Raw genomic sequence first — 72,089 nt, forward strand, 5'->3', positions numbered from 1 at the left:
AGGCTCGACCCGAAACCCATGAAACCTGAACCCAACCCAGGCTATTTTCGGGTCGGGTCGGGTAAAACCCGGCTCGAGTTGCAGCCCTAGATATGAGACCTGTGTGACTCATCAGGTAACATTACATGATCTTGAATTTACACATGAATTCATACCTACATGCAGGGGCGGAGCCAGGAATTTTCGCCAAGGGGGCAAAAAATAGTTGTTATAAATAATCAAAAAATTAATATACAGTAAAAAATTAAATTGACACAAATTTCAATTCAAATTACTTTCAATGTAAAAAAAACAGTTATATTTTTTTGCCTACAGAAAATTTGCTCAATTTTATTTGGCCATTTTTCATGTTTTGATGTATTATAGCTGTGAAGATCAGATTTGCGAATTATTAGGTGAGATGAATGCTCTAGAACATATTTATGAAGTTGTTTGAAGGGTATTAAGAAAAGGCCAGTGATAAATTCACCCCCTGCTAGGATGAATTCACCCTGTATTTTTCAAAATGGACTATACAACCAACACCAAAGGATGATCCAAACCGCCCATTTGATGGGCCACAACATAAATAAGTTGTGCCCCAAAAATCATTTCCATAGGATGATTCTAACCCTCCAGTCTAAAGAGGGACTCACATTATGGAAACTTATATAGATCAGACGGTTGGGATCATCCTATGGAAATGATTTTTGGGGCACAACCTATTTACGTTGTGGCCCGTCAAATGAACGGTTTGGATCATCCTTTGGTGTGGGGCTGTGGGCTGTACAGTCCATTTTGAAAAATACGGGGTAAATTCATCCTAGAATATATGGGGTGAATTTATCACCGCCCTTAAGTAAATTGCACGTATTTCTCTATTTAACATGGATATCTATTCTTAGTACAATGTACTAATTTTTCTTAATAAATTGTAACTAAATAGTGGGCCCCACTACATACATGGGTTTGGGTGGAGATGGTGGGCCTGGGCCACAGGCCCACACACGATGAAAACATGGTATGAAATGATGGGCCCATCCAAGCTATACATAAGGTGGAAAAATATTCTACAATAGGAAAAATTCCAAACCTAAGGCCAAAAATCAGTTTTAGACTCGAATCAAATTTCGAAATTTGTTGGGTATCCATTTAGGATGGTACCAAGACCATGTGGGCCACCGGATGATGTTTTTACAAGATCAATGGTCTTGATTTCATGTACATATCTATCTCTCTTTAAAACCCTTCTTTTTTCTACTGTTGATTATAATAAGGGAAATGTTATTAGCACTACTGTATTTTGATGATCGCACAATTTTATAGTTACTGTTGCAAAATAATGGCAATGGCCTTCTCTTATCTTATGCGCCTAACTTTTCGTCCCACAAAACCTTCCTACAATTACATGTAGCTCCGACCCTGCTCCTCCGATCTATAGAGGTTTCTATAACGTGCAGTCCCTGAGGGTTAGGGTCATCCTATGGAGATGATATACGGGGTATAACCTCTTTATGTTGTGGACCAACAAATGAACGGTTTGGATCATCCTATGAAGTGTGGTATGATGTCTTGTTTGATTGTGAGTCCCCCTACCTTATGTTCTTTCTCATCATTTGTTCATTTGAATTACCTTTTATTAATCAAATCTTTTATTATAATGGCCGTAAAAATCAAAGCAAGTAGTGATTTATTTTAAAAATGACAATGAATTTCTTGTCTAGTGGGCCTAGTTATGTGACAATCAGACCAATCAAACAATCCAAACCATTCAATCAATGGACTTCTTGGCTTGGAATGCGAAAGATTAGACACAAGTTATGGACTTCTGGATTGATAAGGCTTTATATAATCACGTGTGGGACCAAGGCCATGTGAACCGTGTCATCATGGCCACTAGATGAACGGTCACTATCACACGCATGTGCCAAATGGGACTCACGGTCGATCATTAGGATAATATGATGGAACCCATAGCATTTCAGACCAAGACCATGTGAACCGATCATTAGAATAATAGGGTCGAATCCATAGCATTTCAGGACAAGACCATATGAACCGTCTCGTAATGGACTACAAGATCAACGGTCACAAACTCACAATCACAGACAGACGTACCATAAGGGACCTACGGTTGATCATTACTATCGAATCGTTAATATGAGCCATGTGGGAACCCCGAAGAATTATTGATTTTGGTAAAGTGATGATATATTTGCCCCTTTTTCTTCTTCCGGCCACCTCCTTCTAGTGCATTTATGGGCAAGGATTTCGGCCAAGACTGAAACCGAAACCGAAATGTGCCCAATTTTGGCGGTGGAAATTTCATTAAAATATTATTTTTTATTATTTTACCAAATTTTGGTTGAAATTACCGAAATTTCGGCTGAATTTTTTTTCTGGACCGGACTTCGTATCTTTTTACTGGACGGATTTGGGTCGAAATTTTGGTTTCGGCCGGGGCCGAAATTTGTACCGAAACCGAAATTTAAAACCATGTTTATGACTACTTTTTTTACACTGCAGGGGGCGGCCCACGAATAAATGTGGCGAATATGTCATTTCACTTTATTTCCCTTTATGCTTGAAAAGAAGAAAGAGAGCTGTTAGGAAGACACACACCTGTCACGGAGCTTTCTAAAAGCCCTTCCTATTATGCCTTTAACACCACAATACATAAATGACATTTTTTATGGACAAAAAAAATCCCTATCTGATCAACAATGACAAAATGAAGCTTTGTCAGGTACACGTGGCAATATTCGGTTGGCTGTTTGGGAACCTTTCACACGTGTGTCTTCAAATCGGTTCCCAAAAAAAGAAAGAGAAAACATAGAGAAAACATTAGCAAGCAGCTTTCATGCTTTTGTACTTTACTTTATTATAGGTGTTGAAAAAAAGGGCTCCAAAGATTCCAGATTTCCAACCATCAAAACTATGGATGGAAGAATGTTTTCAAACTTTGAAATTTATAATTTCAATTTAATATAGTGTATTGGGCAAATGATTAGAAAAATGCAAAGTTTATGCTAAATTGTGAATAAAGGGTAGTGATTTGAAATTTATAAAAAAGGTGTTGTCAAGTGAGAGAAGAAGGCTTTTAGGACAAATATACCCCTCCTACCTCTTTTTTCTCTCCACCTTTTTGCACTTATCCCTATGCACTTATTACCTTCTCACCTACCACCTTCTTCTTCCTCAAGACTTTTCTAACGTAGAAAACTTCATGGAAGAGTTTTGAAGGTTGTCATTTACAACAGGGTTTGGTAATCATGAGGGTTTATTCATGATAAACTTATCGAAGGAGTGTTACAAAATGCAAAGAAAATGAATTTTGAGCTTAAAACTGAATTTTGTTGTTTTCCCCATTTTCAAGATAAATCCATTTTCTTTGCATTTTTTAATTCTAAAACTTCAAAATCAAGTTTCAATTTGTGGTTGCCTGCATGACACTATGTTCACAATGTATCCCTATTATCCTTCGATTTTTTACTCAATTTGAATATAAAAATATTTGGAATTATCCCTATTCTACTGGCTTCTGTCAGAAGTCCGAACAAAACTTTGGACTTCCGAATGGAAGCCAGTATACATAACCAAAATATTGGTTCCATTCGGAAGTCCGAAGGTTTGTTCGGACTTCCGAATAAACGTTCGGACTTCCGACGGAAAACAGTCAAACTTTGTAGTTCGGTAGTTGTCATATGTTAGTGCATCCTTTTGTTATTTTTTTCGTAATTTTAATACTTTGCTTCCATTTTTTCGTAATTTTTCATTTAAAACTAAGCACTTCAGCCACAAATCCGTAATGATTACTATTTTTTGCAAGTAATGATTACTATTTTTTGCAATTATGCTTTTGCTAGCCACCTTTGCACCTATATTACTTCTGCCAATCTTTGCATCAAAGGATGGGCCACAAGCCGAGAAGTTGCCTCCGCAAAGGTGGCTAGCAAATTCCCATACAAAAAAGGGAAATGTTATGCACACTACTGTATTTTGATGAGAGTACTCCTCATTTAATTAAAAGTACGGCATGGCCCCCCAAAGGATGATCCAAAGCGTCAATTAGATGGGCCACAGCCTAAATTGGTTATGTCCCAAAAATCATTTCCATAGGTTGATCCTAACCTTCCGATCTATAGAGGGTTAGGACCAACCCTCTAACATTCTAATAAGAGGGTTAGGATAAAACTACGGAAATGCTTTTTGGGGCACAACCTATTTAGGCTGTGGCCCATCTAATTTACGGTTTGGATCATCCTATGGTACGGGCCATACCGTACTTTCAATAAAGTGAGGAGTGTCCTCATCAAAATACAGCAGTGCGGATAACATTTCCTAAAAACATCTTAAAAAATACGGCAAAAATCCGGGTGACACGCGGGTCGACCCGGTCCGTACGGGCCCGGCGTGAAAACCACATTTTTTACCCCGGAACCACTAGGAACCAAATTTTATACATCGGAACCACTAGGGAACCACATTTTATACCTCAGAACCACTAGGGAACCACATTTTATACCCCGGAACCACTAGAGAACCACATTTTATACGTCGGAACGACTAGGGAACCACATTTTATACCTCGGAACCACTACGAAACCACATTTTATACCCCAAAACCATTACGGAACCACATTTTATACCTCGAAACCACTATGAAACCACATTTTATACCTCGGAACCACTAGGGAACCACATTTTATACCCTCGAACCACTACCGAACCACATTTTATGCCTTGGAACCACTAGGGAACCACATTTTCTACCCCGGAACCACTAGGGAAACATATTTTATACCCCGGAACCACTAAGGAACCACATTTTCTACTCCGGAACCACTAGGGAACCACATTTTCTACTACGGAACCACTAGGGAACCACATTTTCTACTCCAGGACCACTAGGGAACCACATTTTCTACCCCGGAACCACATTTTCTACTCCAGGACCACTAGGGAACCACATTTTCTACCCTGGAACCACTAAGGAACCACATTTTATACCCCGGAACCGCTAGGGAACCACATTTTATACCTCGGAACTACTACGAAATCACATTCTATACTCCGGAATCACTACGGAACCACATTTTATACCCCGGAACCACTACGGAACCACATTTTATACCCCGGAACTACTAGGGAACCATATTTTATACCCCGGAATCATTACGGAACCACATTTTATACGCCGGAAACACTAGGGAACCACATTTTCTACCCCAGAACCACTACGGAACCACATTTTATACATCGGAACCACATTTTATACCTCAGAATCACTAGGGAACCACATTTTATACCCTAAAACACTAGGGAAACACATTTTCTACTCTGAAACCACTAGGGAACCACATTTTATACCCCGGAACCACTAAGGAACCACATTTTATACCCCGGAACCACTAGGGAACCACATTTTCTACCCCGGAACCACTAGGGAACCACATTTTATACCCCGCAACCACTATGGAACCACATTTTATACCTCGTAACCACTAGGGAACCACATTTTATACCCCGGAACCACTAGGAAACCACATTTTCTACCCCCGAACCACTAGGGAACCACATTTTATACCCCACAACCACTATGGAACCACATTGTATACCTCGTAACCACTATGGAACCACATTTTATACCCTGAAACCACTAGGGAACCACATTTTCAACCCCGGAACCACTTGGGAACCACATTTTATACGCCGGAACCACTAGGGAACCACATTTCATACCTCAAAACCACTAGGGAACCACATTTTATACCCTTCAACCTAGTACGGAACCAAATTTTATTCCTCAGAACCACTGGGGAACCACATTTTATACGCTGGAACCAGTACGGAGTGACATTTTCTACCCCGGAACCAGTACGAACCAAATTGGGTAGAAACAAGTAATGACTTTTTTCCAACAGAGAAAATGGTGGTTCTAACTCTCTTTTAAAACCTAAGAAAACAATGAAAACAATTATACAACCTAGAACAACTTGGGTAATTTCTCTGTTTTTTTCAACACAAAACAATGAAAACCTTGATAAAATGTTAAAACCCAACAAAACTGAAAAGCTTCATAAAATGTTTAAACCCAACAAAATATGAAAACCTTCATAAACTGTTAAACCCTATTCAAGTAGAGGAGCATAGACCTACTTGGAGCTATTTTTATCACCGAAGTTCAAATTTCTCACAAGTAATGCTGTTTTTTTTTTAACAAAATACAATGGGATTGGAGCTTCCAAACGATACCAATGGCTGCACTGGGTGTTTTTCACGTTGGATGGGTGAGGAAGAAGAAAGAAAAACGTGAACATAGGGAATAGAGAATAAAAAATGGTGGGAAAATGAAAGTGGGGGTATATTTGTCCTAAAACTCATTCTCTCTCACCTGACAGCCCTTATTTTACAAAATTAAAATATCTACCTTTTATTCACAATTTAGCATAAACTTTGCATTTTCTTAATCATTTGCCCTATAGTATTTAGTACTATTGAATTTTAAAATTATATTTATTTATGCTTTGGATTTTAGTTATATAATGTATAGCAGGCCTAGGGCTGCAACTTGGGTCCACATCGACCCGCCCGATCCGAAAATAACATGGGTCGGGTTTCAAAATCATGGGTCTTGGGTAGGGTCGGGTTTTAAATTGGAAAACTAGACTCAATCTTGAGCAGGGACGGATTTAAAGGAAAAAATCCCGAAACCCGACCTAATTCATATGGTTGTACTGTTACTTTCTTAAATATCTCTTGAATAACATAGCAAATTATTTTCCGATATATCGATACAATTGTTTTCATTGATGTGATCATGTCTGTTATGTGAAAATATAGTGTCCTTAAATTTAGAGAAGTGATATTTACGCACCTTTTGATTACCAGGGACACCCAACTATCAATGACAAACGGGGGGCTAATGTACTTGACGTAAGAAACATCTAATGTTCTTGATGCTAGAAAAATCCATTGGGTTTGATTGTCACGTACATTGGCGCTGGGTGTCCCTAGTAATCAAACTGGGCGTAAATATCAATTCCCTAAATTTATACACTTGATGAGATAAATTTAGAGATTTTTTGTGTGAAGATTTGTTTTTTCCTACAATCTTTAAGATTAGTCACTATCCGACACTAAAAAATGAAATCCCGACCTGACCCAACCCAAGAAACTATGTTGCGTAGGGTTTACGAATCTCGGGTATTACTGTAAAAAATTAGACCTTCTTGGGTAGGTTAGGGGTTTCGGAAAACCTGACCTGCCCGACCCAAGTTGCACCCCTACTAGAAGCCATTCCATAATTATATCGAAGAAAATTGATCCCGACACCCATAAATTTAGAATTTTTTCACTATGGTACATTGTTGCTTTGGCTTATTTGATTTAATTTGCTGACAAATCTGCAAAATCGTGGTGCTGAATTTTAAGGGTGCGTATACCATCCCCGGGTATATATAGAGAAGCATTAGCAGCACTTGTTTTCTATAATGGCACTCTTCACTTGGTTAAGTATCTTTCTATTTTGTTGTTAGTAGTCTTTTCCTTTTCACAGGTAATTAGAGTAGTGTAATACAAAGCAAGGATGGTTTCAATGATAGTACTCTACTTTTTATAGGTTTTTTTTGTTGTTGGTAGTCTTTTCCTTTTCACAGGTAATTAGAGTAGTGCTATACAAAGCAAGGAGTGCCATTATTAGAATGAGGCTCTGCAAATTATCATTTTCATATATTACATATGATGAGGGTGAAATCTTATCTGCACCATACATCTATAAAAATAAACAAAGGATTTCACTACATGGTTCAATGATAGTACTCTACATTTTAAAATTTTAAGTTAGTTGTCTGTGGTTGTTACTTTATCTATCAATAGCTAATATATTAAAAGGGCTGACCGGGAGTGAAAGAAACAAATCCCTACACGCCACATGACATCCCTCTCCCATTATAAGATTTCTAAAACTTGGAAACATGGGACAATCTCCTGCTCTCTTGCTATCGGAAAGAAGGGCGAGAAAACAGAAAACGACGGCTGGTGTCATTCTTCTCTGGGCTCCCATCTACAATTTTGAGGAAATCTAAGATTCTAAAATCCGCGTATCCAAACAGAAAACAACGGCTGGTGTCATTCTTCTCTCCTCTGTTTGGTTGCTTGTAGATGGCTGGGAGAATAGGAGAAAAGTAAGTCAAAGAGAATTAAACAAGAATGGAAGAGAATGGAAGATGAGGAGAATATTAGGAGGGAGTTTTGCGAGTAGTGTTTGGTTGCGCGAGGAAATTAGCGGAAGATGTAGGGTGTCATTATCAAAATATAGGTGGAACGGAGAGAAAAGTAAGAGAGAGAAAGAGAGTAAAAGAATAAGACAAGAATTTCTCCTAATTTCCCCAACAAAATTTTCCATTTTGGTGAAAAAGGAGAGAAGATTATGGGGGGAACAACTCCGCCTCGTAGGCGCCACCTAGGATAAAAACCAATAATGATGTCTAGAAGTTGTCTAAGTGGGCAAAGGTGTAAATAACAACCAAACATGCTTTGGGGAGATCTCATGCATTTGAAACTCCTACAATCCTCCAAAACAAGCAACCAAACAGTAAATGATTTTGTTTTTCACCTGATGGGTGTGGGGATTTGCGTCATCTATCACTCTTGCTCTATTCTGCCATAGGAGTTGGGTTTCTTTTCGCCCTCACCGTGATGCTCATGTAGGATGTAATCATTAAATCACTCTAATTCACTGAAATAAGAGCACTGTTACAACCAATTCACCTTAATTAGATTATTTTCCTTATAAATTCGTTTCTATATTGCAATAGGTTTCCATCTTTATATTTCCTATTCTGCCGATTTCTTTTCCTATATAGCTCTTCTCCATTTCTATATAGTGTACCGTATGGCTATCGAAAGGAAGGACACGATCACATACAGTGTTATCAGCACATTGGAAGCCTGAGTTCCAATTAACTCATTGAATTCTCAATTCTCCTTTCTCTTTCATCTTTTTCTTTATTTTCTGTTATGATAGAACTATGTTTTATCAGGCACAAAGTACGATTTCTCTAAATTTGACCAGAGTCGCCACTAAGGGCCCAATCTTTGCTTTCTTGAAGGGAAGTGATATATATTTGCCCCCTTTTCTTCCGCGGACCACCCCATCAAGTGTAATTATGACTACCTTTTACACTTTAAGTGGATAGCCCAAGTAAGAAAATGGGGCGAATATATCATGTCCCTTCTTTAATTTCTTAAAGATTAGGATGGTATCACTATCATAGAATTTGCTTTCTGTTCAACAAAGTGGAGTGGGCACACCCTATAATCATGAACATGCATATCCATTTTTTTAAAGAAAGATCGGCAAGTTTTCTTAGTGAAAGAGACAACACTTGAACATCATCATTTCATTTTCACTTGCTAACCCCCCCTCTCCACCTCTCCCCGTGTATGTGTGTGTATTCTATTGAGAGTCCCTACGATGTACTGTACAACAATCATAGAACTTACATATACAACCAATTGTGTGAATACGTTCTTCATATCAAGCTTCTTGATATGCCGTAACCCAAGTAAATCTTCCTGAATGACTTAATATTGGCAAGAACACCATTTCTTGTATAAAATTGCTTCTTGATCTTGCCTACTTAGAACATGTACATAGAGTAACCAAAGAAACTTGATATAATCAACAGAATAATATGGTATTTGCTAGGGACTTCACAGAAAGGCATTTCGTGGCTCGCTGTTGTTGGTACACATTGTTCAAAGATCTAAACCATTCAGATGTTGGGCCCACCAAGGTTTATCTTGAGAGAGAGAAAGAGAGTTAGAGAGATCCTTTATATTAGTTTTTAGACAATTTTTTTGGGGGAGTGATAAATCGACTCCCAAATATCTTAAATAGACTCCCCATGTGTCTATCTCACTGCCTTTTTTTGAGGCACGGGATCTTCTATTGTGACACATGCCAAAGATGGCCAAGTGTTTTCCTTTTTGTAATTGCCATTTTTACTGGGTTTTTTCCTTGGCATATCTCTTCTATTAATATATAGATATACTATTGGATTTTTAATATTGCACGGGTGGGCGACACTCTTAAATGAAAACAAAATTACATTGCAATCAATTACATTCATATGCAGGGCAATCTAAGAAGAAATCTTGGGGATTTGTTACAGAAAAGAAATCAATAAAATCAAAATCAGGAATCTTTGGGAGTGTTTGGGTGCGCAGCCACCGTTTGAAACGCAGTTTGAAACACCGTTTTGAACCCTCAAAATGACGTTTTGCAAACCGAGTGGGGAGGTCCGTTTGCAAAACGCCGTTTTGAACGGAGTTTTTGGGCTGTAGGTTTTTACATGTTTGCCCTCGCCAAAACCCATTTTTACGTATATGCGTGCGATTTTATGCGTTACGTCAAATACCAAAAAAGTTGGAGTGTTAATATCATTCTTGAGGACACAAATTTGTTAAATTGTTAATATTTAATTCAAAACAAGGGGCTGCTGATATCATTATATGATCTCTTAATTTTGATTTTTTTTAAAGACAAAAGGATTAAAAGAAACCCTAGTTTCGTACTTTCTTCATCTACTTTGCAAAGTTGCAAACCCTCTCACGCCTCACTTCCTCAGCGCCTCTACTCGTCCGTCAAATCTGGCAAATCTGGCCGTTGAGAAGAACCCCAAAGGTATCGCCTTTTTTTATTTGGCAATGATATTTAATTTTAATAGTGTTTGAATGAGATCCTAATGACCTTTTAATATTGGGCCTAATGAGAGAGTAATTGAGTTACATTGAGGCCAACCAAACAATGCCCTTTCTGGTCATTTTACAACTAAAACTCCGTTTTGAGGCATTTACAACCAAACACACAATACCTCTGTTTGCCGTTTAAAACGCCGTTTTGATCTGGCCAACCAAACATGAAAACGCCGTTTTGCAAAACGATGTTTTAAATGCTTATTTCAAACGGTACGCCAAACACACCCTTAGTTAGGGCCACAGAACACGTTTTAGATTATTTTAAAGAGTTTCTATAATTGAAATACCACTCTTACAAACAAACGTGGGACTACTTTGTTTCCTAGTGAGAGAGAGAGACCCACTCCTAGTTCTCGCCACAAAACACTTTTCAGATTATTTTAAAGAGTTTCTATAATTGAACTACCCTCTTAAAAACAAACTATTAGCATTCATGGCTCACGTTATGCATGGGCGTAAAATAATTGGGCACAGCCAATCAAAACATGAGATCAAAATGGTAGTACCCACGCCATGCATGGCTTTGGTAGCGATTGTGGGCCACCCATCAAAACATGAGATTAAAATGAGTACTCACCCCATGCATGGCTCGGTAGCTATTGTGGGACCCACGCCATCAAATCATGAGGTAAACTGGTGGGCCCCACCTGATGCTTGGGTTTGGGTGGTGTTGATGGGATCCACCCTACCAAAACATGATGTAGAATGGTGGGCCCACCCGTGCTGTGCATGTGTATGTAATAAAAAATAGAGGCACAATCTTAAAAATATAGGACTTCATTATTTTTGCATTCAATCATTTCCAGAGTTCTCATCAGACAGCTCAAATTCTCAATTTACTGATGCTAGTTCTGACTTAAGCATTGGAGAGTCTTCTCCGGAGTCTAAACTCTAGGTGATTTTCTAAACATTTACTTGTGAGCACAACTTACCTCCTTAGGCGTGCTTCCAACCAGATGCATTCAACCTTAGGTCAAATTTTAGCATCAATACAATCAATTTCATTCCTCATATTAATCTAAGAAGAAATCGTCGAGATTTGTTATAGAAAATAAATCAATAAAATCAGGAATCGGCCCCGGAATTTCAAAATCCGAAATTGACAAAGGAGAAGAAGAAACAATCCTCCGCTTTGTTGTTCGTCTACTCCTCTTCTTTTTAGGAATTTCACATTGCATGAACTTCAAATCATCTCTTAAAGGAGAATAAGAAGAAGCAATCCTTGGCTTTGTTCTTCTACTCCTTTTCTTTTTAGGAAATTTATATTGCATGAACTTCAAATTGCCTCTTTCTACTCTCTTTGTTTTAGCTGATCCCATTCTATTGATATCTTTATAAACACCACGTTTGCTATTGCAGCCATTGTCTTCATCTTTGCTCAAAGACTCTATAGCATATGGGTCTAATCTTCTATCTGCAGCTTTAAGTCCAAGCTCTCTATTTTTGGGTGGTTTTTCATGAAGTATTCTCATTGAGGCAAAAAGTTGGTGCAAGAAACCAAAAAGAGAACTCAAGTAGGAAAGCATTAATAGAAAATAGTTAGACTAAAACCTTATTTATGTGCTTAGGTGGAGTGGACGAATTTGACTATAAGTGGGTTTCCTATTCACGTGTACTAATTGGAATAGGATAGAGAGGAAGTAGGAGAGTCTTTTTAATTGGACTAGACGAGTTTGACTATAACTCGTTTTTATATCAACAAAACTGAGTTGACTCAGTTGACTAGAAGTGGGTTTCCAAAAAAAATACTGTATTGCTCACACCATAAGACGATCCAAACTGTCCGTTTGATGGGCCAGAATGTAAATAAGTTGTGCCCCAAAAATCAATTTCTTAGAATAATCTCAACCCTCCGATCTATAGAGGTTTCTATAATATAATGTGCATTTCCTCTATAGATTGAAGGGCTAGGATCATCCTATAAAAATGATTTTTTGGGTACAACTTATTTACGTTGTGGCTCATCAAATGCGCGGTTTGGATCATCTTATGGTGTGGGCCGAACTATACTTCTTCAAAAATGCTGCACTACATGGGCTTACAGTTACAGCATATAAAAACTCGAGTTATGTTCTCATGAGGACATCTCTATGGTTGTGATTTTATTGGCTATGTAAGTGAAGTCCAGTATTTTTTTCAGATGTACAGTGGGGCCCACTTTTGAGAACCGATTGTGAGTTGAGTGTGGACTCACAATCGCTTCTCAAAATCCAAAACAAGCAGGGCCTAATTTTTTGTCCAAAAATTAGTTTTGGACTCAAATATTGATTCTCGAAATCCAAAATGAAGATGGTCTTAGCTATATATATATATATATATATATATATATATATATATAGAGAGAGAGAGAGAGAGAGAGAGAGAGAGAGAGAGAAAACGGTTCCTACACGTGTAGATAAGTTATCTACACACTAGCTTAAAATACAGTGGGGGCCACATTATATGAGTGATCCAAACCATTCATTTTTAAGGCCCTCACATAGATAGGGTGTCCACAAAAAATCAGATCCATAGGATCATCCTAACCATTTGAACTATGGAGGCAAAAAATGGACTAATTTGTGAAGGTTTAAAGACATCCATTTTACCTCCACAAATCGTAGGGTTGGGATGATCCTATGGATCTGATTTTTTGTAGATACCCTATCTATATGAGGGCCTTTAAAATGGATGGCTTGGATCACCCAAACAATGTGGGCCCCAACTGTATTTTAAGCTAGTGTGTAGAGAACTCTCTACACATATGTGTAGGAACCGTTTTCTCATATATATATATATATAAAGAGATTTCTTTTTGTATGAATTCATAATTTCAAATTGAGTAATGCTATGGAAACCGAGAGTAGAACCTAAAAGAGGATGGGACTAATAATTTCACGCCACAACATCACAAGTGATGTAAGCCAGCCCTTAAATTTAAGGAAATCATCAAGAAGTAAAAAAAATTGAATTGAAATGGTAAGTAACCACAGCTATATATAGCCGATTTGCAAGGGTCCAAAAAATTGGATGACCTTAGAACCTTGATCAAATAGGCTATCTTTTGGATCCTGCCAAAAGGGAGTTAGGCTGCGTTCTTTAACCCTTCACCACCAGCCCAAGGATGATCAGTGTCCATTTGGGTTGTTAACTCATAAATTTAGGGCTTCTTTGGATGCGACCAAAATACCGCTTATTTGAAAATGAGATTAATTTAAGTTAATATTATGGGGAGTGATAAATCGACCCCATATATCGTAAATCGACCCCCTATATCTATCTCTCTCTCTCTCTCTCTAACCCAGAGGAGAGAGAAAGAGACATAGGGGGTCGAATTATCACTGCCCTAATATCATTTGCAATTATTTGAATATATAATTATATGCAAATAATTTTGACTATTTTCACCTCATAAGAACTTAGTCACAAAATCACAATTTTCTTGCGTCTTTAAAATGATTTGAAAAGAATTGAAACTAAATTGGTAATGCTAAGAGAATTCATACGGCGACATAAAATTTCGTCACAAAACTACAAAAATGCGGTCGTATATATAGTTGTCGCTAAAATGCCGTTACATCAAACAGAACCCAACAAGGAAAGATGATTAGGTCTTGTTTTATTTTGATTTGTCTCAATAATTCTCACTTGGCTGGATCGACGATCTGGATCGTCGGATTGTTGATCAAAGGGTCCTGGACAGCCCGATTGAGGATCTGACACTATTGGCCGTTGATTTGTGCGATCTGGAGGGATCGATGCACCTGCATCAGTAGGCAGTGAGCTGGTGTCTGAAGAGGAAGTAGCAGAGCAAGTTCGACGCAAAATTTCGAGCAACCGGAAAAGAAGGGCGCCCGATACAGCTCCGATGGTGGGGGCCAGAAGATACACCCATATGTCATCGAATTTCCAAGAGATAATTGCGGGCCCCAATGATCTAGCAGGATTCAACGATCCACCTGACACGGGCCTACCATGGAAACCAACACATTATTAGACTCCCGGTCTGTGGCATGGGAAATAAGTTCTAAACTACATGCTTAGGCCCGGTTTGTTTTGGATTTTAAGAACCGATTGTGAGTCTAGGACTGATTATTGGACTGAAATTTATGTTTAGGACTGTTCGTTTTGGATTTTGAAGATCGAGATCAAAACTTATTATTGGACTCAATTTGTTTTGGGCTCAAAAAAGATTCTTAAAATCCAAAAAGAAAAGGGCCTAAACATAAATTTGAGTCCAATAATCAGTTTTGGACTCACAATTGCTTCTCAAAATCTAAAACAAATAGGGCCTTAGTGAACATTTGAATCCAAAGCAGTACCTACCCTGTAATCAAGACTCCGAGTGCAATTGCTGCTCCAACTGCAAAACAAGAGGATGGCCCAACCTGCAAACATAGCAAAATTACACTATAGATGGTGATCCACGCAAGCACGCTATTGGGTGTCGAGTGTGAGTCCCACTCAATTGACACACATTTGATCATATGATCATATCACCAAATGGTTTAATTTCTCCCACATATTAAGAATGAGAAAACGGTTCCTACACATATGTGTAGAGAGTTCTCTACACACTAGCTTAAAATACAGTGGGGGCCCACATTGTTTGGGTGATCCAAGCCATCCATTTTAAAGGCCCTCTCACATAGATAGGGTGTCTACAAAAAATCAGATCCATAGGATCATCCCAACCCTACGATTTGTGGAGGTAAAATGGATGTCTTTAAACCTTTACAAATTAGTCCATTTTTTGCCTCCACAGTTCGAATGGTTAGGATGATCCTATGGATCTGATTTTTTGTGGACACCCTATCTATGTGAAGGCCTTAAAAATGAATGGTTTGGATCACCCAAATAATGTGGCCCCCACTGTATTTTAAGCTAGTGTGTAGATAACTTATCTGCACATGTGTAGGAACCGTTTTCTCATTAAGAATATTCAAATTTTGAATTTAAATTTAAGATTAGTTGTACTATTCAAATTTAGAGATTGATACAATCAATATATCCCAAATTTATAGGAATTGATTGATATAGTACAGGGGATTTTACAGGCAGTGCGCGCGTGAACTCGAGTATTTTTCATAAAATATAGGGGGGGGGGGGGGGCACTTTCTAGGATGTTCCAGAGTCCAGACCGTTCATTTGTTAGGCCACACTGCAAATAGGTTGTACCCCGTTGATTATTTCCATAGGATGATCCTAATCCCCCGATCTGTAGAGGGGCTGAACATTATAGAAAGCTCTATAGATCAAGGGTTAGGATCATCATATGGATATCATCTACTGGGTATGTTAGGGGTAAAAATCAACCGTCCCGTAAGATCTTGACATGTGGCTCCAAGCCTATTTTGGAGGCTAGACTTGCCGTTATGAAACAATGGCAAGCTAGGCATCTTGCCGACTCTCCAAAGATAGTCACTCCAAAAGCTAAGAGAGGGCACTAGCGGGGAAATCCACTCTAGCATGGCAACCTTCCTAAAATATTGAAATTCAAATAAGCAACCTTCCCATGAGGAATCCGGGAAGATCTCCTAGATAAAAATGGAAACTTCTTAAGAAAGATTGGCTAATGGCTGGGAAAGTTTCCAAGAATGGCAAGCTTCCTATGCTGCCAAGGACTCCTCTCCTATAGATAGACCCACACGCTAATAGGTACACAACTTGAATTAACTTCTCTAATTCACAAGCACCACTATTTTGTTCTCCTATATTGCTTGTTTTTCCTGCTTGTGTGCCAATTTCTAACTTGAGTGTCGGAGTGGTCTCCCGGAGTCCACACTCCGGGACTCCTAACCTGTGTCCTTTGAGCATAGGACATGTGCAAATTGGAGCTCTATCGTTCATTCATCAACCCTCGAAGCAGATTTTGGCACCAACATATTGGCACTGACCATGGGAATCGAACCCAATACCTCATGCGTATTTACAGGTAGAACCTATTTACGTTGTGGCCCAACAAATGAATGGTTGGATCATCCTATAAAGTGGGCCTCACCGTACTTTTTGAAAAAATAGTGGACTTCACGCGCACATAGCATATAAAAGCAAACTTGATTAGTACAACTAATCTTAAATTTAAAATTAAAATTTGAATATTCCTAATAAACCAAATTAAAATTCAAACTAGGCATTTCATAGTAGATCAAGAGGGGTGATTAGAATTTGAGTCTGTATCTTACAGCTTGAACATTGTTCGACAATACGGATGCTAAGAACATGATGAAGAAGGTGGCTACGAGCTCCGCCCAGAAGGCAGCCTTGCACCCATGGAGGGGTCGGGTGTTGGCGAAATCTGCTTCCATTTCGTAAACAAGTTTCCCCATGTAACAGGCCAATATGGACCCCAACATCTGTGCAAACACATATATCGGAACCTAGACATGGAAATTACTAATTATTAATGATTTACAATTTTAACAGATGTATTAGCTACTTGTAGACAAAATCATTGAATGAGCATTCCATTGAGAGACATTTTGTTATACTAATTAGTAATATTATTCTATCCATTGAGTATCTCAACCTACTCCAATGGTGAAATCTCACATATTTTATCATTTTGCTGCATGGTCTATATCCAAAGTAATGCCAGATAGATAAATAGTTTGGATTATTCAACTAGTCTGCTCATATTTTTCCAAAGCAAAATCACCATTTCTATCTTATGTTTGATGAAAAGGGGAGTGAAAATAATACCTGGGACCATGGAAATTGTCCTATGGTGGCAAAAGCTATGGTAACAGAGGGGTTAACATGTGCACCCGAGATGCATCCCACAGCAAAAAGCACGACGATTATTGCAAGGCCTCCCGTAGAAGCATACTCCAATAGGCCAATTTTGCCTTCTGTTAGCCTTGTGATCGCTATTATTCCACACACTGAAAACATCACTATGAACATCCCCACCATCTCTGCTACCACCTGAAAGTATTCCCCACAATCCTGTTCAACATCCTTACTTAAAAGTGGACTATAATCAAATGATCCTGCCCATCCATATCATACACTCCACTGTAGATGGATCATGGTAGAAAAATAGATAGATCGGTGAGTGTTGATTCGTTGAATGGTCTGGATCGTTTGAGGTGTCATGATTGTCACGCGGGTCGTCTCCTGATGTGTGAAACAAGAACTTACTCCAAAGCATAAGCTCTTAGAGTTGGTGTTATTTATTCATTTATTCTTAACAACACCCCGCGCCCCCCCTCCCCCCCTCCCCCCCCCCCCCCCTCTCTCTCTCTCTCTCTCTCTCTTCCGTGGCCCCCTTCATTTATTATTATTATTATTTTTTTGGGGGGTGGGGGGTGGGTTTGGGGTCTTGGTTGCATGTGGATTTTTTTAATATATTGTTGAGTTTTGAACCTCTGAGGCAATAATAGCTCTGATACCATGCGAAACAACCAATTACTCCAAAAGCTTAAGTGGTTAGACTTTAGAGTTCAAGTTATTTAACTATTTATATTTCAGCAATATGCCCCACCACATGAATGGTCTTCATTAGAACATCTATGGGGTCGAAGGTCGACCTACCCTTGGGAGCTAGTACAACCAAAGACCCCTACTTTAGGGGTTCTCAATGGATCCATTTAGGATCGGATCCTCCTATGTCTTGGTCGCTATCCATTTGGATCTATTGTCGGCCGGATCCATTTTGGATCCTACTTTCTGAGTCTGGGTCCATCTCAAATCACTCATTGACAACGTGTCCTAGATCCTACTTTGTACCCACTTAGGAATTACGGATTAGGGGAGGGAAGAGGTTACGAGAGGAAAATCATCATCAAAACGGCATAAAAAGGAAATGTTATTTGTCATTTTGAATAGGGTTTTTAAATGTTACGAAAATATCCCTTGTGAACAGCCATAAATATTCAAAAACATGAAGAGTATTTTCATACGTTGGCAAGTACACTCCATTTGAATCTAGGATGCTCTATCGGATTTTGTGGCCATGCCTCAGTCACAATCCGAAATAATTTTAGACCTTAGGATATGGATCCATGGATACCGTTCGGATCCAGCTGATAAGTCTTAATCCTGTTCCATATGGACCGGATCCTTTTGATCCAACAGAAAATGTGGATCCATTGACACCCCTACCCCTCTTTAAGAGACATGCTTGGAAAACTAGAAATTATTTGCATCCACAATTTAGAGCTTATAAATGATCCTACCCGTAAAATACTTTTTGAACTTTCTCAGAAGACCCACAATTTCTCTTGTATGTTGCCATTTATTAGAAGGTAAATGATATTTCCTTCCCCCTTAGCAATGACTGCTGAAAAAGTGGGATATATAAAATCAATGAATTATTACCTTAGGAATGAGATGTGAAACCCACCATCGTGGAAAGCAAAGAATTTTTCCTGCCCTCCCCACTGCAACACCATTTCTATCCCTTAAGATGGTGTTGCCTCCCATCTTTTGATCCCCTCTACTCGTACACCCCTTGCTTACATCCATATAGAGTGATTCTTTTGTTTCCAAAAAGATAGCTTCCTATGGAATTTAGCTGCCAAAACACCCACCTTCAAGCCTCATAAGTTTGGGATTTTGTCTCTTGTACACAACTTTGCTGGTGTGGGGAGTTCCTCCATGAAGGGACAAAGAACATTTGTAGCCAAAACAAATGAGTTTGCTTCTTACATGGTGAAATATTCAAGAGTTAGTTTGTTCATACATTTGACACTTCAATCGAAAAATGGGAAGATCATGAAAGTCGAAGTTAATACTTTTGTGTTCCTCCAACTGGAGGAATGAGAAAGCAATTCATGCACTTCTTGTGTTCGTATATGGGAACTATTTTTTTCCAACAATATTTAGAATCATGGGTTGGTTAGCATGTTTCAATGTGTGTTAGCAACATACGTGTAAGCAATTCTATTTTCTTTTATCTTCTCCTATGGGCTTCTAACTTTATCACCTCCCTCGATTAATGAAATAGTTAGTACATAAAATCACACTGAAGATTTTGGGAAATGATTTTAGCACAAAGATTTTTTGATACATACGCTCATCTAGATTGTCTTTTAGTATTTAAAGAGCTGTAAAAAGGTTATTACGATGCCCAAAAAGCACTTACAAGCCAATTAAATACTAAACGGCCAGCAAGAGTGCTCATGTATCAAAACAAGCTAGGTTGTGCTAAAATCATTTCCCAAGATTTTTTATTTTCATTAGTGAAAATTGAAATTCGCCTATTTAAATTTAGTTAGAATATTATGATGCTACTTTTGTAACTAGGGATGGCAATGGACTCAGACAGTCCCACGGATCCCAAGAATCCAAACCTTAATGGGCAATACTTAGACACAACAGTTGGATACTAACCATACCCATTGGATCCATATCCTATGGTCTGAAATTTTTTTGGATCATGACATGGACATAGCAACAAAATCAGCTGGAGCGTCCTATATCCGAATGGAGGGTACCAATTGACAAAATTACTCTTCATACCTTGATTTATTAATGTCTATTCAAGAGGGGTATTTTCATAACATTCAGAAATCATACTCAAAATGACGCACACCGTTTCATATTTTAGTTTTCCGTTCAAAGATGAAGACCCTCCTCTCTCAAGTTTCAATTTTTTTTTTTTTTTTAAAACCGGAAAGATAACGACCCCGAGGCGGATCGGCAAATTTATATATAAAAAGTTGGGACCATACAAGAGGAGGGGAAACCTCCTAGCTATTAATACAGGAAGCCGTAGCCTTAGAAAGAGAGTAAGGAGGATGAGAAGCCTCTAACTCGACAAAATAGCAATCAAAAGCCATAGGAAAAAGACAACAATCAATGCTTATAAGGGAGAGTGCCCTTAGTTGATCTTGCTTCTGATGTTGGGAAGGCCAAGTGCATCACATCTTGCTGCCCCTCTTGCCAGGCGAGGCATGGAGGCCCAGGAGGGATAGAACAAATTGGATCTTGATGAGCAGCCGAAATTTGCAAGGCATCTGCAACTGAGTTTCCCTCTCTGAATTGGTGATTGCAAGTGGGAGACAAAATGCAAAGGAGTGGTTGAATCTCTTTCCAGAGATATTGGATTGCCCAAGGGATTTGCCCTTTCCCGTCGATGAGATCGATTAGAACTTTGCTATCTGATTCCACAATCATCTTGCTCATATTAAAGGCCTTGCAACAACGGAGCCCGTCCAAGAGCGTACAAGTTTCCGCAACCATGTTAGTGCCTTTCTCACAGTAAAGAGAGAAAGCTAAGATAATCGTTGATTTTTCATTTCGAATAACTCCTCCTCCACCTGCTTCTCCAGGGTTCCCCTTCGAAGCTCCATCTATGTTGAGCTTAAGAGTTCCTTTAAGGGGTCTCTTCCATAGAATCCAACAATCCTTTTGAATCCTTGGACGGCAAGGAGAAATGCCAAGCTGGGACAGAGAAAGAACCTCTAACAAGTTTGGTTCCTTGAGAGGAGAATGACTACAATCCAGGTTTCTTATCCCTTTGAAATGGTGCTAATGATTCTATTGGTGGAATTAGATTTTCCTTCCATTCGTATGCTACACCGCTCTTTCCAAATTTCCCAAGCTATGATGGGCGCTGTGAGGCTGAATAGATGGGTTGCTTGAGTTTTTCTTTTAGTTCCTGCTTTCCACCAACTTATAATTCTAGTCTTGATAGACTGAAATTGGATCAGATTGAAGTTCCAAAGGTTGGCAAACTCTGACCAAATAGATCGAGCTAACTCCCCTTCTATGAATAGGTGGTTCATGGTTTCCTCTTTATGGATCGAGCAACAAACGCATTTGGATGGCGCCTGAATGTGCTTGCTTTTTATTCTTTCATCTGTGGCAATGGCTTCCTGGAAAACTTTCCAGAGGAAACAACTGATTTTTGGAGGAATAGATCCCCAGGTTGGTGCGGCCCAGTTCACATTACTATTTCTAGACCTGTTGACGATCCATGCTAAATTGGTGCTAAAGGTGCCTGATGGGGTGGGACACCAAATCAGAATATTTGGAGAGTCATTCAATTGGAGCCTGGTGTTGAACAACACCTCAATCCAGACTGTCGAGAGGTGTGGTTCAATGATCTCCATGTTCCAGCCCCCTGATGGAAGAAGCTTGTCTTTGATGGTAGCAGTGATGTTTATGTCTTCTCTATTTTCAACCAAGAAGAATAATGGGGTGCTACCCATCCAGAGATCAGCCTAAAAAGAGATGGATCCATTTCCAACAATCCATCTCGAATTTTGAATCCAAGTAGCTCGAATAAATAAGATTTCTTTCCACATTTTTGAACAACCACGACTTGGTTGAATTAAATTCAAGTGATGTTTTTTGCAGTATATCGATCCGATAAGGGAGCTCCATAACGAGTTGTTAGCGTAAAGGTGGTGAAGAGACTTTAATTAGAATGCTGAGCTTAGTTCCGAAAGGGATTTAGTTGCCAGGCCACCCTCAACTTTGTGCTTGGATATGCGACTCCATGATACCCAGTGCATTTTGGGTCCTTGATCACTGCTGCCCCACCAAAAACTGGACAACAAGTTCTCTATTCTCTTTAGGACCGCTTTGGGAGGAGACATTGCTGATAATGTGTGAATAGGAGTGCTTGACAAGACATGATTGATGAGAACTAATCTCCCAGCTTGGGAAAGTAGTTTACCTTTCCAGCCCTCTATCTTTCTTCTTATCTTCTGAATTAAATCATCGAAGAAGCTGTATTTCACTCGCCCTACATAGAGAGGTACTCCCAAGTAAGTGATTGGTGGAATTTTATTAGTGAATCCAGTTGTGCTTGCGATAATTTTTCTTCTAGATGGGGAGGTCTTCTCAGTTGGCCTGATGCTTGCTCATATCTACCGAGGAAGGACATGACTTGCTTGAGGCTATTTTTACTCCCATTTGAAAAAATTATGGTGTCGTCCTCGAAAAAGCAGTGGGTGATCGGGATGCTGCCTCTGCTCCTTTGAAAATATGTTGATTGGCCTTCTCTAAAAACAGAGGAGAGCCCTCTGCTAGAATAAATAGGCATGGCGACAGGGGGTCTCCTTGTCTCAATCCTCGCGAAGATCTAAAGAATCCATTGGGCTCATCATTCAGGATGACTGAGAACCAGCAACTTTGGGTAGCCTCCTCGATAAGCTTTCTCCATTGGTTAGAGAATCCAAACCTTGCTAACACATCTTGCATAAATTTCCAGTTGAGTCTGTCAAATGCTTTGGCCATATCTATTTTTAGCATCACATTGCTTCCTCTTACTTTTTTCTTCAACCCTGTCATCATTTCTTGAGCGATTGCTATGTTGTCCGAAATGAACCTACCTTTGACAAAAGCTCCTTGTTCTAGGGAGATTAGATTTGGCAATACTTTTGCAAGTCTTGATACAGTAACTTTGGAGAAAATCTTATAACAAAAGTTACAAAGGCTGATGGGTCTGAAGTCTGAAAAATCTTTTGGGTTTTCCAACTTTGGGATCAATGAAATGAATGTAGATGAGTAGTGTTCAGATAATTTACCTCCCGCCAGGAAAGCTTTGGAAGCAGCCACTAGATCAGATTTGATAGTGTCCCAGCAAGTGGAATAAAAGGGCCCACTGAACCCATTGGGTCCTGAAGAGCTTTCCTGAGGCATGCTGAAAGTGGCGACTTTGATTTCCTCCTCTGAGGGAGGGGCCAGTAACATTTGGTTGTCCTCGGTAGAGACCATAATGGGGATGTGATTAAGCAATTCTTGATTCGGCCTTGAACCTTCTTCTGATAGGGGCTTTTCTAAGTGTTTTCTTGCTAGCTCTTTGATTTTGCATTTGTCTGTAATCCATTCTCCCGAGTGTCTGATTTCGGTGATTCCTACTCCCCTTCTTTGGTGTTGCATTGAAGCATGTAAAAATTTGGTATTTTGATCACCCTCTTTGAGCCATTTCTCCTTTGATTTTTGTCTCAAGAAGATTTCCTCGTGGAGAACAGCTTCATTCAAGTTTGATCTAGCCCTGCTTAGAGCCTCAATATTTTCTTGGTTTGGATTGCAATGGTGAGCAACTTCTGCTTTCAGGACCTCATCCTCCTAGCTTTTGATGTTTTGAAACATTACCAAATATCTCCTTGTTCCAGGTTTTTAGGACTCTTTTGGTATTTTCAGTTTTACGGATAGTGCCTCCAGTGGGTTTCCATCCACTTGGATAGACCAAGCCTCGGCTACAATTGCTTGGAATTGGGGGTGCCTAGTCCACATGGCTTGGAATTTAAATGGTCTGATGATTGGTGAAGATGGAGCATGGATGCTTATTAGGAGTGGACAATGGTCAGAGCATGTGCGAGATAAGTGGGTAACTGAGGTAGCTTGAAAGTTATTCAGGGAGTTGAGGAGCGCTCTATCAAGCCTAGTCCAAACACAACTTCCATTTCTTTGATTGTTACACCTACTGAATCTCAATCCTGTGAAGCCTGCATCAATTAGACCCGCATCATCAATGGCTCCTTGAAATTCCTTGCAGCAAACAGGGTTAGGAGGCCTCCCACCTAATTTTTCTCTAGCATTAAGAAGGGCATTAAAGTCCCCCCCCCCACCAACCAGGCCGTGTGAAATACCTGACTGCAATCACAAAGATAGGACCAGAGCTCTCTCCTCTCTACCATAGAGCAGCTGGCGTAGACGAGAGAGAGAAAGGCCACACTTCCAGATTGGAGGTGAGTTAGCTCAACTGACATGGCTTGAGACATGGTAGATACCAGTCTCATACTAAGAGATTTGTTCCAAAGAAGCTAAATTTTAGAATAACCAGTGAGGTTAGTCAAAGTATGCTCGAATTTCAGCATTTTGGCAAGGTTTTGAATTTCCTGATCATTTACAAATGGTTCCATCAAAGCTATATAGCTAAGGTTGTACATCTTTGATATCACTTTCAGTCTCCTCCGAGTGAGGCTATTTCTAACCCCCTGTGGACCCCGATCCGAGAGAGAGGCGGTGCGCGGGCCCCACACTCTAAGGTCTCTATGGATCATCCACGTGAATGGAGAGCTCTACCAAGGAACTCTCGAAAGAAGAATGCCCCTCACAGCATGAGTGGCGATAAAAAGGTGAGATACCTCTCGATTCGGGGACTAGCCCAGATTCGAGGTGTACCTTAAACAAAGAAGAGTCGCCATCCAAGGAAAAAAGCAAATGGGCCCTGGATCCCATACTATGCTCTGTTGCAACGGATAACCAGAGATATAAAATAAGGTTCGTGCCTGGTTACGAATTCAGAAGGTCTAAAGAGCACCTCATCCGCCCAAGTGCAAACACCTGGTCTCTTATGCCATTTACTTAATAATTTTGAAGAGTTTTGGGCGAAAATCATATGAAATGGGAGCACAAATCTCCGAGAAGACGTCTATCTAATCATGCATGTCTCGGAGGAATAATAAACACACATAAAAGAAATAAAAGTGTCACCTGAGAATAACTAGGTTATGAATGTCAAACCTAAATTGGTGTCTAAGTTCTGGTGTGCAAACACATGCATGCTACAGCTAAAAGCATAAGGTCTGCGCAATAAAGTAAGAAAACACTGCAAAACATAGAAAATGACTCGATACCATACAACCCTAAGACTCTAATCTATACCTAGGCCCGAGTCTTTAGATGATCTGAGGTTCATCCAAAGAAGCCTACGTATCCCCGCCTCCACGAGAATCAAGGCAACGTAGTTCTTCGCACCTATTCTAAGCTATGATGCCTAAGACATCTAGACCTCTATCCTAGACTCGATCTAAAAGACCGGACTAGTTCTTAAAGCTTCTTGTGTGATTATTTAAATTCCAATGGATTGTAGATTTTAGGACACCCTATATGCCCTAACTAAATGCAGGTTAGCCTTAAGCTAATGCAGGTGGTTCCTATAATCTATGTGTAGCTAGGCTGTATATCCTAAGAAAAATAGTAGGATCTATCGCATCTTAGACCTAGTCATCAATTGGCGATGTGGATCGCCAACTGACCGGATGGAGGCGTAAAACTCCTAGCTAGGACTCACTCCTAACTCTAACACAAACAAATAAAACACACAACAAACAAACAACGAACGAGGGAGCAACTCCCGACTCAAAAACTCTCTAACTAGGACAACCTCCTAACTCTAGAGGAAGATCCTTTCGAAAAAACAATATTTTGAAAGATTTTTGTAATTTTGAAAGATTTAAAATGCTTATTTTTAAAGGTTTGGCTGGACTTGGGATGTGGATCCCAAGCTGCACTACGTACCCTGTTGAAAGGGATCAAGCCAACGTAGTTCGGAATTGATTTTTCTAACTACTCTGAAAGACTCAAAATTTTTGAGATTTTTGGATTTTAAGATATTTTTGAATTTTGAAGTGTTTTTGAAATGTTTTTTTTTTGTTATTTTTAAGTGTTTTTGACTCAAGGGGGACAAATCCTATCATCATAAGGGGAGGACAGACTCCGGATATCCCGCAAAGGTTGGACAGCATCCTATGCTTTGCGGGGGAATGAACAGAATAACAACTCTGCAAGGGTTGGACAGCATCCTATACCTTGCAGGAGCGGATAGAAAAACACATGATTTGATGAGAGGTAGGATAGAATCCTAACCCCTATGATGATAGAATTTGATTCTTGAACAAGAAGACTGACTCTCTAGACTAAGGACGGATTCCTATGCTAGTGGACTATCAAACTAAGATAAAGCTCACAAGTAATAAGGAAAAAGAGACCTTGTGCATATTTGGCAAAGGTAAAACACCCAGCCGGGCCGGACAGCTACCTAGCCCTAGGGTGCAACAAATGTGCAACCCAATACCCATAAGGATAGGGGTATGATGCCAAGCCGAGTAGGGTGTTCTCCCAAAACCAAAAGACGCACAAAGAGGAGGTTTAGTAAGAGAATGAGACTGGGTAAGTCTCTTAGACACAGAGGTAGGATAAAAAAAATGCTAGCAAGACTGGGCAAGTCTCCTAAACGCAAGGATAAAAAAATGCCTAAACAATGATAAGAAAATGAGATAACTGACAGACCAAGTTGGTCTTCGACTAGAAGAGGGTTTAAGACCTGTGAGACTAGAGGTAGTCTCCTAGGGGTTGACTCAGGTTGATTCATTAATGAGACAATGCCTGTCTCCAAAGATTTGGATCTAAAAGACTAGGCAAGTCTTTTGAGAAAATGGAATGCTATTTGGACTGTGCAAGTCCCCCTAGAGATGGGCTTGAAATAACAAAGGAAAGAAACCTGAAAGACTTAAACAGTCTCATAAAATGAAGAAAAGATTAGAAGGGAAAACACTACTAGGACTATGCAAGTCCTTTAAAATAATGGGCTCGGGATGACTCCTTCATAGCCCTTGCAATGAGAGGGGATTCTAGTATCTAAAGAAATTTAATAAAAATCTATAAGACTGTGTTAGTCTATCAAAGAGAGAAGAAAAGGCTACCAGATAATCGCAAATTCCATTCCATTCTTATAAAAATAAATCAAGTGTTAAGCAAAGAAGAATTTTCAATAAAAAAATACACAATCTATAGCAATCATAAAATGATAAACAACATTAATTAGTCCAGACCACCTAATAAAGTAGAAGAAAACAATATCAAACACTTCTATGCCCAACCACAAACATTACCCCAATATGGGGATGAAATCAGATGATGCTAAAGTAATCATCTGATATCATATACACATGATAATATTTCTATATCCCGCCTTGAAATCAGACAGTACTCATGTCGATAATATCGAATAGAGTAGTCATCTGATCTCCTTCTTCCTATTAAACAATTTATTTAAATAAAAAGGAATGAATATAATAAGCTTTGAGATAATCTCACCTGAACAATCCATTTATTACCGTCTTCGAACCCCAACTCAAAGCTTAATATGAAAGAGAAGTATTAAATTTCCAACAGATTATAGAAACATATTAAATGATATTTTCAATTTGTACAAATTTTAATACATAACAGGGCATCAACTTGTGCAGATTCAAATGTAAAAACTGTGAGAGTGAAATATAAGCAGATTTGTGAGAGTGAGAGTTTTGAATTATACAGCCTGGTCTGAGAATATGGTTATCTTGACACAACACTATCCACTGAATTAAAATGAATTAACACTGACCTTACCCTATATAGTGGGACATTATATTGAGTAAAAATGATGAACTTAAAATCTATATAGTTGTACAAACTGACTTAACAAAAATAAAAGAATCAATTAGAATAGTGTGACCACCAGCTTACTTCTAATCTAAAGAAAATGATTTTAACCATATAACATAAACACTAATCCACTCTGTTTTTTATTCTTCTCCATAGAAATATATTCTCATATCAAGATACTCTACCTACAGTATAAGAGTATACATAGCCAATGATAATAAAAACAGGCATTAGTAAATAACATCTTGAAAAAGTATGAACACAGAATCATGCAACAAATAGGGACATATAGCAATTCACACAGACTGAATGGAAAAATCATGATATAGCAAGGCAACTGTCGTGATATGACAAGGCTTAATAGAGGAAATCACTTGCCAAATCATATCAAAACCTGCAAAGGATGGAAGATGGTGAAGTAAAATGAGGACTCAGAGCACATGATCAGTTGAGAATTGTATTCTATCACTCAATCACCAAATAGAACCATTACAGATCATTAACCTTAAAGTTCTATCAACTCCTCTAAAAAAAATGACTAATCCAATACCCACACCCTTATTGATAGCAACCCTATCTGGCCATTTAAAGGATAATCAAAGGGAAGGATGAACTTAACCATTCACAGAATAAACCAAATGAGGCAAAATTCCCAGGTTCCTAGCAGGGTGAAACAAAGGCTGTAGAAAACTGAAGCTGGAACAAAGAGTTGACTCAAACAGGGGTTGGAATTGTAATTGATTTACAAGAGAAGAGTAAAATGATGCTTACCTCTTCGATAGAATCAGTCTTCAACGGGATGATGAGTACAGTTGAAGGAATTGACCAAATTCTCCGAGAATTGCCGGAATCCGAGAGAATCTACTGATGGCAGATCTGGCCTGAGCTCGCCGGAGCTCAATCAGAGCTTGACCGGAGGGATAAAGCTTGAGAAAAACCAGGGATTCTAGTTTAAAAATCTAGAATATTAAGGCTTCCAAAGTAGATCATATCAGAAACGATTGATTGGAGAAGAGAGATCAAGGATTAGGGTTTAGAACCAGATCTGTTTTCTCTTTTCTAAAACCAAGAATTTCTCTTTCTAAAATCAATTTACAACACTAAGATTCTCTTAAAAAGAAATCTTCAGATCTGATGAGGATCGATCGTAGAAGATGACCGAAGCTTGAGTTCGCCGGAGCTCCGGTGAGTCAACAGATAGAAATGATCGATCGGAGCTCCGTCGGAATCCGGCCGAAGAAGATGACCAAAGGAGCAGAGGCTAACGAACTAGGGTTTGGGTTAGGGTTTGAAATGATGACTGATGATGATGGATTGGATTTAGGGTTTTAGATCTATAAGAGGTGGACTATGAGTAGTATTGAAGGAGTTGTTGAAATCTCACCGGAGATTGATGGCCGGAGCAGAGAAAAACCACCAGAGAAGATGACCGGAAATTTTTCTCTCTCTCTCTCTCTTTCTATGTTTTTTTATCGGAAAAAATCAACTCCTCAAATGAGCAACTCGATCTCCCTTTTATAGGTGGAGATGGTGGGTAATGGTGGAGAAAATGGGGTGTATCTGGTTGGGGAAGATGGAAATGGTTGCCGCGGCTCTCTCCCTCCTTGCAAAAAAATTCTTCCCGATCTCCTTTTCTAGAAAATGAAATCCTTTTTTTTTTGTAAAATGGATTTTTCGATTTTATAAGTAAAAAATGGGTGGTGATATTGGCACTCCAAGCTTGATGAGCGCGCGGTTCACGCGGATTTTGATAAGGCGTGCGAAGAAATTATGTCCTTTCTGGAATAAAATCGCCCCCCCTTAGGATAAACTCACCCCCTTTTTCGAACTTGCACTACGACTTTGCTCGACTCGTTCGCTAGGCAAACGAACTCGGATTTCGACGAAATTTTGCAGGGAGCTAGATGGGATCCTACCCTAGCTTAGGGTGAAATTTGGGACCCTAATTCATTCATTTGATGGGGATTTGCTCAAACTCAAAAGGTTTAGGGTACGGTCAAAATGGGGTGTCTACACCCCCCCCCCCTAATATTCCATATAATGCCGCTAATCATGGAGAATACCTTCCTAAGGGCCTTCCTGACTGCCTTCCTGATCGGGTTGAGGTACTTGTTTTTTTTTTTTCCTGATGTTTATTTTTCTGCACTCTTGGAGTCTCTTGAAGATTTTTGAACCGCTAGGACAATGTCTGATGAGGGTTCTAGGGGAACATGGTCTTGCAAAGGATCTTTAGTTGGAAGAGCTGCAAGTGAAGGGTCTGATGAGGGATTAGTTAGAGCTGTGCCATAAGATGGATCTTCAGAAGGCAGAGTAGCCAAGCTACCGGTTGGACAACTGAACAATAGAGATTCTATTGGAGTAAGGCTTTGCATAGGTTTTTCTGAGGGTTGCAAAGTGATGTCTTTATCTAAAAGGATAGCAATTCGGATGTTGTCCTCTCTTACTTTTTCAGAAAGCTCTTGTATTCGAACATCAAAAAAATCTTTTCCTGCTATTAGTTCTAAATACGAAGGTTTTTTTTATGGGATTGAACCTACTGAAGCTGGACCAAGGTTGAGGAGGCTTTTTGACGATTTAACGGGAACAGATACAGGCAAGGTAGAGGGTTTTTGTCCTTTGTCCTGTTTTGGCTTTAGGTTTTGCTTGGGTCTGGAAGAGTTAGCTGAGCATGTTGGTAGGGGGGGTATGGGCTTCTGAGTCTAATTCTAAGGTAGATAGATTTGTGGGTGATGCTAAGGATTGATGGATAATATCCATTGACTGGGTGAGGGCAGTAGGTTGGTCCGCTTCAGGGGGTTGGTCTGGTTCCGGCAAGGCACAGAGAGGGTCTGCTTGGAAATCATTCTGTAGGCCGGACTGGTCTATGATCGGGTTGTCTTGGACATGGTCAGATATTTGCATATCAGAGCTCTCCAAATTACCTGGACTATCTGCATCACTATCTATTGTAGCTGGTTTAGGTTGAGGGACATCATTAGTTGTGACATTGTCTGCTAAAGTTATTGGTTCCATAATCTTTCTTTGGAATGAGGTTTCTACCCAGGCCTTGGTTGTTCCTTCTTTGGTACTTCTCTGTGCATTAGCATCTTTTCTATCTCCTAACTCTTTTCCATTTTCAGTAGCTGCTTGGGTCACTTGGATCAGAGGAGAGAATTTGCGAATTGTGTCATTGTGACCGAATTTGTGGCAGCGGGTGCAATAGAATGGAATTCTTTCATAAACGACCTTTTGTCATCTGCCTTCCTGCCCAGGGAATCCCAGCCAGATTCTTTCGGGGTGGGGTGCATTGATTCTAAGTTCAATACACAGTCTAGCAGCTTCTGTTCTAGTTCCTATAGATGTTGGACCGTGAATCTTTAAGACCCTTCCAACTAACCCTCCAACAGAGACCAAAAAGTCTTCATTGTAGCAAAATAAGGGTAGGCCTGGGAGGGTTATCCAAACTGGAGCAACAGGGGGTTCTTCTCCCGGGGAGAAATCGGGAGTCCACCTTAGGAATCTCATAAGAAGACCTTGAATTTTGATGTTATCTGCTAGCCAAACTGCCATAAAGTCCTTGTCTGTTCCTAGCCTGATTAGTAAGTGCCTCTGATCCATTATTGTCACAACAGGCTCTTCTTCAAGGTAGAGTTTCTTTTTCAAGGTTTCTCTAACTATTGCTAAGGATGGCCTACCGTAAGAACATTTAGTAATCAGCGCGAGACGGAAAGGGGCCGATCCTTTTTTAACATCTTCATCGTTGAAAAAGATTGCTGGCTCACCATTGGGGGTTTCCTCAGGAAGCTTCACTCCCAGGCGCAATTTCGGGAGGAAGATTCGTTTTGTAACTGTAGCAGCAAATGACTTGCTTAGGTCCTTCTGGAAAACTATGGGAGGAGGGATGATGAGTGTTTTTCAGGCGGAGGGGGGTGATGAACCCCCACGATGGGGGGTTCTGGAGGGGGTTTCATTCTGGGCTGTCCCTATGGCAATCCAACGAACAGTTGGTGCCCACGATATTTTCCACCCAACAAAGGGAGTCGGGTCCTTTTTTTCTAAACAAGACTTCCAACGGACAGTCTGATTTGAAATGGATCACGACCCAAATTCGTAAGGTTTGGATTGAAAGAACCAAACTGATGAATGAAGATCCCTAGCGAACCAAACTCATGAATGAAAATCCCAACAAAACTCCGAAAAAGATCCCAATGATGAGATCTTACCGCTGAAGTGGTGTGTATGTATGGGGGGGGGGGGGGGTGGTTTGGTTGTTGAATATCATTTCCCATACTCTGTCTGAAACAGTGAAAACTGGAAAATCTTTAGGTCCCACTGAAAGAGATGGCCTGTAAATGTATTACACCACCAAGAACAGAAATTGCATTCACCATAAAGACCAGCATAAACATAAATGAGCATGGCCCTTTATTCTAATGATAGCAACATAACAACTGCTATTTCTATCTATATAAAGACAAGATCGACTAGTAAAATACAATGGCCCTCTAGGCATTGGATGTGAAGTTGAAGTTGGCACATGTAGTTTGCCTGTACAAGAGAGATGAGGTAAACCCTAACCTTGATGCAGCGAGATCGAACTGTAGAAGATTATTTTCCAACTGATAGCCACCGATAACAATCGAAGTTCTAGGGTTCAAACCACCATCCACAAATGCCAGGCAAACCACATTGTCATCGTTCACATATACCATGGAATTTGCCCCGAAAATTGTCCAAACTCTCCCATTCGGTAATATAAGATCAATGTAGGGTACCGCTGCACCAACTCGGGTAACGCCAGCGGTCTTGGAGTTAAAACAGGCGCCGAAAGGTGCCACGGACGCCACTTGAGTGATGTTCCTAGAATTGGCTTCTCTAATAAAAGCTTTAGTAATGGCCTCATAGATTGAAGTCTCAAGAGTAGTGTAAGGATTTACTGCGCTAATCTTCGTTCCTCCATATCCTTCATTGTTGATAGATAGTAAGGAAGTGTCTAGACTCACAGTCTTGTCAATGATTTTTATTGATTTTACTCCTATGAAGTACTCGTCGGAAGGTTCACCTTGTGAATAAACTCCTGCGGTGCTTACTGGGTTGATAAAGAGGGGAGTATAGGCAAGTAAGTTGGAGATAACATTATTTGGGAATAAGGTATAGGGTCCATCGCCGAAAAACATGACACCAGTAGAGGAAGATAGACACAATGCGAATTTACGATGGAAGCTAAATGCGGCCGCAAATTGGGAGGGTAACGAAATTCGGATGCGGCTGAGGCCCGCCATTCCTTTAACGCCTATGGCAAGGCCTTGTAAGAGGAAAGTGGGAGCACAAGTGAAGATGAACTGTGGAACAGTGACAACCGGACCGGGATTCGATCCATCGGTGGCTTGGAGGGAGATGATATCGGCCCCGAGATCGCCATATGAGCCCGTACGGGTTATGGTGTTATCTGGGAAGAGACCACATGTGTTTGTGCCCGTGCTACAGGCGCCAGACTTGGCGAGTTGCATTGGGCTGAGCGGCAATGAGATGGGCGGTAAGAGGAAGAAACATAGCCTTTGTCACAATCGACCCATAGAAATTGGCCGCCTAGATCAACGACGAATTTTAATGGGACTAGAGGGGTTCTTTGTTCCAAAGTTGTTATGTATTGGAGAGTAGAGGGATCTTTGAGTACTGGAAGGACTAGTGCTTTTGGTCGGACAGAGGTTTGGGCGTGGGAGAGGGAAATGAGAAGGAGAAGGAGAGGGGAAAAGAGAAGGTAAAGAAGGGAAGAAGCCATGAAGGATGCTAAAGGAGGAGATGATAATGAACAAAAGATGTGTCTATCATTGCTTTTATAGTGATATTCTTCACTGTTTTGGATTTGTGTTTGTGGGATTGCCGCCAGGGAAAGCATAGATCAACCATGGGAACTATTTGGCAGCCTCCCATTGGGTGTTCATCTTTGACTTGGTCGGTTTTTGTAGTGTTAGCCTTTTCTGTACTTGGGATAGCCCCTTTATTGTAAAAGATTAGAATAAACATGGTTTCAAATAGATTAGAATAAACATGGTTTCAAATTTCCTTCCGGAATGCGTTTCGGTCCTCACCGTGACCGAATTTTGGCTGAATCCAACGAAATCAATTAAGAAAATATTTTATATCGTACAAAATTTCAGCCAAAATTTCAGCTGAATTTCGGGATAATATTAAATAATAGATAAAATCCATATTTTTTGGGATATTCTATAAATTTCTGACTGAAATTTGAAATTTCGGTCGAAATTTATACCGTTTTGGGTTTACCCCATTTCGATTTCGGCCTCGACCGAAACCTGAAATTTCATATTTCGGTTGAAATTTGAAACCAAGGTCATAAATACACTTGGGTACTGTCCCAAGTAAAACAAGGGCGCATAATATCACTTCCCTTTTATAATAGGGAAGTAATATAGTGGACCTATCATGAAGGAAAATTATATATTATCCCCTTTTCTTACTTGGGCCAACCCACTATTGTATTTATGACTCCTCTTTTTACACTACAAGGGGTGGCTTGGGGAAGAAAGGAGGGAAATAAATCAGTTCCCTTTATACAAAGGGCATTATTTTAGTCTCTTTTGTACTTTTGTTGTATTTCCTTTTGTTGTACCCCGGCCATCTTGGTGGTAGATGAGATCTAGAACCTTAATTGTATGGGATCTTGATTGTTGCATTGTCTTGGTGGTAGATTAGGCAAGTAGATTAGAAGAAGTAACCTGGAGTGATTAGGAAAGTAGTTTAGAATAGGAAGATTATATCTTTATCTCTTTCTATAATTACTTCATGACTTTCTATGTTAATCCCTTTGAGTATTTTATATAAACACACATTATGGCTATTTGTAACTCATCCAAGAAATCAAAGACTAGTTTTGTTTTCCACAATTACTATAATTTCTATAATTCAACCATGGAGTGTATTATTAGGAATTGGAAGTTGCTCTTATAGAAGAAAATATCAACTTTGTGGAAACCTCCTCCTCCAAATATTCTTAAACTCTATATTGAGGGTTGAGTTTTTGCACTTGTTTTTGCTTTAAGTGTTCTGGCCTGCAGTCTACAATAGATGACTGTAATGCAATCCAATTTCAGGTCCAAAAATCCTAAATTGGATTATAGTACACATCCCCACACGAACCAAAGTCTGATGGGGAATCATATAGAGTCACCACCTAGTATAAGGGCGTAGGACCCTATGATGACTCTGTGTCTATGGCCTAATCCTCAGATGGTGGGTCCGTTGCTTGGTTACAAATTGGGAAGGTGTTAAGCTCCCCACTCGCCCGGAAGATTTCTGGTCTGTATGCCGATTTTTATAGAATTTAGAAAATTTAAAGGATAATGTTTTAAAATGGAAAAAATTGACAATCGTTGGATCAAATACTGATATCAAATATCTCTGGCCATCAACATGGTCCTCTGAATAAACTTTTCCCAATCGGTCGGTCATCAGGACCCCGATCTGCTATAATACAAAATGAACGGCCGATTGGGGCAAGGTGGGTCAAATGCCCATTAAAATCATAACCAAACCACATTCGATCATCTATATATTAAGGGTTTTCAGGCATTCTCACAAAGAGACAGAAAAATGTTTTATAAAGAGACAAATAGGAGCATGCCGACGTGAACATCATATGAATAAAAACATTATAAAAGAGACAAATAAATAAAAATATCATATGCCGACGTGACCCATCCGACACCCCTTTTGTAACGAGTGACTAAATAAATAATAAAGGGAAATGTTATCAGCACTACTGTATTTTGATGAGGGCATCCCTTACTTTCTATAAAAGTACGGTATGGCCCGCACCATAAGATGATCCAAACCGTCTATTAGATGGGCCACAGCATAAATAGGTTGTGCCTTCCGTTGATCTAACCCTCCGATCTATAGAGGCTTAGGATCAACCTTAGGATCAACCCTCTAAAAGGCAGATAGGAGGGTAAGGATCAACATATGGAAATGATTTTTTGGGCACATCCTATTTAGGCTGCGGCCCATCTAATGGACGGTTTGGATCATCCTATGGTACGGGCCATGCCGTAGTTACAAGAAAATGAGGAGTGCCCTCAGCAAAATACAGTTGTGCTGATAAAATTTCCCATAATAAATTGCCTTTCTTTAGCTACCATATCCCAAAAGATTATTACACTTGCAAATTGTCTGAACCACTGAAAACTAGAAAATCTTTAGGTCCCACTGAAAGAGATGACTCTGTAAATGTATTACACCACCATGGCAATTCTTTAGCTACCATATCCCAAAAGATTATTACATTTGCAAATTGTCAGAACCAGTGAAAACTAGAACATCTTTAGGTCGCACTGAAAGAGATGACTCTGTAAATGTATTACACCACCAAGAACAAAAATTTCACTCACAACTAAGACCAGCATAAATGAGCCAGGCCTTGTTATTCTAATGATAGCAACAGAACAACACAACAGCTATTAATATATCTATATAAAGAAAGGACTATTAAAATACAATTGCCCTCTTGGCATTGGATGTAAAGTTGAAGTTGGCACATGTGGTTTGCCTGGTCAAGAGAGAGTAGCTAAATCCTAACCTCGAAGCAGCCAAATCGAATTGTAGAAGAATATCTTCCAACTGATAGCCACCGATAACAATCGAAGTTCTAGGGTTCGAACCGCCATCGACGAACGCCAGGCAAAGCACATCATCATTGTTCACATATACCATGGAATTCGCCCCGTAAATCGTCCAAACACTCTCATTCTGTAAGATAAGATCGATGAACGGTACCGCCGCTCCGAGTCTGGTAACACCAACGGTCTTGGAGCTAAAACAGGCCCCGAAAGGTGCCACGGATGCCACTTGAGTGATGTTCCTAGACTTGGCTTCTCTAATAAAAGCTTTAGTAATGGCCTTATAGATTGAGGTCTCAAGAGTTGTGTAAGGATTCACTGTGCTGATCTTTGTTCCTCCATATCCGTCATTGTTGATAGATAGTAAGGAAGTGTTTAGAGTAACACTCTTGTCAGTGATTTTTATTGATTTTACTCCAATGAAGTACTCATCGGAAGGTTCGCCTTGTGAGGAAACTCCGGCGGTGCTTAAGGGGTTGATGAAGAGGGGGGTGTAGGTAAGTGAGTCGGAGATAACTTTATTTGGGAGTAAGGTATAGGGTCCATCTCCGAAAAATATGACACCATTGAATCTAGCAGAGGAAGATAAACACAATGCGAATTTCCGATGGAAGCTAAATGCGGCCGCGAACTGTGATGGCAATGCAATTCGGGTGCGGCCTAGGCCCGCCATTCCTTTAACACCAGTGGCAAGGCCTTGTAAGAGGAAAGTGGGAGCACAGTTGAAGGTGAACTGTGGAACGGTGACAACACGGCCAGGATTCGATCCATCGGTAGATTGGAGGGCAACGACATCGGCCCCAAGATCACCACTTGTGCTCGTGTGGGTTATGGTGTTTTCGGGGAAGAGACCACATGTGTTGTTGTGGCACCCTGGCCTAGGGGTAGAGTTGCAAGTGGCACAAGCAGTAGATTTAGCAAGATTGCATTGGGCTGAGCCACAGCGAGATTGGCGGAAAGAGGAAGATACATAGCCTTCATCGCAATCGACCCATAGAAATCGGCCGCCTAGATCGACGACGAGCTTTAATGGGACTAGAGGGGTTCTTTGTTCCAAAGTTGTTACATATTGGAGAGTGGTGGGATCTTTGAGTACTGGAAGGACTAGTGCTTTTGGTCGAAAAGAGGTTTGGGCGTGGGAGAGAGAGATGAGAAGGAGAAGAGAAAAGATAAGCGAAGGAAGAGAAGAAGCCATGAAGTATGGTAGAAGGAGATAGTAATGAACAAAACATGTGGGTAGCATTGCTTTTATAGTGATGTATTTTCACTGTTTTGGATTTCTGTTTGAATGCAAACGTCAAGCATGGCAACTATTGTCAGCATTCCAATTAGGATTTTATCTTTGACTTTGAAATTTTACAGCTGGGTTGGTTTTTGTATTCTAGAGAGATGGAATAGCAAGACAATCCGATCTTGACTAATGAAAATTAACAACAGTTACGTGGGGTATATGTGGCATATGTGCTTGATGATCTTGACCGTTCATCTGATGGATGATCTAGATTGAGTTGTTCAAAAATTAATGACTTATGAAAGTGTCAGTAAACTAAGGTTGAACCCAATAAATTATATTTTATTACAAGAAATGAACATCTCTTTCATAGATTGTAAAACAACCGACTTCTCCAGAAGCTTACGCTGTTAGAATTGTTGTTATTTAATTATGTAAGCGCATGGTTTTTTTTTAAAAAAAACCACTCTTTAAAACAAGAATTAGAATTGTTGTTATTTAATTATGTAAGCACATGGTTTTTTTTTTTAAAAAAACCACACTTTAAAACAAAGCAAAATACCCATGATTTTTCCAATATTTACAACCCATGCCCCATTCTCTTTTAAGTATGTAAAAGTCCAAAAACACCTTCGAATTTACGTTTCCATGCCATCGAGCACTTAAAAACGAGATTTCCATCTTCTTCTCCCCCAAAATGGAAAACCAGCCCTCAACTATCCCATTTCTCCACCCAAATCTCCCATAAATGGCCGAATCCACTCGAGAATCCCAGAATTGTGCCCTAGACATCCTATTCCAACAAAGAAAGCCGATTTCCCTCTTTAAAAACTTTCCCTAAACACCCAAATCTCTTTCAAATCCCTAATTTATACCCAAATCTTCCAATCACCCTACCAAATGTCCTTTAAACAACCCATTTAACGCTGATTTGGTTCAAAATTTAGCCCAAAATCCAATCAAATCAGATTTCGAAAGCCCTAATTGATACCCTAAAAATAGCATTTTTTATCCCCTTTTCACATATAAATAGACCCCTGTACAACCCAAAAGAAAAAAAAAAATCACAAGGCACAAGCCTCACACTACAAGCTTCCAAATTCTCTCTCTCTCAAGCTCTCTCTTTCTATATTATCTGCAATTTTCTTCTCTTAGCCTTTTACATTTTTTCCAATTTTCTCTATATTTTCATTGTCCTTCCACCATTTATCACCGGGGCAGCAGCTTGACGCTGTCTAAAAGGCCTTCAAACATCCCCTTACGACCCTCCGCTCCAACCTCTCCTCCTCTGCCCGGCTCGTGCATAGTTCGGCATCCATCTCTCAAACAGGGAAGGCCTGAACTCTTTATACTCTTATTCATAATCTGTCCATGCTAATTTGTTGTTCTGTTTATGTTTTGCTTAATTTATTTATGATCATCTCCTAAACAACATCATTTGCACTTTCAACTGATCTACAGAAGTAGACCTTTGCTTTGTCTGACTTTGTCATTTATTCAAGTTCAAATTTTATATAGAAACCAGTCTTTCTTACCATACTGCTACACTTCATACATCTCCCTTTGTTTTAGAGCATTTCAGCATAGGACATTCACGTCCTCTTGTTCGATCTCCATTCGCGCACGCTAAAACTCATCAAAACAGCCAACAGGTCCTTTCGTGCCGCACGCACTCCAGCGAACAGATCTTAAACTTCAGTTTCGCCTCTCGTCACGAATTTTAAAGTGCACTAAGACGGCCCAAAAATAAAAATAAAAATAAAAATCAGTTCACTATTGTACATCAGCATTGTAATTAATTGATCAAGCAAAGCTCACCACAACAGGTTAGTACTCCGAACCTTAAAACTCGCAGAAAGTTACTCAAGCCTCAAGCCTCAAAATTATCCCAACTCCTAAGGTCAGATTGAACTTAAATCAAATCCTGAAATTGCAAATTTAGTAGTTTTCATTTGGCACGCCCGAATTCCCCCCTTCGCCTATTCATTACGATTCCCATACACTTAATCAACTACACAAAGATCCTTCATTCCGTGTATGCCCAAAGCAACCCTTATAAAACGTAAACCCAAATACAAAAGCATAAACAAAATTACTATGTCTAACCAATTCATTATACCTGACATCCCAGCTGAAATTTCTACCGTCCACAACTTGGCACCAAACACTTCGCTTGTTAACATCAATGAGTCCCCTCCACCCACGCGTGAACAAAACTTAGAAGAGGCCATCGCGACATTAAACCAACGCCTTGCTGCTCTTGCCGCCGAAAACATTGAACTTCGTAACCACATTAAAACAATTACCCAGGTAGCACCGACTCAATCCCAACATAACTCCCCTCAATCACCCCCTTACCCACTTCCCTCTACAAACATTTCACCACAAACCCTTCCTACTCAAAACTCCAATCCTCCAAACTTGCCTCAACCTCAAACCATACACTCACCACCTATCCAAACCCCTCCGCAAGACAACCTAAGACAAACTATACAAGCAATTTTGGTCGAACAATTCGCTAGCCAAAACAATCACTCAATCACCCTACCGTAGACACCTCATTTTGACCGAACCCCAATTAGGTGTATTTGAATAAAACACTTCCAAATTAATGATTTAGTGTCTCCAAATTTCACCCCAAGGTAGGTTAGGGTCCCGGCAAGGTCCCTACAAAATTTCATCAAAATCCGAGTTGCCTAGCGAACAAGCCGAGGTAGGTGTCGTAGTATAAGCTGGAAAGGGGGGGTGAGTTTATCCTGAGAGGGGGGCGAATTTATCCTGGAACGGTGCGATTCAAATCCGAGTAGGACACGATTGTGTCGTGCGCCTATCAAAATTCGCGCAACCGCGTGCCAAATCCACTTGGAGTGCCTTTATCAACATCTTACTTTATCTGTAAATACGGATTTAAACTCAGATAAAAAAAAAGATAAAAAAAAAAGAGAAATCATCGTTTTCCCCTTTTAGAGAGAGAAAGAGAGAAAGCTAGAGAGAGAGAGGGTAGATCTGAGCACTAGAACCCTAATTCTCCGATCATCTTCTTCGCTGATCTCCGGCCAAGCTCCGGCCATGTTCCGATCGTTTTCTTCGATCATTTCTGTTGAAGATCTGGCAATTTTATCACTTTAAATCCGTATTTCTCGAGCTCCGACCATATTTTGCAAATCTAGTTCAACTTCTCTGAGAAATTTCACTAGAAACCTCCTCTGCAATATATTCTGGAATATCTTCATCATCCTCGGGTTTATCCTCTGCAAATCTTCTTCGTTCTCACCTTAAATCCAATTTCAGGTCCAAAAATCCTAAATCGGATTATAGTACACATCCCCACACGAACCAAAGTCTGATGGGGAATCATATAGAGTCACACCTAGTATAAGGGCCTAGGACCCTATGATGACTCTGTGTCTATGGCCTAATCCTCAGATGGTGGGTCCGTTGCTTGGTTACAAATTGCGAAGGTGTTAGGTTCCCCACTCGCCCGGAAGATTTCTGGTCTCTATGCCCGATTTTTATAGAATTTAGAAAATTTAAAGGATAATGTTTTAAAATGGAAAAAATTGACAATCGTTGGATCAAATACTGATATCAAACATCTCTGGCCATCAACATGGTCCTCTGAATAAACTTTTCCCACCCGGTCGGTCATCAGGACCCCTATCTGCTATAATACAAAATGAAGGGCCGATTGGGGCAAGGTGGGTCAAATGCCCATTAAAATCATAACCAAACCACAGTCGATCAGACATCCTCACAAAGAGACAGAAAAATGTTTTATAAAGAGACAAATAGGAACATCATATGAATAAAAACACTATAAAAGAGACAAAAAACAGCTACTCATCCGAAATAAAATTAAAGTGAATTTCAAGGGTTGCTTCTCCCAACTCACCAATTTCAACAATATTAATTTGCTCTTTCTTCAGATTTTTTTCTATTTTCTTCTATCTTCTCTTCTGGGCTTTTAATTTTATGGTTTCCCTGCCTTATTGAAATAGTTAGTAAATAGAATCACACCAAAGAATCTGTTAATAGACAGGACTTAGGCACAACAGTTGGATATGAACCACACCCAATGGATCCATATATCATAAGGTCTGAAATGTTTTTGGACCATGACCCGAACATACCAATAAAATCTGATGGAGGGTCCTCTATATCCGAATGGAGGGCTCCATACTTTCATTTATTAATGTCTATTCAAGATTGACATTTACATGACATTTAGAAATCATACTCAAAATGAGAAACAATGTTTCATATTTTCGCTTTTGGTTCAAAGATGATGACCCTCGCCTCTCAAGTTTCCATTTATTAACTCCCTACTGCCTACAATGTAATTAGTATGGCCTAGGATACTCCAATGGACGATCTGATTTGAAATGGATGGTGACCCAAGATTGCCTAACATAAAATAAAAGGCATGACACAAGGCCCTTGATTTGGCCAATCGCATCCCTCAAAAACCAAACTGAACTTCAAAAAGGATCCGAATGAGGAGAGATCCCAACGGATCGTGACCCAGATATAGGTGGATCCCATCTGACACTCCTTTCTGTAATGAGTGACTAAATAAATAATAAAGGGAAATGTTATCAGCACTACTTTGTTTTGATTATGGAACCCCTCACTTTATTAAAAGTACGGTATGGCCCGCACCATAAGATGATCCAAACCATCTATTAGATGGGCCACAGCCTAAATAGGTTGTTCCTTCCGTTGATCCTAACCCTCCGATCTATAGAGGGTTAGGATCAACCCTAGGATCAACCTTCTAAAAGCCAGATCGGAGGGTAAGGATCAACCTATGAAAATGATTTTTGGGGCACAACCTATTTAGGCTGCGGCCCATCTAATGGACGGTTTGGATCATCCTATGGTACGGGCCATGCCGTAGTTACAATAAAATGAGGAGTGCCCTCAGCAAAATACAGTTGTGCTGATAACATTTCCCATAATAAATTGCCTTTCTTTAGCTACCATATCCCAAAAGATTATTACACTTGCAAATTGTCTGAACCAGTGAAAACTAGAACATCTTTAGGTCGCACTGAAAGAGATGACTCTGTAAATGTATTACACCACCAAGAACAAAAATTTCACTCACAACTAAGACCAGCATAAATGAGCCAGGCCTTGTTATTCTAATGATAGCAACAGAACAACACAACAGCTATTAATATATCTATATAAAGAAAGGACTATTAAAATACAATTGCCCTCTAGGCATTGGATGTAAAGTTGAAGTTGGCACATGTGGTTTGCCTGGTCGAGAGAGAATAGCTAAACCCTAACCTTGAAGCAGCCAAATCGAATTGTAGAAGAATATCTTCCAACTGATAGCCACCGATAACAATCGAAGTTCTAGGGTTCGAACCGCCATCCACGAACGCCAGGCAAAGCACATCATCATTGTTCACATATACCATGGAATTCACCCCGTAAATCGTCCAAACACTCTCATTCTGTAAGATAAGATCGATGAACGGTACCGCTGCTCCGAGTCGGGTAACACCAACGGTCTTGGAGCTAAAACAGGCCCCGAAAGGTGCCACGGATGCCACTTGAGTGATGTTCCTAGACTTGGCTTCTCTAATAAAAGCTTTAGTAATGGCCTTATAGATTGAGGTCTCAAGAGTTGTGTAAGGATTCACTGTGCTGATCTTTGTTCCTCCATATCCGTCATTGTTGATAGATAGTAAGGAAGTGTTTAGAGTAACACTCTTGTCAGTGATTTTTATTGATTTTACTCCAATGAAGTACTCATCGGAAGGTTCGCCTTGTGAGGAAACTCCGGCGGTGCTTAAGGGGTTGATGAAGAGGGGGGTGTAGGTAAGTGAGTCGGAGATAACTTTATTTGGGAGTAAGGTATAGGGTCCATCTCCGAAAAATATGACACCATTGAATCTAGCAGAGGAAGATAAACACAATGCGAATTTCCGATGGAAGCTAAATGCGGCCGCGAACTGTGATGGCAATGCAATTCGGGTGCGGCCTAGGCCCGCCATTCCTTTAACACCAGTGGCAAGGCCTTGTAAGAGGAAAGTGGGAGCACAGTTGAAGGTGAACTGTGGAACGGTGACAACACGGCCAGGATTCGATCCATCGGTAGAATGGAGGGCAACGACATCGGCCCCAAGATCACCACTTGTGCTCGTGTGGGTTATGGTGTTTTCGGGGAAGAGACCACATGTGTTGTTGTGGCACCCTGGCCTAGGGGTAGAGTTGCAAGTGGCACAAGCAGTAGATTTAGCAAGATTGCATTGGGCTGAGCCACAGCGAGATTGGCGGAAAGAGGAAGATACATAGCCTTCATCGCAATCGACCCATAGAAATCGGCCGCCTAGATCGACGACGAGCTTTAATGGGACTAGAGGGGTTCTTTGTTCCAAAGTTGTTACATATTGGAGAGTGGTGGGATCTTTGAGTACTGGAAGGACTAGTGCTTTTGGTCGAAAAGAGGTTTGGGCGTGGGAGAGAGAGATGAGAAGGAGAAGAGAAAAGATAAGCGAAGGAAGAGAAGGAGCCATGAAGTATGGTAGAAGGAGATAGTAATGAACAAAACATGTGGGTAGCATTGCTTTTATAGTGATGTATTTTCACTGTTTTGGATTTCTGTTTGAATGCAAACGTCAAGCATGGCAACTATTGTCAGCATTCCAATTGGGATTTTATCTTTGACTTTGAAATTTGACAGCTGGGTTGGTTTTTGTATTCTAGAGAGATGGAATAGCAAGACAATCCGATCTTGACTAATGAAAATTAACAACAGTTACGTGGGGTACGTATATGTGGCATATGTGCTTGATGATCTTGACCGTTCATCTGATGGATGATCTAGATTGAGTTGTTCAAAAATTAATGACTTATGAAAGTGTTAGTAAACTAAGCTTGAACCCAATAAATTATATTTTATAATGGGGCCATTACAAGAAATGAACATCTCTTTCATAGATTGTAAAACAACCGACTTCTCCATAAGCTTACGCTGTTAGAATTGGTGTTATTTAATTATTTATACTTCAACACTCTCCCTCACGTTCATGTGTGGCCCCTCTTAACCAGTTTGCACATTAGTCTGCCCACCCAAGTGAAATACAAGACATCTTCACAACAATTTATTACAGTCCAAATTAAACTCTCAAAATTACATTTAATTAGATTTTAAATTTTTTTTATTAGACTGATTTTTAGGCTATTGATCCAAGGGCCTATCATATGGATGGTCTAGCTTATAACCAGAGGTTGGCCACTCTATGTAATTGTGAGCATGTCTCATTGTTTTGCATGTCCTTAGCTACGACACCTTCTACAAGAAAGACAAAGGAAGAAAAGGCTATGACAGCTTAAGGGATAAGATGAAGATAATGAAAGGTACGGGCGGCTGGAGATATTACAGATTCAAACTCTGACTTTGGTTCTTATTCGAACTCTGACTTTGTTCTCTACGGGGCAATGAATAAAGATCATTCTCAGATCATTTTGTTTTCTTTAACTTATCCGATTTTCGTTACACTACACGGTTTGCCTAATTTTCAAAGTTAGCCTTGAATAAGATGCGATCTTATTTTGGGATAAGGAGACTTAAATGCGGTCTATTTTTAAGCTTTGATAGAGACTTAGAGGAACTCTATCGCAAAATAAAAATATGTTTTTAGAATTTTTTTTATGTAACCTTTTTATTGAATACATTGTGACGCCAGGATAAATTCTATTCGATCGTGCACAAATAGCATGAAAAGTAAAACAAGAAGCAAACCAAAAGATACACACTGGTTCAGCTAAAATGCCTATGTCCATAGGTGAGAAGACGATCTTCCACTATGAGAAAAAATTATATAAATATTACTAGGGCTGCAACAGGGTCGGGTTTTTCAAAACCCTAGCCCAACCCTGGATCCCATTATCTTGACCCTAACCCCCCCGACCCTGGTCAGGGCCAAAGAAACCTCAACCCAATGCCCACCCTACATGGCTCAACGCAACCCTGGCCCACCCTGATTGCCCTGATTGAGTCGGGCCGAGCCAAGCTGGTCCTGATTGACCCTAGTGCAAATACCTATTAAGAGTGCCAAAAATAAAACAACCACATATCATATAGAATGAAATGATCAATAAACAAAGAAAGTAAACAAAATAAAACAATATGAATTCAACAACATGACAGGCATCAGAGACAATAATAATAATCTAAAGAAACATCAATCCAAGATAATATAAAATATTAAGAAAAGAAACATGCATAGATGGTTCAATTCTATAATAGAAAACTTAGGATCTGGTCGACCAGAGGTATCAACCTTGAACCAGACCCGACCCTGAGTCAGGGCCTAAAAAGTGAACCCTGACCCACCCTCAGGGTTGGAAAATCCATCCCAGACCCTGTTCAGGCTCAAGGTGGGTTAGGGCTCACAGGGCCAAACTTGCACGTACCCCTAAATATTACAGTGGAAAACCCGCAAACAACAAGAGAGTAACCGGAGAAAAGCCCAAGAGTAATCCCCAAAAAACCCAAGAATGTAACCTAGCATGATATCCTGAAGCAATGAAAGGTTGAGTATTTTACTCTTAATGAGTTCTACAGCTCATATGAGTAGGATGTCTAGGCTACAGGAGTATCATTGATAGACTCACCTACATGTTTGCTAGGAAGTGAGGCCGCTTCCAAAGAGAATATGTGCTTAATTTTCTTATGCTTACATGGATACTGAGATTTGGCACATGACCATAATGTACAAGCTTGGAGAACCACTTGAACACTTTAACTTCATACGTATGGTGTACGTCTTTCTATACACAAGGGTTGTAGTTCAAGATATAGTCACTATCAATTCCTTAAAGTTAGAATATACTAACACCAAGTAAAGGTTTAGCACATAGTCACCTTATTGTGCGTGTTGCTTCGCTGATTGCACCAGCACAAGTTATATTTTTATTCTTTTTCTATTAAAATAAGTGGGTGATTGTTGATATTCTAATAATAAAAGTGGCATTCTTTTGTATTTCTAAAAATTTGTGTTATTTACAAATCTGCCACTTTGGTTTAAAAATGAGTTTTCACTCTTCCTTCACAAAAGTAAATAGTCCCGTATTGGAAAGTGGAGGAAAGGTTCATGGATTTTTATAGCTATTCGATCTCTTGCAATGTGAATGAGAAGAGAAGAAAGAGGGCCTAAACGCATGAGCCACCAAGTGGGCCCAGTGGGCTTTTGGCTATACCACACACGCGCGCTGCCCGGCGTGGCTCAGCCGGCCGCACGTGTGACCTGAAACTTTTTCACTTCCTTCTAAATTTTATTTTTGTTTTTGGTACTAGCCATATAAATGCTCGTGGATCTTCGATGTTAGTGGCGAATAACTTCGCCGTTCTTGGTAAAAACTTCGTTGTTCTTGAGAATAACTTTGAAGTTCTCGGTGAATAACTTCAACTTCCTTGCGCGTAGTGACTTTTGGGTTGCGATATTTCGCATTTGTAACTCCATTTAAACAGTTCTATTGTTGAAGGGTGTCATTACTATATTAAAGGGTGCATTGAACGAATACTTTTAGCTTATAAAAACATAGACCAATATGTATTTTTGATAACACAGAAAAACCTAATAGAGACCTTTTTGTTTTCTATCTGTTCTCTGTTTTTTTTCTCTGCAAACAGTGTTCTTTCACATTCTTCTTTCTCTTTCTACTTTATGTATTTTTGTTGGGCAATCAGACTGTTCGTGTGGTTCGAATATCTTCGAACGTGCATTTCTTGGAGATCGCTGGGTGCGTTGGGCTGTTGTATCATGAGGGTGATTATGGCTAGAAATCTGTAGCATTGGAATAAGTTTCCGCAGAGGCTCAAATTCACCTTAAAGAGAGCGACATAATATGTGCCTCATCTTGCCGCATCGAGAAGGTTTATCTAACTCATCTATTTCCTGTTTTTCACAGAAATCAAGTACACCATATTTCATTTTGAGGAAAAAATCACCAGAAGGTGTATTGGAAACTTCATTATTGGCAATCATTTTACACATGTTTGGACAAAAATACATATGTTTTGAGACATTTTTATTAGGGATGCCCATGTTTTGAGGCATCTTTATTAGGGATGCACTCGGGCTGGGTCGGGTTGGGTCGGGTCGGGCTGGGCCGAACCCAACTCTAACACAACCCGAGGAACCATTAACTCAACTCAAATCCGATCTCGACTCAAGTTCCAACCCGATGAGGTTCAACATGACCCAGTCAGAGGAACCATTTTTTCCAACCTGAACCCAACTCGGCCCGAGTTCCAACCCGACCCAACTCGAGTTTTTAAGCTTTAAATGTACAAATTAAAAACTAAAAAAATGTCGGGTTTCACTCGTGTCCATTTGCCCAAGCCCTCAACTCGAACCCGAACTCAACCTGGGTTAGTGAAACTCAACCCGAACCCAACCCGAAAGAAACCCGATCCAACCTAACTTTTTTCTGGTTGAGCACGACCCGAGTTGCACCCCTATTTTTTATCAAAACATGTGTAAGGCCAGGGCACTCTCTAAGATGCACTGGAGATTTCATTTTTCAATCATTTTACACATGTTTGGGTAAACATATAAATGTTTTGAGACTTTTTTCTGGGAAGTGATATATCCGCCCCTTTCGATTACTAGGGACACCTAGCTCCAGCGTACGTGGCAATCTGGCCCATTGAATTCTTCTGACGTCAAGTACATCAGCCCCACTTTAGTCATTGATACATGGGCTCTGGGTGTCCCTGGTAATAAAAATGGCGGATATATCACTTCCTTTGTTTTTTTATCAAAGAATGTTTAATGAACCAATCATATTTCATATAAGGGATTAATATGCTAGGGACTTTGGCATAAAGGCATTTCACGGCTCTCTATGAAATAAGAGAAAATCTACTGAAATGTGAGCTTGTGTGGCTGCTTTGTCATGCAAGCCGTGAAACGCATTTCTGGGAAAGTCCCTAACAAATCCCATTTTATAATAAGGTCATTTGGACCCTAGCAAATCCCTCATAAAAAATGAACATACTTTTCATCAAGCTCTATTAATGATCTAGAATCATGTGACGATGATGTACATGTGGCAATGGGTACATGCTATACAGCGAGGCCTGTTCAAAAGGATTTCTCGATTTTAAAAGTCTACAATTCCAACGGATATGTGATCGGTCTTGATTAAGATGGGAAACCCCTCTCTAATGTGGAGCCTAGTTGAAGCTGTCATTAAAATCATTAGTATGAAAAGTCCAAAATAACTCCTGAGCTCGCTGTAATGCAACGAGGCATGATGACTTTTACATAGTGGCTCTCACCTTTGAACATAGCAGCAGTTGAAATATAACTGATTAAATAACACTAACTTTAATAGCTTAAGCTTTTGGAATGATTGGGCGTTTCACATGGTATCAAAGTTATCGCCTCTAGGGTGCAACTCAGGTCGGGTTGGGTCAGGTTGAGTCCAACCCAAACCTGACCTGAGAAACCCTTTTTTCCAACCCGAACCTGACCCGACCTGAGTTCAATCTAACCCGACCTGACTTTTTCGGGTTGAACCCAAGTTACACCCCTAAATTTGCCTCACGGCCTGGGTTCAAAGCCCAACAACTCCATGATATTAAAAATTACATGTGTACGACCAACCCAAAAAGAGAATGGTCACGCATGGAAAGGGTTGAAGTATAAAATGATTAAATAACACCAACTCTAATCGCTTAAGCTTTTGGAGTAATTTGTCGTTTCACAGCAACAAAAATCTGTGAGAGCATCCTATATCCGAATCGAGGGTGCCAATGTACAACAATACCTTTCACACTTTCATTTATAAAGCTTATGTATGAGGAGCATTTTTGTACCATTAAAAGTTCAACTAAAAATGACAAACAATGTTGCAGTTTTACGCTTTTCGTTTAAATCTCCTCTAGCTCGAGTTTCTTCCCTCTTCCTTCCTTTGATCCTAGGTATTAACTGTGTAAAACATAAGTAGGACGTGTAAGACTCCAATGGACCTTAAGTCATAACTGTTAAAAGTGTAAAAGATAAATAAAGCCTTTCTCCAACAGCTTAAGCTATTGGAGAAGTTGGTTAGTTAACATGGTATCAGAGCCAAAGGTTTCGAGTTCAAACCTCCCGGATAGCAAAAATCCACATGCGATGGTTAGCCCAAAGTGGGACCACATGTGCCACGTGTTTGCCAAGTAGGCCACACGTGCGGGGGAGTGTTAAAGTAAAAAAATAAGAAAGGCGTTATTTATCTTTTATACTTTAACCCACTATCTTGCAAGTCAGCCTTCCTCTGTTTTTAATCAAAATAGAATCCTATCTAGATCTCTACGTATGCTTTCTATTCCATTTTCCCTTTGGATTAGATCATCTATTCTAAACCTACATTCCTGATTTTATCCTTTGACGTTGGTTAGTTAACAATAACTGAGTACAATGTAAGTAGGATTTAGGACACTCCAATGGACTGCCGAATTTGAAATGGATAGGATCCCCAAAGAACTCTGAAAATGGATCGGACTGACAAGATATCAGAACCCATCGTGACCAGACATAGACATAGGTGGATCCCATCTGTCACCTAATTAAATAATCAATTGCCTTTCTTTAGCTACAATATCACAAAAGTTTATTACACTTCATTGAAACAGTGAAAACTTGAAAATCTTTAGGTCCCACTGAAAGAGATACCTCTTTAACTGTATTACACTAACAAAAACAGAAATTTCATTCACCATTAAGACCACTATAAATGAGCCTAGCCCTTTTTATTCTAAAAATAACAATAGAACACAACCCAAATCGGTTTGCAACATCTTTGATCTTCTTAGAGGGAAGATCAGCATCTTGACTAGTCGAGAGAAAATACAAGAAAAAATAAACTAATTTATTCCACCATGGGACCCATCTAGGCACTCAACAGAAGACAGATTATTAAAGGCATTCATTAAGAAAAGACAGAATATTAAAATAAAATGGCTCTCTAGGCATTGGATGTGAAGTTGAAGTTGGCACATGTGGTTTGCCTGGACAAGAGAGACGAGCTAAACCCTAACTTTGAAGTAGCCAGATCAAACTGTAGAAGATTATCTTCCAACTGATAGCCACCAATAACAATCGAAGTTCTAGGGTTCAAACCGCCATCCACGAATGCCAGGCAAACCACATCATTGTTCACATACACCATGGAATTCGCCCCGTAAATCGTCCAAACACTCTCATTCTGTAAGCTAAGATCAATGAACGGTACCGCCGGCCCCAGTCGGGTAACCCCAACAGTCTTGGAACTAAAACAAGCTCCGAAAGGCGCTATCGACGCCACTTGAGTGATTTTCCTAGACTTGGCTTCTCTAATAAAAGCTTTAGTAATGGCCTCATAGATTGAAGTCTCAAGAGTAGTGTAATGATTCACCGTGCTGATCTTTGTTCCGCCGAAGCCATCATTGTTGATAGATAGTAAGGAAGTGTTTAGAATCACATTCTTCTCATTTATTTTTATTGATTTTACTCCTATGAAGTACTCGTCGGAAGGTTCGCCTTGGGAAGAAACTCCGGATGTGCTTACCGGGTTGATGAAGAGGGAGGTGTAAGTAAGTAACTTGGAGATATCATTATTTGGGAGTAAGATATAAGGTCCATCTCCGAAAAACATGACACCATTGGATGTAGTAGAGGAAGATAGACACAATGCGAATTTCCGATGGAAGCTAAATGCGGCCGCGAATTGTGACGGCAACGCAATTCTGGTGCGACCCAGGCCTGCCATTCCTTTAACGCCGGTGGCAAGGCCTCGTAAGAGGAAAGTGGGAGCACAATTGAAGAGGAAGTGTGGAACGGTGACTACACGGCCAGGATTCGATCCATCGGTGGATTGGAGGGCGATTGCATCCGCCCCAAGATCCCCGAATGTGCTTGTGCTGGTTATGGTGTTTTCCGGGAAGTTTCCGCATGTGTTTGTGCCAGTGCACGCGCCGGACTTGGCGAGAGAGCATTGAGCCGAGCGGCAGCGAGATGGGCGGTAAGAGGAAGATACGTAGCCTTCATCACAATCGACCCATAGAAATTGACCGCCTAGATCAACTACTAGCTTTAATGGGACTAGAGGGGTTCTTTGTTCCAAAGTTGTTATGTATTGGAGAGTAGAGGGATCTTTCAATACTGGAAGGACTAGTGCATGTGGTCGGAAAGAGGTTTGGGCATGTGAGAGACAGATGAGGAGGAGGAGAGGAGAAAAGAGAAAGACATGAAAAGAAGAAGCCATGAAGGAAGGTAGAAGGAGATAATGTTGAACAAAAGATGTGTGTAGCTTTGCTTTTATAGTGATATATTTTCACTGTTTTGGATTTGTGTGTGGGGAATTGCCGCCGGGGAAAAGAGACATCAACCATGGCTGCTTGCCAATTGGGTCTTTATCTTTGACTTTGAACATTGACTGGGTCGGTTTTTGTATGCCGGCAAATGACTATCATGAACTCACTAAATTATGTAGATATCCAAATTGATTCCGGCACTCCTTGGTTTTGGTAAAGCAATTCACTGTATTGATAGGTGGGGAAAGCTAGGGGTGCAACTTGGGCCGGGTTTTACCCGACCCGCATCGACCCGACCTAAAAGTAACCTGGGTCGGGTTTAGAAATCATGGGTCTTGGGTGGGGTCGGTTTTTAGCTTGAACAATCTGGCTCAATCTTGCGTAGGGTCGGGTTTAAAGAAAAAAAAACCCGGAATCCAAAACCCAACCTGACCCATGTAGTTGTGCAATGACTTTCTTAAATATCTCTTGAATAACACAGGAAATTATTTTTCAATATATTGATATAATTGTTTTCATTGAGGTGATCATCTTTGTGGTGTGGAAATATAGTTTCCTTCTTAAATTTATACACTTGATTAGAGATTTTTAGCCATAACTAGTTGCATAATATTCTCACTGTGCATATGTGGAAATTACAAGTAATGAACATCTTTTTCATGGAGCTCGATCAATGATCAAGAATCATCCGATTATGATGGGACCCATGACAATAGGCCACACTTGTGTTTGCAACAATATATATGGACCTGATCACTGTGCATATGTGGCGAAGGGTCAATTCTGTTCAGTGATTATTTTCCTGTTCAAAGAATCAATCCTCATTTAAAATGAGCCACACTCATTATTACATTATGGATCCCACCTTTAGTTTATATAGATTGTGTATTTGATAGGCCATTGATAGGATCTCCGGAGGCCAAAAAATTAAAAATTACACTAATCGAATGCCCCCAATATGCAAAAATTACAGAAAGATCTCAATTCTCCCCAAAACAAGATCAAACTCGGTGTGCAACCAATGACAATATGAGGTACAAGAAATACAAAAACACATAGCAAAAATATAAGAATTGCATGGTGCCTACATTCACCGGGGAGAGTTTTGCTATTTGGATATTCACATTACATAAGTCACATTTTTACCTTGGGAAATGTTATCAGCACTATTGTATTTTGATGAGCGCAGTCCTCACTTCATTAAAAGTACGGTATGGCCTGCACTATAAGATGATCCAAACTATCCATCAGATGGGCCACATGCCTAAATAGGTTGTGCCCCAAAAATTATTTCCATAGGTTGATCGTAACCCTCCGATCTACATAGGGTTAGGATTAACCCTCTAGCATTTAAATCGGAGGGTTAGGATCAACCTATGGCAATGATGTTTGAGGCACAACATATTTATGCTGTGGCCCAACTAATGGACGGTTTAGATCAACCTATAGTACGGGCCATACTGTACTTCTAATAAAGTGAGGAGTGCGCTCATCAAAATACAATAGTGCTGATAACATTTCCCTTTCACCTTTTTTCTTTGTTGAGAAAAGCCAAAACTCTACAATATTACATAACCCTAAAACTCAATATCCGGCATATTTATATAGATGATCAAATGTCCAAGAGAAGCAATCCAACATTAAAAAATTCCCTTTTGGGCAGTGTTTAAAAATGCGGATGTGATGTGGAACGCGGCCAAGAAATATCCTTGTCGAGTCAGCGCGAACGCGGCCAAGAATGCGGTTGACTCGCTGATAACTCGGGAGAGTCAAAGGAGTTTTTATTGACTTCTTAAGGCAAAACACAGAACGGGGCCAAGAAAAATTCTTCTCAATTCGGCCGAGTTCCTTGTCGTGTCAACGAGTTTTTAAACATTGCTTTTGGGCACTGCCCCAAAAATTTCGAAAAGGTGCGTGTTGCCCACTGCACCACCCCTAATGAGAAGACCACTGATTGACTAGTGTTTGCACGCCTCACACATCACTGGCAAAATACAAAACATCTTCACAACAGTTTCTTACCGTCCAAATTCAACAATCAAAGTTACATTTAATTAGATTTTAAATTGTTCAGATAAATGGCTACGATGGGGCCTACCAGATGGAGGTCCAGCTCAACCAAAGCTGGGTCGTTCTATGTAATTATGAGCGCTTCTCATTGTTTTGCATTGCTTTAACTACAGAAAATATGTAAAATTGTTCCCAAAACTGTGATTTGCTTGTCATGTTTCATTTTACACAAACAGGCTAAGGGCTTCTATCAAAAATAGAAATGACGAAGAAGAAAGTAAGGAGAAGCTGACAATTCTACTCGAAAGAGAAAGCAAGAAAATCTATGACAACACAAGAGGATAAGATATCGTTTTGTTTTCTTTAGTTATGCAAATTTCCTTACATTACATGTTTGTGGAATTTTCATAGTTAAGTCTTGAATAAGATATGATCTTATTTTGGGATAAGGAGACTAAAATGTTGTCTATTTTGATAGAAACATAGAGGAACTCTATCTGAATATAGAAATATGTTTTTATATTATGATGTAACCTTTTTATTGAATGTAGGTTTGAGGTTTAGAAGAAGGGGTGAAATTGTGTGTACATGATTGTGGTAGGAGTAGGACGCACTTACCACGGTGCGTTTGGTTGCACAAAAGCTGGGATGGCTTAGGAGTTGAGCTTGGCATTTGGGTGCCATGTCAGCAAAACAAACTCCTTGTTTGGTTGCCAATATAACATTGATGTCTCTAGTTAACCATTGCATGTATGTTGATGTGTCACTCTTGTCCCCTCCCTTCAAAGCCCAAGACCACAAAAGGTAGAATTTTGCTTGGATTTCTTGGGAATGATGCTTTTTCTCTCTTTCTCTTTCCTCCTCTTCCCCCTTCTTTCTTCTCTCTCTATATTTTGGTAATGAAACCCCCTAACACTACTCTAAGACGTTGACAACCAAACACTACTTACCACTGTTCTCCAAGGTAAGTTCGAGGCAGATCCAATGCTTGTCTCCTCTTTATTGACTAGTTATTCCACTACTCTCCGAGTATATACTGGGCAACCAAATATACCCTTTGTGTTTGATCCAACTGTTACCTCTTATAAAGCTATTGTTGGATCAAATATCAAGGGCGGCACCCTGATTACACGCCGACGGACACTGTATTATTGGGTTTTCTCATCCCTTTTTATAAACGAAGATAAAAAGCAAAGGCTAACTAAGACTTAAACTCCACTTACCAAATTGTAACTAAATTCCACTTCAATTAAAATCCAATTCTAGAATCACTTCCATTTACATTTGTAATTCAGCCAATAGACACATTTCTGTTAGACCGATCAGTATTCAACACAGTTTATAGAGCAGCTAAACTTTAAAACCTAGGTTGTGAGTCTTGTGACCACCACAAAAATGTTTCCTACATACCTACAAAAAGTATGTACTTTTAACAGCAATATTGTCTAGATGTATTTACTTTGAACAACATTTTCTAAGAAGGTACTCTTATATCTTATATCACTAAAGTTTTGTATAAAGTAATAAAAATAAGAGATTATAAATTATCAGCAAAGGAACAATATTGGTTCCTAGTCTAGGTAATTATTAGAGATTATAAATTTACTAGTATTATGACATGGGTGTAAAATTGTTGGCCCCGCCCTATAACATAGGTTTGGATAGAGATGGTAGCCCCACCCATCAATAACATTAAGGGTAAATGGTAGGCCCCACCTTATGCAGGGGTTTGCGTAGAGATGGTGGCCCCCACCTCATTAAAACGTGAGATGTAAAATGGTAGGCCCGCCCCATTAAATATATGAGGTGTAAAGCGGTGGCACCATCCCAAGAATAATATGAGGTGTAAAATGGTGGGCCCCACACTAACGCATGGGTTTGGTGGAGATGCTGAGCCCACCACATCAAAACAAGAGGTGTAAGATGATAGGCCCCACATATGCTAGGCATGGTTAGAAATTATTGGATTCCACCCATTATAGGGTGGGGCCCACCCATATTAGGCACGGCTATACATTATTGGGCCTACCTATCGTAGCATGTGTAAAAAAGTATGCCCTACCATGTGCTGAGTTGCATAAATTAGCAATGAGAGAGAGAGAGAGAATATCTTTCCAAAAAGAAAGTTACATTGAAAAGAAAGCGAATAACAGTAGAAGAAACATGGTTAGTATAGACTGCAGATAGATGGATCATTAATTATTAGAGTCCTAATTGTACTTCCATGCATCTTCAACCAATGTAATAGGTAGTATAATTGTAGTTCCATACATCTTAGACTTGGATAGGCTTTCAATATTGCTCTCCATCCCAAGGAACGTACCCTTAAGTCTCTAGACGGATTGATGAGTGTGTAGGTAGTTCGCAGTGACATTTTGGATCAGATGTCGTTGGGTTTTTTAGGAGTTTTCAAACCCAATTTGGCTTCCAAGGATTGGTCCATTTGGCATATATTTCTTATCCTTAATTTGCAATCCTAAGAAGTTACAAATTGTTTTCCTTCCAATAAGGATAAGCGAGCCCTTGGAATCTGCTGTATTTCCCAAAAGAAGTTTCTTTGTAGTTTCTCAAAATTTTCCAACAAGTATGTAGGGATGAGAACGATTGATATGGAGTAGTTAGAATGCCTGCAATTACAGTCATGAGGAGGGATCTGCCAGCATTGGAAAGAGTGCTTCTTGTCCATCCATGGAGTTTGTTCACCATTTTCTAAAGAATGGTGCCAAATTCTCGTGGTACCTAAGGGAGAGGGAGCTTTGGATGATTTGTTTTATTGTTAGTAATGTTATTGTCCATACAGCTGCTGGAGATGAGGATATATATCATAGAAAAAGCAAGTGGGAGATCTTTGGGACACTTATAGATGTGGAAATGGGAATGATTTTACTGTTGTGAAGCACTATATCAAGGGCAACTTGAGGGTTTTCACAAAAATGATGAGCAAGGGCAGAGCCAGGAATTTACACTTAGGGGGGCGGACTAATTTACACTTGCCTGCATTGGTCATTGGGGGCCGTGTCCACTAAACTACCTAAGCATGTATGTACATCCATGAAATATATAAGAGATTTGCAAGTCACCCCCCTTATGCTATATGTACCTCCGCCCCTGACGATGAGGATATATGGGCAAAGAGGATCGAGTTCTAGAATGTAAGTGTTGAGCATATGTCTTGTATTCTGGTAGTGATTCATCATCCAGGTGGATTAGACGTTGATTGAATTTTTCTAGTCAGTTTGGGTTAATTGTGACTAGATTCATCAATGTTTCCAAGTCCTCCAATCATTCTTTATGTTCCTTGTGCACACAATGATGGAAGAACCTAATGTTCTAATCTTCAATATTTAGCATGAGACACAAGTTTTTGTCTATAGTACAGAGATCAGTGTTCATATTACTTGATGTGATTTTTTCTTGTTCTCCAAGGGTTGGGTCTTGGGGGCTGTTGGTTAGTTTGTTTCAGACAAGTTTAAGTTCATTGGAGAGAGTCTTCACATGGGTATGCATAAAGTCTCCTTGTTCCAATTCTTGAGAGATATAGCGTAGTTACTCTCACATGGGTATGTAACTATGTAGAACGCCTAGTTGAAGCTGTCATTAAAATCATTAGTATGAAAAGTCCAAAATAACTCCTGAACTCGTTGTAATACAACGAGGCATGATGACTTTTACATAGTGGCTCTCACCTTTGAACATAGCAGCAGTTGAAATATAAATGATTAAATAACACCAACTTTAATAGCTTAAGCTTTTGGAATGATTGGGCGTTTCACATGGTATCAAAGTTATCGCCTTTAGGAGTGCAACTCGGGTCGGGTTGGATCAGGTTGAGTCCAACCCGAACCCGGCCCAGCCTGAGGAACCTTTTTTTCCAACCCGAAGCTAACCCGACCTGACTTTTTCGGGTTGAACCCAAGTTACACCGCTAAATTTGCCTCACGGCCTGGGTTCAAACCCTTTTTTCCAACCCGAACCTAACCCGACCTGACTTTTTCAGGTTGAACCCAAGTTACACTACTAAATTTGCCTCACGGCCTGGGTTCAAAGCCCAACAACTCCATAATATTAAAAATTACAAGTGTACGACCAACCCAAAAGGAGAATGGTCACGCGTGGAGAGGGATTAAATAACACCAACTCTAATCGCTTAAGCTTTTGGAGTAATTTGTCGTTTCACAGCAACAAAAATCTGCAAGAGCATCCTATATCCGAATCGAGGGTGCCAATGTAAAACAATACCTTTCACACTTTCATTTATTAAGCTTATGTATGAGGAGCATTTTTGAACCATTTAAAAATTCAAATAAAAATGACAAACAATGTTGCAGTTTTACGCTTTTTGTTTAAATCTCCTCTAGCTCGAGTTTCTTCCCTCTTCCTTCCCTTGATCCTAGGTATTAACTGTAAATGTACAACCTAAGTAGGACTTAGGACACTCCAATGGACTGCCCAATTTGAAATGGATAGGATCCCCAAAGAACTCTGTAAATGGATAGGACTGACAAGATATCTGAACCCATCGTGACCCAGACATAGACATAGGTGGATCCCATCTGTCACCTAATTAAATAATCAATTGCCTTTCTTTAGCTACAATATCACAATAGTTTATTACACTTCATTGAAACAAAGAAAACTTGAAAATCTTTACGTCCCACTGAAAGAGATGCCTCTATAAATGCATTACACTGACAAAAACAGAAATTTCACTCACCATTAAGACCACTATAAATGAGCCTAGCCCATTTTATTCTAAATATAACAATAGAACACAACCCAAATCGGTTTGCAACATCTTTATCTTTCTCAGAGGGAAGATCAGCCTCTTCACCTGTCGAGAGAAAATACAAGAAAAAATAAACTAATTTATTCTACCATGGGACCCATCTAGGCGAAGACAGATTATTAAAGGCATTCATTAAGAAAAGACAGAATATTAAAATAAAATGGCTCTCTAGGCATTGGATGTGAAGTTGAAGTTGGCACATGTGGTTTGCCTGGACAAGAGAGACGAGCTAAACCCTAACTTTGAAGTAGCCAGATCAAACTGTAGAAGATTATCTTCCAACTGATAGCCACCAATAACAATCGAAGTTCTAGGGTTCAAACCGCCATCCACGAATGCCAGGCAAACCACATCATTGTTCACATACACCATGGAATTCGCCCCGTAAATCGTCCAAACACTCTCATTCTGTAAGATAAGATCAATGAACGGTACCGCCGGCCCAAGTCTGGTAACCCCAACAGTCTTGGAACTAAAACAAGCTCTGAAAGGCGCTATCGACGCCACTTGAGTGATTTTCCTAGACTTGGCTTCTCTAATAAAAGCTTTAGTAATGGCCTCATAGATTGAAGTCTCAAGAGTAGTGTAATGATTCACCGTGCTGATCTTTGTTCCGCCGAAGCCATCATTGTTGATAGATAGTAAGGAAGTGTTTAGAATCACATTCTTCTCATTTATTTTTATTGATTTTACTCCTATGAAGTACTCGTCGGAAGGTTCGCCTTGTGAAGAAACTCCGGATGTGCTTACCGGGTTGATGAAGAGGGGCGTGTAGGTAAGTAACTTGGAGATATCATTATTTGGGAGTAAGATATAAGGTCCATCTCCGAAAAACATGACACCATTGGATGTAGTAGAGGAAGATAAACACAGTGCGAATTTCCGATGGAAGCTAAATGCGGCCGCGAATTGTGATGGCAACGCAATTCGGGTGCGACCGAGGCCTGCCATTCCTTTAACGCCGGTGGCAAGGCCTTGTAAGAGGAAAGTGGGAGCACAATTGAAGAGGAAGTGTGGAACGGTGACTACACGGCCAGGATTCGATCCATCGGTGGATTGGAGGGCGATTGCATCTGCCCCAAGATCCCCGAATGTGCTTGTGCTGGTTATGGTGTTTTCCGGGAAGTTTCCGCATGTGTTTGTGCCAGTGCACGCGCCGGACTTGGCGAGAGAACATTGAGCCGAGCGGCAGCGAGATGGGCGGTAAGAGGAAGATACGTAGCCTTCATCACAATCGACCCATAGAAATTGACCGCCTAGATCAACTACTAGCTTTAATGGGACTAGAGGGGTTCTTTGTTCCAAAGTTGTTATGTATTGGAGAGTAGAGGGATCTTTCAATACTGGAAGGACTAGTGCATGTGGTCGGAAAGAGGTTTGGGCACGTGAGACACAGATGAGGAGGAGGAGAGGAGAAAAGAGAAAGACATGAAAAGAAGAAGCCATGAAGGAGGGTAGAAGGAGATAATGTTGAACAAAAGATGTGTGTAGCTATGCTTTTATAGTGATATATTTTCACTGTTTTGGATTTGTGTGTAGGGAATTGCCGCCGGGGAAAAGAGACATCAACCATGGCTGCTTGCCAATTGGGTCTTTATCTTTGACTTTGAACATTGACTGGGTCGGTTTTTGTATGCTGGCAAATGACTATCATGAACTCACTAAATTATGTAGATATCCAAATTGATTCCGGCACTCCTTGGTTTTGGTAAAGCACTTCACTGTATTGATACGTGGGGAAAGCTAGGGGTGCAACTTGGGCCGGGTTTTACCCGACCAGCATCGACCCAACTTGAAAATAGCATAGGTCGGGTTTAGAAATCATGGGTATTGGGTGGGGATTGGGTTTAAGCTTGAACAATCTGGCTCAATCTTGCGTAGGGTCGGGTTTGGTTTAAAGAACCGACTTACATAGGTCTACTATGACTTCCTTAAATATCTCTTGAATAACATAGGAAATTATTTTTCAATATATTGATATAATTGTTGTCATTGAGATGGTCATGATGTGGAAATATTGGTTCTTTCTTAAATTTATACACTTGATTAGAGATTTTTAGCGATACCTTGTTGCATAATATCCGCACTGGTCACTACTAGTGGCATATACCAACTCCTAGATTCCATTTGCAAAATGCGATTGATTATATACTTGAAGTCATTCAAAATCAGTAGTCATTTCCTCTTAGAAGTTATCCCAATGTATCAAAAATAGAATTGTCACAATCATATATCGAGAATATGAAAAAACCCGACCTGACCCAACCCGATCCTACCCGAGAAACTACCTCGGGTAGGGCACCCAACCCGATCCTACCCGAGAAACTACCTCGGGTAGGGCCGGGCTTATGAATCTTGGACCTGACCCAACCCGAAATAGTTTCACTGGCAGGTTAGTGTTTTAGAGAACCCGACCCGAGTTGCAGCCCTAGCGAAAGCTTCTTGTCTTTTAGTGTTTAAAGGGCTGTTAAAAGGTTATTTAAAGTTCCCAAAAAGCTCTGACAATCCCCTTTAAATGTTAGATGCAAAACCTCTTCGTCTTTTTTACCGAGAAATTCTCCAGGAACTCGAGGCCAACAACTCAAGTTTTATTGATAATAGGGAAAAATACAAGAGGAGAACATGCCGCCTAGTCTCATTTCGAGGATGGTGCCCATGAATATTGATATTGTCACTAAGGCCCTCTTTGAATTTCAGGAATTTCCTGGAGAAGTTGGGGAAGGAAAAACTTGTCCGAAATTTCTTTGGTTTCCATTGTTTGAATACAAATGGAAAAAACTAACCTGCACCCCTGTAGTTCAAGTTTTTCCAGAGGGACCTTCAATTTATAAAAACATCCCTCTAATAAGCCATCACTATATCATTTCCCTCTAAATCGTGGAGGCGAAGAAAAAATTCTAGGAAATTTTTTCCACAAGAAATATTTTTCCTGCAATCCTAACAGGGCAAAGGGCTTGACCAAATGGGAAATTTTTTCCACAGGAAATATTTTTCCTGCAATCCTAAAAAATAGGATTCTACTAAGTGATAAATAATAATCGTTTCTAAAATTTCTCATCACTCCGATTCTCGCCCGTTTAGTCGGGTGAGAATGAGAAGCCTTGCCGAACGTGCCTAAATTATCAGCAAAGGAACAATGTCAGTTCCTAGTCTGGGTAACAAGATATAAGAGATTATAAATTTATTAGTATTATGGCATGGGTGTAAAATTGCCCTACCCTATAACATAGGTTTGGATAGAGATGGTGGCCCCACCCATCAATAACATTAAGGGTAAATAGTACGCCCTACCTTATGCAGGGGTTGGGGTAGAGGCGGTGGCCCCCACCTCATATATAAAAACATGAGATGTAAAATGGTAGGCCCCACCCCATAAAATACATGAGATGAAAGCTGTGGCACCATCTGAAGAATAATATGAGGTGAAAAATGGTGGGGCCCACACTATGCATGGGTTTTGTGGAGATGGTGAGCCCACCACATCAAAACACGAGGTGTAAAATGATATGCCCCACCTATGCTAGGCATGGTTAGAAATTATTGGACTCCACCCATCATATGGTGGGGCCCACCCATGTTAGGCATAGTAATACCTATCATAGCATGAGGGGTAAAAAAGTATGCCCTAGCATGTGCTGAGTTTCATAAATTATTGAAAAGATACTGAATAATAGTAGAAAGAAACATGGTTAGTATTTTGCAGATGGATGGATCATTAATTATTAGTCCTAATTGTACTTCCATACATCTTCAACCAATGTAATAGGTAGTATAAGTGCAGTTCTATACATCTAAGATTTGGATAGGCTTTCAAGATTTGGAACTCTTAGTCTCTAGACGGGTGTATATGCAGTAGGGGATTGATGAGTGTGTAGGTAGTTCGCAGTGACATTTTGGATCAGATATCTTGGGTTTTGTAGGAGTTTTCAAACCCAGTTTACAAATTGTTTTCCTTCCAATAAGGTTAAGCTAGCCCTTTGGGGTCTGCTGTATTTTCCAAAAGAAGTTTCTTTGTAGTTTCTCACAATTTTTCAACAAGTATGTAGGGATGAAAACGATTGACATGGAGTAATTAGAATGCCTGCAATTACAGTCTTGAGGAGGGATCTGCCAGCATTGGAAATAGTGCTTCTTTTCCATCCATGGAGTTTGTTCACGATTTTCTAAAGAATGGTGCCAAATTCTCGTGGGACCTAAGGCAGAGGGAGCTTTGGATGATTTGTTTTATTAATGGTAATGCCATTGTCAATGCTGAAGGATTCAATTATTGTGTGAATGAATGTTCCTACAGCTGCTGGAGATGAGGATATCATAGAAAAAGCAAGCGAGAGATCTTTGGGACACTTATAGATGTGGAAATGGGAATGATTTTACTGTTGTGAAGCACTATATCAAAGGCAACTTGAGGATTTTCACAAAAATGATGAGCAGGGGCAGAGCCAGGAATTTACACTTAGGGGGCCGGACTAATTTACACTTGCCTGCATTGGTCATTGGGGGCCGTGTCCACTAAACTACCTAAGCATGTATGTACATCCATGAAATATATAAGAGATTTTGCAAGTCATTGGGGGGCCATGGCCCCCCTTATGCTATATGTACCTCCGCCCCTGACGATGAGGATATATTGGCAAAGAGGATCGACTTCAAGAATGTAAGTGTTGAGCATATGTCTTGTATTCTGGTAGTGATTCATCATCCAGGTGGATTAGATGTTGATTGAATTGAGCGGTTAGGATCATGCTAATTTTTTTAGTCAGTTTGGGTTAATTGTGACTAGATCCATCAATGTTTCCAAGTCCAATCATTCTTTATGTTCTTTGTGCACACAATGATAGTGTGGAAGAACTTAATGTTCTAATCTTCAATATTTAGCATGAGAGACAAGTTTTTGTCTATAGTGAATCTTACAGAGATCAGTGTTCATATTACTTGATGTGATTTTTTCTTGTTCTCCAAGGGTTGGGTCTTGGGGGCTGTTGGTTAGTTTGTTTCAGACAAGTTTAAGTTCATTGGAGACAGTCTTTACATGGGTCTGTATAAAGTCTCCTTGTTCCAATTCTTGAGAGATATAGCGTAGTTACTCTCACTTCCTAGTTTAATTAGTTGCAAGGCTTTTGAACCAATTAATTTATGTCTTCATTTTCTCCAAGTTGAGCATCGTATTTTTTCACTACCTTAGGCTGCCTGGGAGTCTTCGGGCTATCTTTAACCTCCAGCTTTCTCCATTTGTGCATGTCAAGGTGATGAGAATACATCTGAATATGTTATTTAATGGGGGAATGATATTCACGCTACCATTGAATGTGGATAACATTTTGATTATATTTGAACTGGTATTATGAGTTTATGACTAGGCAGGAAACGAGCAAAACAGTTATTGGCATCACAGAGGGCTGAGAACCGATTCCCTCTGTTTAAAATAACAGGAAACTCACCCAAAAAAGATAGAGAGTGGAACCGAACAAATCCCCCACATGCCACAATGCATTGGAGTAGTTTTGCCATTTTAAGGGAAGAAAGGCCAAAAAAAAGAGGAACAAGATTGCTAACATGTGAAGAGACTATTTGTCTGATTTAACTCTTAGTCCCCAACTCGGTTAGTGTCACGGGACAACTCACCAAAAATCAAAATTCCTTTGATAAAAGGGTTACCCATGATGGCCTAGCACTACACTAGTCAGCCACTCAAGTTTGCACACACAAAGATCACATAACAAAACAAGAACACGCACAATCCAACACAAGAGACTTTTTTAACGTGGGTATACCAAACAATGCCTACTCCATGGGCAACTCCATTGCCATCCTCTTTCTCAAACTCTTAAGGCAAAAGCTATTACAAAGGAAACTCACAACAGTTACCTAACTGTTGCCTATCTGTTGCCTATCAACAGCGTATCTGTTGCTGTAGACACCCCATTTTGACCGGGCCCTATCCCCCCTTGTTTGAGTACAAACCCCATCAAATCATTGAATTGGAACCCCAAATTCCACCCTAGGCTAGCTTAGGGTCCCACCAAGATCCCTGTAAAATTTTGTTCGGAATCCGAGTACGTTTGCCCAGCGAACGAGCCGAGCAATGTCGTAGTGCAATTACAGAAGGGGGGTGAATTATCCCACTCTAATTTTTTGACCTAATTTCTTCCCGAAACCACCCATTTTCAGCAAAATCAAATATAAAATACATAGGAGGGATGTCTTAGGATAATAGAAGAGGATAAGATTATGTTAATTTTTTACTTAAATTTTTCTCTTTAGACCACCCTTTTGCAACCAAAATCAAAATAAAATTTTGAAAAAGAGGTTGTCCTATAGACTAAAAGGGGACAAAAATTAAGGAAAAACTCTATAAATAGAGCATTTGGGCTCACATTTGAAAAAATAGGGTTCTTAATCTAATTTTAGAGAGTGGAAGAGAGAGAGCTTTCTAGATAGAGGGAGAAGATTATAGAGAGAAAGAAGATTCTAGAGAGAGAGCTTTCTAGAGAGAGAGAATTCTAGAGACAGAAGAAGATCTAGAAAGATAAAGAAGGAGATCTAAAGAGATAAAGAAGGAGATCTAAAGAGAAAAAGAATGAGGAGAAGACTATTTCAAGGAGAGATACAAGAGAAGAGCACAAGGTTAGTAGATTTTGAGTTTTCTTTGAAAATCTAACCTAAAATGGGAAATCTAAGTGGAAAATGCTTAAAAATGATTAGATCGACTAACGTAGGGCAAAAATCTACCAAAATATGTTTAAAAACATGTCTCATATAAAGATCTAAAGCAATTCACCTTAAATTTTGAATTCTAGTTGAATTTCGATGTGAAAATGACAAAATAAAGTGCTGTTCAGGTTCATTTTTGCCATTTTTATCAATTTTCGGTTGGAATTTGTGAAAATTTCTCAGGCATAGGTGTAGAGCTCGATTTGGCGTATAATGGCCCAAAATTGGTAAAGAAACGAAGAAGTTATGCCAATTTTAAGATTTCAGCTGAAAATTATGGTTAAAATGCTGAATTCTTTGATGATTTTTGTGAAAATTTTTAGATCTGATGTATTAGGCTTTGGAATTCAAAATTTTATATGTTAATATGTGTGTGATGTGAATATCTAGTGAAATCAATGATAGATCTAGGGTTTTGATGTGAAATGCTCTTGTAAGATGTTGAAAAATTTCAAATATATATGCTGTCCAGATTTATTTTTTGAGTTTTTCACTAAAATTCGATTAGAATTGAGTATTGTACTTCCATAAGAGTTGTAGAGCTTGTTGAGATCTTCGCTTTGGCATATAAAGGCCTAAACTTGGCCAAGAAGCGAAGAAGTTGTGCCAATTTCAATATTTCAGCTGAAAATTTAGGTTAAAATGGTGAATCTATGCATTTTTTGTGAGAATTCCTTAAATATCTTGAAAATTGGAACTAACATGGTTAGATCTAAGCCTAATCAGCATGTATTATCATATATTTGTGTCAAATTTCCATAAATCTTGTGTTTGAATGAAGTTTTGATGTGAAATGTCATGAAATTGTGTTGAATTACATGCTGTCCAAATTTTATTTTTAATTTTTCACTAAAATCTGATTAGATCAAGCAAAAGTGATATACACAGAAGTTTTAGATCTTTCTGAGATCTTCGATTTGGCATCTGACGAGGCACTTAATGATGAAAAATGAAAACGTTATGCTACTTTTAAGATGTCAGCCAAAAAACACTATATTTCCAGATTTGAATTTGCCCAGAGATGGTCGTATTTTGGCCACTTCCGGCAAGATCCAGCCAAAATTGTCAACGGAGAAAAGTTTCTTTGATAAATTTTCTAAAACTTTATAGTTGAACACTTTTCTTGAAAATGTATTTTTGATCCTTTGTTTTGCAAAACCAAATCAGAAGTTTTGAAAAATAAAACTGCATAAATGAAATCAGAAATCAGCCCAAAGATGACAATTTTCCAGCTACTTCCGGCGAGAACCGGCTGAAATGCATAACCAATCAAATGTTCCATAATGTGTCTCCTACAACTTTTATGTGTATCACTATTGCTAGTTTTGCAATTTGGAGAGTATAATTTTAAATACAAATTTTCAGCTTACATGTAGAATGCAAATGCGTATTTTTGATGCTTGATTCATGCTTAGTCTAGTGGGCGATGAAGGCGTTAGCCCAAGCCCATCCTTAGTAGAATTGTTTAGTCCGAGTAGCTCGCCCCTCTCTCATTTAGAAGACTTGTTAACTCTTTAGACGTGTTTAAACCATAGAATCCTTCCTTCATTGCAAAGGTGATGAAGGTGATAGCCCATCCTTAGCGGACTTGTTTAGTCCGAGTAGCACTCCCCTCATTTATAAGACTTGCCCAGTTTTTTAGTTATGCATACTTTCAGACATTAAACCATTCATTGCAAGGCAATGAAAGAGTCATCTTGAGCCCACCCTTTTAGGAGACGGGCTATGTCTCATGTAGAAAAAGTCAAACCCTTGGAAGACAGGCTTTGTCTCATTAGTGAGTCAACCCATAGGAGACTACCTCAAGTCTCATAAGCTGCACCTCATTAAAAGACTGACTTAGTCTTTTATTTGCCTAACCTCTATTCTATCATTGCAAGGGCGATGATAAGGATACTTGGAGCCCTCCATAAGAGACATTCAGTGTCTCATTAGATCTAGTTGTTTCTGCCATTGGAGACAGGCTTTGTCTCATTTGCCCCAGTTATCTCTTTGTTTTAGGAAATTAGCCTAGTCTTATTAGCACTCCCCTCTTAGAGTCACCAGTTTAGGAGTCAGTCTATTAGCATATGAGCATGTCCTTAGTTAGAGAGTCGGTCTTTCAAGAGTCTATCCTACCGTCATAGGGAGCTAGGATTCTGTCCAACCTTTCATAAGTCATGTGATTCTGCTCAATCCTTGCAAGGCATAGGATTCTATCCAACCCTTGCAGAGTCGGGATTCTGTCTCCCCTGCAAAATATTGGATTATGTCCAACCTTTGCGGGATATTAGAAGTTTTTCCTACCCTTATGATGATAGGAATCTGTCCTCTTGAGTCAAAAACAACAAAAACACTTCAAAACACTTCAAAACATCTAAAACACTTGAAAATATGAAAACTAAAAAATATTCAAAACTTTCAAAACATCAAAACATCTGAAAAATTCAAATCATCTGAAAAGTTATAAGTCATTAGGAGTGTAGTAGAAGAGTCTGTTTCCGAACTACGTTGACTTGATCCCCTTCCACGGGATACATAGGCAGCTTAGGACTCACATCTCAAGTCTAGTCAAACATTTCAAAATAAATATTTTAAAACCCTAAAAAAGTGAAAAACTCTTAAAAATCAACTATTTTTGAAAAGATCTTCCCATAGATATGGAGTCTATCCTAAATGTTTGGGGTGTTTTAGAGTTAGGAGTCTGTCCTAGTTATGTTGATGCTTTGTGTGTTTCGAGTGAGTGTCCCTAGAGTTAGGAGGCCTCAAGTCGTGGTCGGTTAGACACTTAGTCGAGCCGATGACTAGATTAGGATGCACTTAGTTAACACATTATTTTCCTTATGACATACAGCCTAGTTACACATAGGATGTAGGGCCCACCTGCATTAGTTTAGGACCATATAGGCGTGTCTAAAATACTTAAACATGAGTCGAGTCGTGTCGTGTTGAATCTAGTGTGGTCTAGGCACATTTAGGGATCGTAGCTTAGAATAGGCCACCGAACTACGTTGACTCTGATTCTTCCTGAGGCCGGGATACGTGGAGCAGCCGGGATGGTTATCCTGGTCCGAGTCAAGCTTCACATTAGAGTCTAAGGTTTGTCGTGTCGTATCGTATGTAGTGTCGAGTCATGTTGTGTGTTTTGTTGTGTTTTCTTACTTTCATGTACAAACTTTATACATTTAGCTGTAGTATGCATGTGTTTGCCCATAAGAACTTAGACACCAACTAGGCATGACACTCATAACCTAGTTATGCTTAGGTGACACCTATTTCACTTAATTTTGTGTGTGCTTATTATTTTCATCCCCCGGTCATGCCTGATTAGGTAGACGTCTTCTCGGGGATATTCGTTCCCATTTCATATGATTTCGCCCCAAAAATCTTCAAAGTTAATAAATAAGTAGCATAAGAGACCGGGTGTTTACACTCAGGCGAATTGGGGGCGCCTAACACCTTTTTCATTCGTCATCAGGCGAAAACTTTTGTATCTCTGGTTATCCGTTGTGATAGAGTATAGTATGGGATCCAGGGCCTACTTCCTTGGATGACGACTCTTCTTTGTTTCAAGTACGTTTCGGTTCCGGGCTAGTCCCCAAATCAAGAGGTATCTCATTTTACATCGACACTCAAGCTGTCAGGGCACTCTTTCGAGAGTTCCTTGGTAGAGCTCTCCTTCACGTGTGGAGATCTCAGAGGATCGACGGGGATCTCGTATCTTCGCCACCGTCCTCGGGATCGAGGTCTACACATAGTCACCTTTATTATGCGTGTTGCTTCGTTGATTGCCCAGCACAAGTTATATTTTTATTCTTTTTCAATTAAAATAAGTCGAAAATTGTTGATATTTTAATAATAAAATTGCATTCTTTTGTATTTCTAAAAATTTGTGTCATTTACAAATCTGCCACATTAGTTTGAAAAATGAGTTTTCACTCTTCCTTCACAAAAGTAAATAGTCCCGTATTAGAAAGTGGAGGAAAGGTTCATGAATTTGTATAGCTGTTCACTTCTCTTGCATTGTGAATGAGAAGAGAAGAAAGAGGCCTACGCACATAAGCCACCAAGTAGACCCGGTGGGCTTTTGGCTATACCACACATGCGCGCCACCTAGCGCGGGTCGGCCAGCCACGCGTGTGACTTGAAACTTTTTCACTTCCTTGTAAATTTAATTTTTGTTTTTGTTACTGGCCATATAAATTATCGTTGAACTTCAACGTTATTGGCGAATAACTTTGCCGTTCTTGGTAAAAACTTTGTCGTTGTTGATGAATAACTTCAAAGTTCTCGGCGAATAACTTCGACATTCTTGCGCACAGTGACTTTTGGGATGCGATCTTTCGCATCTGTAACGTCATTTAAACTATTCTATTATTAAAGGGTGTCATTACTATATTAAAGGGTGTATTGAACGGAAACTTTTAGCTTATAAAAACAGAGACCAACCTGTATTTTTTATAGCACAGAAAAACCTAATAGAGACCTTTCTGTTTTCTATCCGTTTTCTGTTTTTTCTTCTCTGCAAACAATGTTCTTTCACATTCTTCTTTCTCTTTCTACTTTATGTATTTTTGTTGGGCAATTAGAGTGTTCTAATGGTTCGAATCTCTTCGAACGTGCATTTCTTAGAGATCGCCGGTGAATCGGGTTGTTGTATCCTTGGGGTGATTGTGGCTAGATCTGTTGCAACGGAGTAAGTTTTCGCAGAGGCTCAAATTCACCTTAAAGAGAGCGACATAGTCTGTACCTCATCTCGTCGCATCGAGAAGGTTTATCTAACTCATCTATTTTCTATTTTTCACAGAAATCAAGTACGCCATATTTCATTTTGGGGGGAAAATCACCAGCAGGTGTATTGGAAACTTCATAATTTATAATCATTTTACACATGTTTTGATAAAAATACACATGTTTTGAGACATTTTTTATTAGGGATGCACATTAGGGGTGTCAACGGATCCCCTTCGAATCGGATCCACCTATGTCACGGTCACGATCCATTCAAATTTCTTATCGGTCGGGTTGGATTTGGATTGTTCTTCGGATCCTACTTTCCACATCACGATCACGATCGATTTTAAATCGGACCGTCCATCGGAGTGTCCTAGTATGTCCTACTAAGATTAGTACACAAATTAATATAGGCCTTTGTACGGTGGAGGTCCCACCCTTGATATTTGATCCAATAGCAGCTTCTCAAAAAGTGAGCTCCTGTTGGATCAAATATCAATGGTGGTACCTCCACCGTATAGTTGTAAGGCCTTACACCATATAAAAAATCCAAAAGGAAAACTCTGTGATAAAAACCGGGCAGTGATAAATTCACCCTGCTCTATTACAATATTAACCCCCCTATATTTCAAAATTCATTGTAAAGCCCACACCATAGGATGATCCAAACTGTCCATTTGATGGGCCATAATGTATATAGGTTGTGCCCCAAAAATCATTTCCATAGGATGATCCTTGCCGTCCGATCTATCGAGGTTTGATTATATTTAGTTTCTCTATAGATCAGAGGGCTCGGATCATACTATGGAAATGATTTTTGGGGCACAACATATTTACACTGTGGCCCATCAAATGGACAGTTTGGATCATCCTACGGTGTGGAATGTACAGTCCATTTTGAAATATAGGGGTGAATTTATCACCACCCTAAAAACCCGTTGAGTTGCTTACATCCAAATAATTGATAATATAGTTTTCCCCATTACTCAGGCTGAAATCCTTGCTTAGATAAATTATCAGGCGTATAGATTTTTTTTTTACAGTACCTTAGACCCTCTAAAAGTCCAAGAACTGGATCATTCCATCATAACCACTAGAAAAAATTGGTGATAGACTTCAAAAATGTGACTAAAAACATATCCAGATTCTAGAATACTAAGAATATAATAGAAACCAAAAATATAACAAGGGTTTTTTGTGCTTACTGGTCGGGGGAAAGTGGGAAGGCAAGGTTGCGGCAATGGCGAGGGTGAGGGCAATGGGTAGCGAGTTAAAGTGATAGTGTCATTGGAGTAGCTGGTTAGGGTTACCAAAAAGAAGATGAGATGAGATGTTTGTTCGGCAAATGGGCAAGGGTTACTTACAAGGGAAGGAAGAGGAGATTTATTTCGAAAAGCAAGGAGGAGATTTCTACGTTCAATAATGATGGAAAGTTGGAAACCAATAACTATGAGAAAGATTTGGGCTATTCTGACGAGAATTCCCCCACTTATTAACATTGATGTTATAATGATTTTGACTTTTGAGGATATTTTTGTAAGATGATTTCGGATCGTGACTGTCCCTATGGACTTTTGAAGCATGCCCGGATCCGATCCAAAATTTTCGGATCGTATGATTGGGAATCGGGACCCTCTTGGTATGCTTATATCCCGTTCACTAAAGTTTGGATTCGGATGGTCCATCGGATCGTCTGGATCCATTGACACCCCTAATGCCCATGTTTTGAGACATTTTTATTAGGGAATGCAACTCGGGTTGGGTTGGGTCGGGCCGAACCCACTCGAACACAACCCGAGGAACCATTAACTCAACTCGAATCCGATCCTGACTCGAGTTCCAACCCGATGAGGTTCAACCTGACACAGCTAGAGGAACCATTTT

At 39.8% G+C, this 72,089-nt stretch overlaps 3 protein-coding genes and 3 pseudogenes across 4 annotated transcripts; all 6 read right to left on the reverse strand.

Annotated features, from left to right (window-relative positions):
* Window positions 1-14,152: 14,152 nt before the first annotated feature.
* Window positions 14,153-19,450, reverse strand: LOC143883947 (putative aquaporin NIP7-1). The gene is made up of 5 exons (XM_077387279.1): window positions 19,045-19,450; window positions 17,425-17,649; window positions 16,908-17,102; window positions 15,049-15,110; window positions 14,153-14,692 (listed from the first exon to the last, which is right to left on the reverse strand). Exons 1-5 carry the CDS (start codon window positions 19,189-19,191, stop codon window positions 14,302-14,304), a joined length of 1,020 nt encoding a protein of 339 aa, XP_077243394.1. The 5' UTR covers window positions 19,192-19,450; the 3' UTR covers window positions 14,153-14,301.
* Window positions 19,451-32,242: 12,792 nt separating this feature from the next.
* LOC143883954 (putative aspartic proteinase GIP2 pseudogene) lies at window positions 32,243-33,595 on the reverse strand (annotated as a pseudogene).
* A 2,567-nt stretch (window positions 33,596-36,162) lies between these two features.
* Window positions 36,163-37,657, reverse strand: LOC143883964 (putative aspartic proteinase GIP2 pseudogene; annotated as a pseudogene).
* A 5,036-nt stretch (window positions 37,658-42,693) lies between these two features.
* LOC143883971 (putative aspartic proteinase GIP2 pseudogene) lies at window positions 42,694-44,223 on the reverse strand (annotated as a pseudogene).
* Window positions 44,224-50,420: 6,197 nt separating this feature from the next.
* Window positions 50,421-51,953, reverse strand: LOC143883979 (putative aspartic proteinase GIP2). Of its 2 annotated transcripts, XM_077387328.1 has the most exons (2): window positions 50,854-51,953; window positions 50,421-50,701 (listed from the first exon to the last, which is right to left on the reverse strand). In XM_077387328.1, the coding sequence occupies exons 1-2, from the start codon at window positions 51,934-51,936 to the stop codon at window positions 50,558-50,560; spliced, it is 1,227 nt and encodes a 408-aa protein (XP_077243443.1). In that variant the 5' UTR covers window positions 51,937-51,953; the 3' UTR covers window positions 50,421-50,557. The 2 variants fall into 2 exon arrangements, with proteins under 2 accessions (XP_077243443.1, XP_077243435.1); XM_077387320.1 differs by having other exon boundaries at window positions 50,421-51,953.
* Window positions 51,954-58,931: 6,978 nt separating this feature from the next.
* Window positions 58,932-60,227, reverse strand: LOC143883993 (putative aspartic proteinase GIP2). The gene has a single exon (XM_077387340.1). It carries the CDS (start codon window positions 60,225-60,227, stop codon window positions 58,950-58,952), a length of 1,278 nt encoding a protein of 425 aa, XP_077243455.1. The 3' UTR covers window positions 58,932-58,949.
* Between the last annotated feature and the right edge of the window lie 11,862 nt (window positions 60,228-72,089).

This window comes from Tasmannia lanceolata, unplaced genomic scaffold, assembly GCF_043159265.1.
Source record: "Tasmannia lanceolata isolate RefF3 unplaced genomic scaffold, GAP_Taslan_0.1 ptg000002l, whole genome shotgun sequence".
Classification (NCBI taxonomy): domain Eukaryota; kingdom Viridiplantae; phylum Streptophyta; class Magnoliopsida; order Canellales; family Winteraceae; genus Tasmannia; species Tasmannia lanceolata.

Coding starts and splice junctions, on each gene's coding strand:
- LOC143883979 (XM_077387320.1), bottom strand. CDS start 51,936: ATGGCTTCTTCTTTTCATGTCTTTCTCTTTTCTCCTCTCCTCCTCCTC.
- LOC143883947 (XM_077387279.1), bottom strand. CDS start 19,191: ATGGATGTAAGCAAGGGGTGTACGAGTAGAGGGGATCAAAAGATGGGA. Junction 15,111..16,907: donor TGTCGAACAATGTTCAAGCT/GTAAGATACAGA, acceptor CTATGTTTGCAG/GTTGGGCCATCCTCTTGTTT. Junction 14,693..15,048: donor CTCGGAGTCTTGATTACAGG/GTAGGTACTGCT, acceptor TTTCCATGGTAG/GCCCGTGTCAGGTGGATCGT.
- LOC143883993 (XM_077387340.1), bottom strand. CDS start 60,227: ATGGCTTCTTCTTTTCATGTCTTTCTCTTTTCTCCTCTCCTCCTCCTC.